Genomic DNA, 63,770 nt, shown 5'->3' on the forward strand with positions numbered 1-63,770 from the left:
TGCTTGGTTATCGGCTCCTGATAAAGGTACACTGAAATAATTATAGATTGGGAGTCAGTTCAAAAGTTTAATCGGCTTGTAATTAAAAAAAAAAATTGGCTTTTCTTAGTTTCCAGCTCTGTTAAACCGTTCTCTCTCAGCTTTGGCAGGGATGCCCTGTCCCTCGGAGGGCACTTGGTTGTAATTAAACCTCCTTCAGAGCACCTTGTATGTGCCCGAATAGCAGATGGCAGAGGCCGCTGTCCATAGGTTCTGGCGGGTGCCCAGCTGCCGGATAAATGGGATCAGCCTGCCTGAGAGGGTGGAAAACTCCTTTTTCTTTTTTTTTTTTTTTTTTTTTTTTTTCCCTATTATTATTTCGGTTGATTAACCTTCTGCTAATTGCTGGTATCCACCTCGCCCTGCGGCTCTGAGCTTGTCGGGCGCAGAGCGGGGTCGAGCAGAAGATTCAGGAGCATCCTTCCTCCCATCCCTCGGGTACCGGCCAGCGCCTCCCGCGCCGGGGATCTCACGGGAATACCGGCCATTCCCGGCGGGGAACTGATATTGATATCAATTGTCTGATATTTGCGTACATTTCCATAGAATGGATGTATCCCTTCACTCCTTCCACCGGGGCGCCGGCTCTCCCCATCCCCTTATCAGCCGGAAGCTTTATCGGCGCTTACTTTGGATTGCTTTCCCGTAATTCCCGAGGTGGGGAAGCGTTCACATCCCCCTCCCCTGGTTCTCAGGAGCGCCTTATCAGCCTTTCCCCCGATCTTAATCGCCGGCAGCGATTTCGGTGCTTTCACCGCCAAGTTTCCCCGCAGCGCCGGACCTCCGGCTGTCCCGCGGGGGGATGTCTCTGTCCTGGGGGGGGATGTCTCTGTCCCGGGGGGGGATGTCTCTGTCCCGGGGGGTGTCTCTGTCCCGGGGGGGCGGTGTAGGGGTGTCCCAGCCCGGGGGGGGGGGCCGTGCCCGTGGTCCCGCCCCGCCCCGCCGCGTCTCCCTTAAAGCGGCCGCCCGGCCCCCGGCGCGCTCACCGCGCTCGCCGCCCCGGAGCCGCCGCGATGCCGCTGCGGGGCTGGACGCTGCTGCTGGCGGCCCTGCTGCCCTCCGCGCTGCCGTCGCTGCTGGCCGCGCCGCCGCCCGCCTGCCCCGAGCGCTGCGATCGGTCTCGCTGCCCGGCGCTGCCCGCAGCCTGCCCCGGCGGGCCCGTGCTGGACGCCTGCGGCTGCTGCCGCGTGTGCGGCGCGGAGGAGGGCGAGGCGTGCGGGGGCGCGGGGCCGCCCTGCGGAGAGGGGCTGCAGTGCGTGCTGCCGCCCGGAGCCGTGCCCGCCTCGGCCACCGTGCGCAAGCGGGCGGCCTCGGGGCGCTGCCAGTGCACCAGCAGCGAGCCCGTGTGCGGCAGCGATGCGGTCACCTACGCCAGCCACTGCCAGCTGCGGGCCGCCAGCCGCCGCGCGGAGCTCCTCCGGCAGCCGCCCATCATCGCCATCCAGCGCGGAGCCTGCGGGCAGGGTGAGGATGCGCGGGGGGATGGCCGGGGGTGCGGGGGATGAGCGGAAGTTCGGCCCCAGTATCCTCATGCCGGGTCGGGATGCGGTTTCCCGGCAGTGCTGCCACCGCCGGCTCCGGAGAAGAGTCGGAGACGGGGCTTGGACGCGGCTCAACCCGGCCGCTCCGGCTCAGCGAGGAACCGGAGCAGGAATGAGGTTTGGCAGCGGCTGCCAAGTGCAGGGGAGTGAAAAACCCAGTACCCGATTTAAACTTCTCTACCAGCTCCCCGAGGGGTGATGCCGGGCTCGAAACTGGGGGAAACTGGTGCAAACCCTGAGCAGAGGGTACGGCTGCGGAGCCGGGGCCGGCGATGCGGCTCCAGCAAAGTTTGGAGAAATAACTCGAGCGCGCTCCCGACCCGGCTTTGTCACAGGGAAATGCCCCGGGGAATAAAGCCAGGAATGCAGGAGCCATTCGGATGTGATGGAGCAAAGGGGTGGGCAGAGCAGGCTGCTGCCTGCCTTGGCCCGGCTTGGCAGATGCGCTCTGATTAATAAAAGACTTGCTGGAAAGGGAGAAGCCTGTTAACAGCGTGTTAAGCTCAGCCTAGACTTTTGTGTTGGTTTTTGTTAGGGTTTTTTAAGGATGGAGATGGCCACTGAGAAGTAACAATGCGTGGCGTTTCTCCTTCGGCATGCTTTAGTTGTCAGAGTAGTGAGACCGAATGTAATGCGGGTTCTCAGAGGGCAGGACGCATGCAAATTTTTAGTAAACGATTGCAAATTATTTGTAAACGGTGCAAAGAGGCATTGCCGGGTTACGAAACGGTGTCGGAGCAGCCGGAGTGGCTGGGCTGAGCAGCCCCGGGAAGTGTTCGGTGTGGTGGGAGCGGTGGGTGCAGGATGTGACACCAAGCGGGGCAAAGCCGAGCTGGGATAAGCAGGGGATGATCGTCACAAGATGCAGCCCCTAATACGGGCTGGATTAAACTCTGTAAGCCAAGGCTCTGTATCCCTTCCAAGCCGTTCAGCACTATTAGGGGGTAACGTGTAAAAATTAGCATGAATTCAGCCTTTATTTCTGAAGTGGTAGTCACTTTCTAGTAAGTCGGCGCTGTTTTAGTGAGGATTAATTATTTTGGTATAAGTTGTATCATTTCTGGATTTCCTTTCTTTCAAAACATCTTTTTCTACACTTGGCCATCATCTCTCCAGCAGAAAAACATTCTGATGTACAGGCTGTGTGTTCAGCCTGTAGATCAAGCCTCACAGCTTTGGTGTCAACACAATCGATTTTTTGTACCCCTGGTTGTCCCCTCGGTGTCAGAGCTGTGTTGTGCTCCATGGCACGATGCTGGCATTTGCTGTCACTGGAAACAATCAAACTTTTCACCCCACAGTTTCCTGATGCCCAGTGTAAGACAATGCCTTGTGATTTTTATTCTGGATTTGTGAAACCAATATTGTTTTCTCAGCCTTTTCTGCTGAACGTTTGCAGAATTGGGGCTGTGTTTGAGCTGGGAGCAATACGTGCCTCTGGTGGGGGGTACAGAAAATGCACGGGCTGCACAGAGTCCCTGTCTGGGAAAGCTCTGCTGTTGTAGATCCATCAGGAGTAATTCCAGACAATCATTTTGCCCTGTTGCACCTCTGGAACAAAAAGAAAGTGCTGGAGAAGCCAACCAGTGGCACATGTTTATCCCTGGATGAGAGCAAACATTGCTACCAGCAAAGCTTTTTTTCTTATGTAGAGAACCTGAAATATAAAGGGGTGGAGAGTAGGCTGTAAAGTGCTTGAATCGATGTTTTGAAAAAGCATTGCCTAATATTTGGCCCCATAAAGTAGTTAATTTTTAATTTTATTTTGAGTTCATCATCAGGAGTGCTTTTTCTACTTAAAGATTGAGTTATCTCTAGCCATTTTTTTCATAGTAACACGCCCATGTAAATAATTTGGTCAATACAACACAACAGCCTTGGGAAGCAAAGGAGTGGGAACATAGAGAAAGGGTTTGGAAAGTGCTTTTTGTTGTTTTTAAACTTCACACTATTTCTGTAGCTGGTCAAGTACAATGCTGTGTATATTGCTTAAAATAAAGTCAAACTTTCTGTCATTTTCAGTTTTCATCTCCTACAGTCTGCTCCCAGTGCTGGTTTTTTGTCCATCAGCGATTCCCAGGGAATCTCTTCAAATACCAGCAGTGTTTAAGAGGATGCAGTAGAGGCAGGAGCAGGGTGCTGTGGGTCTGTGTGCATAAGGGGGATGATTCCCTATGCAAAATGAGCCTTAAAAAACTCCAGCTCCTGCCAGCAGTGTCCAGCTGTGCTGTGGCAGCAGAACCAGTGCCACCCCAGTCTGGGCAGGGCTCCTGAGCTGCAGCTGCCACTGAAGAAATCTTCCTTTTCCATCAGAGGATGTTCAGGCCTGCAGAGCCCGTGCTGCTGCAGCTCTGTGTGTGCTGATACAAAACACAGAGGCACAGAGAGAGGTGAATGTCCCCTGGGCAGAAACTGTGGCTGTGTCAGAGCATCCCACACCCAGGAGCGAGGTCACTGCCACGAGCCCTCCGTGTTCAGTGGTGAGGTTCAGCATGCTGGGAGGATGTTTTCTTTTTCTTCTGCAAACATGTTTTTGGTGGCCTTAAATCCCTCCTGCTGGCCAAGGGAAGAGGGCTCAGCACACAATCTAAACCAGGCTTTATTCCCTTCCTCGTTTTTCCCACAAGTGTTGGCAGGCGTTTGGGGACAGTGTGCCCTTCTCTCCACACTGTAAAAAATAAACTAACCTGGATTTGTCCTTTCCTCATTAACCTGAGGAAGGAGAACATTCCTTGTGGTTGCTCTCCATTTCTAACTCTTTCTGCCTGGTTTTGAGCTGGTTTTCTATGTTTTCATATTTTTATTAGAATTACCATGTCTAATGTGGTATCTCAGTGAGCTCAGCAGTCCTCAGCCTGCTGGCATCTGTCACAGGTGGCTCTGACATCTGTCCCAGGCATGCTCTCATCATGATGTCACATCTGGGGTTTGATGGGAGCTCTCATGGCTTGGATTAAGCAGGTCATTCCAGCTGGACTGCCTGGGGAGAAGGCAGAGGTCAGGGGTAACTCTAAAAGCTGTGTATCACTGAGATACAGGCTTTGCTGCTCCATCACCTGATTCCACATTCTACACACAGTGAGGGGGAAGCAAAAAAAAAAAAAAAAAGTCACTCAGTTTCTTACAAAGTGCCTGACTTTGTGTTTTGAAACGCACCAGGCATCCAAGTGTCTCAGTGTCATTATCTGGCAGGAGAAAAGGACCTCTGTGGTCAATAACCATTTCTCATTGCTGAGTCCTTCTAGAGCAGCCTAGGAGTGAGCTCAGTGCTCAGGGGATGGGCAGGAAAGGGACCTGCCTGCATTCCTGTGCCTGGCACTGCTCAGCCTGGCAGGAAGGGATACCCAGGGCAGGGAGAGAAACCCAGCTGGGAAATCTCTGAAGGTTGGGAACTTGGCCAGATATTTATCAAGAGGGAAGTTGATACTGTTGTTTTGGACAAGGCTTTCAGCTGCTTCCCCGAAGATAATAACAGGCACATGGTGGTGGTGGTTTTATTGTTGTTATTTGTGTCTGAAGAAGTGTTGGGAGAATTTGGCAGGTTACTTGGCACGTGCCAGGTCTATTAAAAATGACCCAGGAGGAGCAGGTTTTTAGGGTCTGAGTGCACAAATGGCCATTCCAGTGCTGCTAAATGTCATCTCCTCCCTCAGCTGCTGTTTGGGTGGTCTGAACATCATTCTTTTCCAACTTCTCCTCAGTCTATTTTGCAGCAGCAGGAGAAGGGAGGGAGGGAATGAAGAAGCAGCTGAAGGCAATGGAAATAAATAGCAACATCTTTCCAGAAGAGCACCAATTCCCAAGTGTGGGATTAAAAAGCTTTTCCAAAGCCAAGTATTCAGCTCGGAGAGGAGGCAACTGTAAGAAGTGGTTTGTCAGAAGCAGCTCACCTTTTCTCCTCTCCACATCTAGATTTCCTTCCTGAGGAGCAGGCAGTAATTTTGCAGTCTCCAGACTTCAAACAGTCAAGTCAGTAAACACAGATTTGGAACAAGGAAAGATTCAATCCTTTCATCTTCTGGGCTTTGAAATGTAAAGGTACCTGTGGACTGGGCAGGAATACTTGAGGCCATGAGTAAGCAGCAGGAGTGTTGTTAGGATGTGAGGGAGGCAGCAGATCCTGAGCAGCCCTCAGGCTCTGCCGTCCAAGAAATAGGAGAAGCTGGAAAATATTTTTCTAATGTGAATTTACATGTGCTTGGAGTGAAAGAAATAGAACCTGGGGTACTGTGGGACTTGTGTTGTAAATACAGCCATTCCTCACTCCCAGGAGCTGCTGGGGCCTCCAGGATCTCTGGCTGGACTTGGCACTGAGTCCCACTGCCTTTGTAACTGGGCCCAATGAATACCTGACATTATTTTGGAGGCTGTGTTCAGGATGTAGAATAACAGACTTTATTTTGCCTTCTGTGTGCAGGTCATTGTGATTCCCAAATTAGTTGTCCTGCTTCAAAGAGAAGAATATAACTAAATAAAAAGCCTCCACTCCCTTATATCAAAGGGCTATAAAATAATTGATCTTTTACTAATGGCTGTTGACCCTATATCTGTAGGTAACAGGAGAGTTATAATATCTTAATCCTGTGAGACAAGACACAGGTGAGTAGTTATTTTAAAGTTTAATGAACTGAGAAGATCTTTGCTACCACATTTTAGCAACTGGAGATGAATTATGCAGGCAGAGCAGCTCTTGAATTTCTGGGTTAATATCAGGCACCCTGGTGCACTGGTGAGGTTGGAGGCCAGCTGAGTTGTGCAATTTGTTACAGGTGCTCTGCCAGGAGCTTGTTTCTGGAGGAAAAAAAATGGGAAATCAGAGCAAATGTGTGTTCCACGTGTGAGCAGATGCATTTTCCTCTGCCCTTCCTGCAGGCTGGCACCAGGCCCTGTCACTGCAAGCAGTGCCACTAGAACTCTGTGTGGCATTGTCATTCTTGTCTCTGTCACTTTTTCCCCATCAGGGTTTCTCAGTCTTTTCATCTCCTCACTGTTTCACCCTTTTTTTTTGGTGAAACATGGGAGAGAGATGTGCAGTGAATAATTCCTACATCCCCTTTTGCAAAACTGCAAAAATCCCAGTGAGACAGAGCTATGGTGCCTAAAATGTTTCTGGTAGTACTGGGATTTTTGTTGCCAGACAACTGATGGATAAAATAATGCTTAGTAAATCTGGCAGCCATGCACAGAAGTTACCCAGTGGTCTAAAATTTGAAATATTTTCTGTAGCAGAGGGTTACATTAAGAGGAGCTCTCTATTTTTCCAGAGGCTGCTGTCATTGCCCCGTTTCACAGATAGTGAATCTAGGGCAGGGGAAGATAAAGAGCTTTGCTCAAGGTCAGCCAGCAGCAGAGCTGAGAGCAAACTGAGCTTTCATGAGTCCCTGCTCAGTTTTCTGCACCTTGCCAGCATTGCTGCTCCATTTTCCATTACTTTCCTTTTCCATGACTCTATTTCTCAAACTTTCAGGCTGCAGTTGTGGCTTTGCCCTGCCAGCAGCATCGATGATCTGTCGATCTGCTTCTGCAGAAATTCCTCTTGGAGGAGGGAAGGAGTGGGTGCACCCAGCACTAGGAAGGAAGAGAAACCCAAACAAGTCTCTCCCTTCCCACCATCCCACCCCCAAAATAAACACAACCCCCCAGGAATCTCATGCTTCAACATTTGTGGTGGTGAAGGGATGATTCACTCCTTTTTCCAGGACATCACAGGCACTGTTTGGAGTGTCTGCCCTTTCCCTATCTCTCTGTAGACCTCAATCTATGAAGGTAAAGCTTGGCTAACTTTGTATTCAGATACTGAAAGAGGGCAAGCAGAAGCCACTAGTAAATATGAAAAATACTCTGATGGTCCATAAAATAGAGCAGAATAGGTGTGGGGATAAGAATATCAATATTAAAATAGGTGCTGTTGATAGGGGAGCAGTGAATATAATAATCAGGACTAAATATCTTTGGAAATGCATATTTGAGAGGGAAATTGAGACCTGCTGTCCTTTGAACCTTTCATGAGGAGCTACAGGAGCAGCAGGGCTGTGTGACAGTGGCTGCCTCAGCATGGCAGTGCCACCTCCTCACTGCAGCTCCCCAGGCAGGGTGGCAGAAGGAACCTCCACATCACTCCAGGTTCACTTCCCAGCCACTCACTGATTTTGACATCCACATTAAAACAAATCTGGGTGGTCTTGGAGTGATTCTTGAGACAGATGTAGAAAATACTGCCAAGGGCTGACAGATTTTTCAGGCTGTTAAAGCTTTGCAATGTAATTATGCTGGGTTCAAGTACTGTACAATTACAACACCCCAGAGTAGGAGTGATGTCTGTTTTATTCCTGTTTTGAGGGATTTCTATCTATTTTTTCCTATAGATTTGATTAGTATCAACTCCATGTCTCTCCTAAGTCCTGCCACAGAGGAGTGGTGAAATCAATGCCTCCTCCAGCTGCAGAAAAGCAGCATCTTAGGAAGCTTTTTATAGGCTTTTCCCTTAAGAGGTTTTTTTTTTAGGCTAGAGAGAAGTTTAAGAAGCATGAAAACAAGAACTTGTTTTTATTCCCTGATGTCTTCATACCAGGGTTCCTGGAAATTGAAGCTAAGTCTCTCTTAAGCAGGGATTTCTTCTGAAGATGCAATGTGAGAGTTTCTCACATACTTAAAATGAGATCTTAATGGGTTTATAATTTCAGGAGGAACTCTCAAGATCAGGCAGCTGCTGGTTGCATGTGGGCTATAGGAATTACCACCTCGTTGGTACTTAATGGGAGTTTTGAGGTTATTCTGCTGGTTCTCTGCCTGCACTGAGTTGGAGCTGGGAGATAAAGCAGGATGATGACCCAGCTTGGAAGGGACACAAACTGAGCAGGGCTGAAAAAAAAGGAGAGGAGAAATTATTCCTGACTCATCTGTTGTATTTTCAGCCCTCTGCAGAGAAGAGAATTGTCTGCTTTAACCTGTTGGCTGAAATATTCTGTTCCTCTGTCTGCAGGAAATGAGGCAGACTCTTTTCCATAACTACCTGACTTACATCTCCTAGTGCTTCCAGCTCAGACAGGGCTGCAGGAATTACATTTTTAATGATATTTTCCAGCTTAGCACTCTTTGCCCTTGCCCTGAATTGTTCTTCACCTTTATTCTGTGTGCCCAAGCATCTCCCTGCCCATGCTGCTCCTGCTGCCTGTGCAGGGCACTGCTGGCACTGCCACCAGAGCTCTGCCATTGTCAGAGGGCTTCTGGCTCCCAGTTAATGGGGATTAATTAATTAATTGGTCATCCTGGCCGAGCCCCCTCAACATTGTCTGAATATGGCAATGCTGCTGCAGGAATGGTGTGTTCCTCCTCCCAGGGCTGCTCCATCCTTTCCCCTTTCCTTTCCTTTCCTTTCCTTTCCTTTCCTTTCCTTTCCTTTCCTTTGTTGCCTTTCCTTTGCTTTCCTTTTTTCCTTGCCGGGCCTTGATCCTGCCTGGGTCCCGGCCCCAGGCCATGTCCTTGCCCGGTCCCGTGTCCCTGTCCCGGGACGGTCCCGGGCCCGTTCCCCCCGAGGCCCGGTGCCCGGTCCTCTTTCCTGGCACCGGTCCCTTGCCCTTTTTCCCGGGCCGGGCCCTTGGACCGTTTCCCGTGTCCGCCGCTTGCTCTTCCCGCGGCGGTTACCCCGTTCCTTCCCTTGGGCCGGGCCCGGGCCGGACACGGGCAGGGCCCCGGCCCCGGGCAAAGGCCACGGGACCCAGGCCCCCGGGAAAGGACAGGCCAGGGGGAAACGGGCACGGGGACACAGGGGCCCCAGGAACCAAAAGGGACAAGGAACAATGAAAAGCGGAAATGCCACGAACCACGGAAACAGGGAAGATCCCAGAAAGGGGTCCGAAAACGGGGAGGAACGGGCGACGTGGACGGCAAGCCAGGAAAGAAGGGGGAAGCAAAGGCAAGAGAGGAAACAAGTGTAAGAAACAAAACTGGATGGGGAAAAGGAAGGAGGGAAGGGGGGGGAAGGGAAAAAAGGAGGAAGATTCTTCCTTCCCCCCCACCTTGTTCTTTTTAATGCCCTCAATCCGCTCAAAAGTCTTTTATGTTTTGTTGGGCTTGCCTTCTATAAACTGTGAGTCCTGTTTTGCAGCTCAATCCCGTGTCACATTGTTTATAAAGGAATTTCTGGCATTCCTGAGAGTTTTTATATACATATTTTCTCCCTGTGAGGTTCTGCAAGGGCTGCTAAGGGCTGAGGTTTTTCCAGATCAGATAAAATAGGTTTATGCCGCATTTTAGAGCTGAATCTAAGACACTAAAGCGCAAAGTTGCTTTTAACAAGTTGCATGGAGACTGAGTAACACAGCTTGGACCAGGATGCACCCATCCAGGACATTCCTTCTCTGGAGAACCTTCCAGTCCTGTGAGCTATAGGAATTCAGCAGCTGAGCTGTAACAAAGATGTTCCATGTCTGATTAACTTCCCACTTACTCTGCCTTGTGGATAAGTGCTAGGAAAAGTTCCTGTTTGGCTAAAAATGAAAGTGTAAATCTGAAATTATACAGGAACTTCCTAGAAGAAAGCTGTGGGAATGTTACCTAAGCAATTTGCCTATTGGCCATTTTCAGTGGCAAGAACATTCTGAACAGCCTTTGTGCTGGATGCCAAAGAGGTCTGATTCCCACTAAGAAAGAAGCTGGACTAGAGAGGTTGGACCAAAGTTCTCTGAAGGCTTTACTTTGCAATTCCATTATCTTCAAATACTTTTTGTTGTTTCATAAATACACAAGAACTGTTTTTGTCATTCTCTCCCTGTAACTTGGTCATTCTTACTACCACAGAGTGGTCTGGCTTGGAAGGGACCTTACAGCTCATCTCATTCCACCCCCTGCCCTGGGCAGAGACACCTTCCACTGTCCCAGGATGCTCCAAGTCCTGCTCAACCTGGCCTTGGACACTTCCAGGAATGGGACATCAGATGTTCTTGTAACATCCTTGGGCTGCCAACATCTGCTTTCACTTATTCCTACAGCTGGATTCTCAACACCTCTCCCTTCCAAGCTCTTCTCAGGGCAAGCATTAATTTGTGGCCAATAGTGAATGAGTAGAATATCAATTAAAAAGCGAAAGTTTTTCACCTTTATTTTGTTACTCAAATGTTCTTTTGTTCTACGAGTGACCACACATTGCTCTGAAATCTGTCCTGTGTTAACATTAATTTGAGAGCTGTTCTGTTCTACCAACTCTCTGTAGATCCCCTGTTTTGTTTAGCTTGGCAGATCTTTGTTTAAAATCAGTGATTAAAATGAATGAGTTTCTGCTTTTGGATTAGCAGGGAAAATACAAAGTCCTTGTTGAAGACTGCCAAGAAGGAATTGATCATCTAAATATTATGGTGATGAAAATGGACTTTAGTTTCCCTTTGCACGTGTGCATTTCTGCCAAAGTGCAATTTCACTTAAAATCCTCACTTTAATCTTGCAGTGGTTCTTGCTGCAGGAATAATTTTAAATGAAGACCAGATTTGTGCAGTTTACTGTTTGGAGAGATTTCAAGCATTTTATTTTACCATTCTTTAGGGCTATGAAAGTATTTTTGCTTTTAGGGACGTCACAGTAATGCAGACTTTCCTCCCAGAAATCTGTGAGGTGTCTTGAGTTTCTGCATGGATTATACAGGGGGAAAAATAACTGATGCAATAGCACCTGTGTTAACAAGGTGCTGTGGTTTAAACCTCTCAAAATTCCCTCCAATGACCTCAGAGCTGCTCTTGAGCAAATTGCCTGTGACACGTCGAGTGTTGTTCCTTATTTTCTTCGTGTTTTCATTGCGTAATACCCTTTTTTTGGTGAATTACACAACTTATCCTTGAATAGGAAGTGGAATATTTAGGCTTGCAGCTTTCTGTAATTTAAAAAAAGAAAGTGTGGCAGCAGGTTCCCACACTTTTTCCTTGTCTCTCTCCAGCAGGGCTTGCTGATCCCCCTGTTTTCGGTGAGCTGAGCACCTTTGCTGGAGTTTTTTTTTTGTCTCCACAGCCAGAGGTTTGGAGGTTTTTATGGCATGAATGGAAGTTTGTACAAACACCAGTGGCTGGAGTTTTATTTGGGAGGGTGGAAGCTCTCCAAGCAAAACTTGGTTTGTGGTTTGTGTCAGTAGTCACCGGTTCTGGCAGCCCGGAGGTTTCGTGAGTGCTGCAGCTCTTTTGGTTTCGTTCTGCAGAGAATCCCAAGCCCAAGCTTTCAAACCCCTGTGTGAGTCTAAACAAGTGAGTGCAGGAGGAAATCACCTCACCTGTTTTCAGCAGCCTGGGCAGTTCAATATCTTGAGTTATCCCAGGAACTGCAGCCCTTCAGCGAGGGTGGCACAGAGAGTTTCTGGGATATGCCTTTTCCCCCCTTTCATCATGTCCAAGACAAAAAGTCCCATTAAATGGGATAATTCTTTTGTTCCTCACCTCAGTCAGTAGAAAGGAGAGCTGAACCCCCTTTTGAAAAGGAGAAAAGGGGTGAAAGGCGGGTGGGGAAAAGCCCCGTGTCTGACTGAAATGTGCCCAAGGCTTTGTTTGAAGACCTGCTCCCTTCTCTATGCCAAGAGCAGCAGAGAGCTCTCCCAGCAGAAGGGGAGAGGTTACTTGGGTGAGATTTCTATCTCCAAAGCATCTCCTCAGTTCAGCTCAAAATAACCACCAAAAGCAGCAGCATGTGTGAGCTGTGAGCATCATTGCATCGATGCCACTTTGAGTAATGACCTAACCAGAACCCAGATCTTAATTTGCTTTTTGGCTCCTCCTTATGAAACCAAATTACTTCAGTTGTTTACAGCTGGGTGTGCTTTTTTTCATGGCTTGGTCCTCTGTCTTGCTCTCCTAGCAGTCTGTTTACTGATTATTAGCCCTGTTAATGCCAGTTGGCAGAGATTTGCCTTCTCATTTCAGGGCTGGCAGCCAGCACACCTTTGAAGTCCTTGAAGAATTCAGTTGCCTTTGGAATTTTTCATGCTATAACCTATTTATATTTTGGTTTTTGTCATTAACTGAATTGACAATAATCATCTTTATAATGTAATTAATAAAGGTTTCTCAGCCGTGCTCGTGGGCATTTAGGGCATTGTGCAATAGTTCAATGAAAACATTACAAAACATAATAATCACAGCATATAAATAGAAAGAGGAGCAGTCTGGGAAGATTTGAACATCAGAGCCTGTAGGTATTTAGGAACTTGAGCTTTATTCAAGCCCAACTCTCAATGATTTAGAAACAAACCAAAACAACACCACCCCTACAAAAAAAAATCCACCCCAAACCAAAACCAAAAACATATATTTGCTACTAAAAGGCCCTGAGCTATTGCTACAGCTGGAAAATAGATGTGTAAGAGAGAAGAGGAAAGAATACCTGGTGAAGTTCTCAGTTTCACTGCTGGAAACTGCCCTGTGGTGGTTGAGGAATGAGCATCTGCCCATATTAAATTTGTAATGTTGGTGTTTTTATGGCCATTTAAGCTTCCACATGGTCCTTTGTGCCTGGGCTCAAATATTAGGTAAAATTCCACACAGAGGTGGTTTCTTGTAGGAAAGATCAGTGCAGCTCTCAGCTCCCCATGTGCAGCTCAGTAATCCCAAAGAGAAATCAGCTTTTTTTTATTACCCTTCATTATCCTTTATCTCAGTGATAAAAGGATTTTCAAGGTATCAATACTTTACTACAGCCTTCAGATTTAAAGATCAGTTTACAGGATTTTTTTTGTTTTCATCCATGAATCCATCAAGATCAGTGCTTTGCCTGTTGTTTTTTTGCTTTAAAAAGGTATGTTTTCCATTTAAATGGGCACTGGTTCAAGAGCAGTTGCAAAACTGTGTTACACAATGCAGGAATTCCTAATACATAAGCAATAGGCAGGCGTGGCCAGCTGCTGGGAGCTTTTTGGGTCAGTATGCCATGAATTAGTATTTATTATCTAACTTTTTCAAAAGTAGGAAATTCTGAACTTTTTTTTTTTTTCACTCTGCAGTTTAGTTTGGGACTGCATGAGGGGGCAGATCATGGACAAAATACTGTTGCCTCTGAAATCCTGGCTTTTGTAGGCTCCAGTTCCAAGGGAAGGCAGCTCTGAGGTGGGGTATTAGCAGTCTCACCATGTACAGCCTGGGCATCCTTTTTCCTCTTCAATAGCTAAAAGCAAAAAAGATTGAAGGCCTGAAAAAAAGCTGGGCTTTGCCTGTGTAGTTCCCTCATCCGTGGAGCTTTTTTTTTTCCCAAGGGCAGGATGTGACCTTTGGATGTCTACAGCACTGCAGCTGAGATGAAATCATTTTATAAGCAGTGATCAAAAAGCATATCCATGGCTGCAGCAGTGCCCTGTGGAGCTTTAGCCCAGCATCACGTTAATCCCACCTGATAATCTGTCCCAGCACCTATTTAATGCAAGGGGATAATTCCAGACTGCATTTCTTATTGCAGCAGTTTCCCAAAACTGTCCCTGTGATAATTGTCAGCTTTGCAGCAATGACTTGTTTGATACTGAATATTTCTAGTAGGGAATATAAATCCTTTGATAAATTGATATTTCTCAATCAGCCAGCCCTTATGCCTCTGTGGGGTGAAAGCCCAAGGGCAACAGCTCATGTGTAAGTCAGAAAGCATTGAACACTCTACAGGAAAACAGTGAGGCGAGGACAAAAGTTTCCTGATCAGTGTTGCTGCTTCATAAAGCAGATAAACATTTCTGAAACAGCACAGCGGGTTTGGTGGGTCCTGCTGCGGCTGCTGCTTGAGACTGGCTGCATTTAAAAGCCCTTGAGATGTTTCACAGGGTATAAATAAGGGAAAAAACCTGTCCCTGAGTGGCAGATGGTGTTTGGGTGGAGCATGCACCCCTCTCCTGAGGGACAGCTTGTGCTGTTGGCATTGGGAAGTCACCTGGAACATGTTCACCCCTGAATCACACCAGTGTCTGGTTAGTGTTCATAGCAGGGGCATTTTGTTCCCAAATCATTAGTGCCTCCAGTGTCTGCTTGAAAATTTGCATGGTTTTCCTCTCTGGTTTTTCCAACAGCAAAGGGCATTTGGGGTTTTGGTATTGGGATAGGTTTATGGGATAGTCCTTCTATGATTCTGCAAATAAATCGTCCTCTTACACCGTCAAAGGCACTTACAGCACCCACAAGCTGCTTATTGCTTTAATCTCTGCAGGGATTTAGGAGCCAAATGGCAAAGATGGATGGGAGCAGCACAACACATTAATGCTCCTCTGAAAGCCTGTTACAGGCTTGGCTTGTGCCTGTATAGCAAACAGGAGATGGATGCGCCAGATAAAACTGAAATGAAAACAAAGGGTGTTTCTCGAATACAAAATAACTCTTTGGGGTGTTCCCAATTTGCATAGCTGCTCCCAATTTGAAAAAGCAATGTTTTTGCCCCTGAACTGCTTGAGAAGGAGAGGCTGGGTCAGAATTGTGAGTTTTTCATAGAGATTTTTAAACTTCTCTTGGTGCAGACAGGTTTTGGGCTGGCCACAACGGGAGTTGGGTATCCAGTGGCATTTGAAAATCCCACTGGCCCCTGCTGAATCCTCAGTGACCATGAGCTTTTGTTGCAGCACTGGCCAGGAATGCAGAGCTTTGTGGTCCCATTGTGTTGTCATAGCTATTTTACAGCCCTGGGGGTGGCTCCAAACAGGGTGGGATCCACCATCCATGGAGCTGATGGACCTCAGGGGGCACGGGTGGGAAGGAGCCTGGAGTGGGGCTGTGTGAGCTTGTGGAAGGTTCTTCCCCATGAAGGTGGCAGGCAGGGGCTGCTGGGTCAGGCTGTGTGGGGACACTGGTGGGAAAGGAAGCCCAACCTTGTACCCAAGTTAAACTTTCTCAGCAGCTGCTGAGGGCTCACACTGGGGTCGGGACCTCTGTGTCCTCGGCATTTTACAAATGCAGCAGCCTGAGACTTCAAAACCCTCCAAGAGGGCGTATTTTGGCAGAGGAACAGAGCTGGTTTGTTTAATCTGGGAAGACCATCCAGGCTAAGTAGACCATCCAGAAAAGGAGGGCAGCAAGGGAGGCACTGAGTCCAAAATCCCTTTCACAGAGGGAGAGTGGGCTGTGCAGGCAGGGAATGAACCCTGTGCTCCTCCAGTGCCCCATCCCTGGGCACACAGAGGGATGAGCCCACGCTGCCCCATGGCCCAGTGGGGTGCACTTCACCCCAGGAGGTTTCAGGGGTCATTTTCCCTAAGGATGAAGCACTCTGTGCAGAGAACCAGGGAGGAAATCTAGGGCCAAGGGTCAGGCTGCAGATGACTTTTAAGGAAGGGAAAGAGACCCACTCAGAGCTTTTTTTAATTCAGGTGTTTTGCAATGACCCTCCTGCAGTCACTTGAAGAACTCATGACACGTCCTGTGTTTCTATTTCAGGCCAAGAACATCCCAACAGCCTGAGGCACAAATACAACTTTATTGCAGATGTGGTGGAGAAGATCGCCCCTGCTGTGGTTCACATTGAATTATTTCGCAAGTAAACAAAGATGCCCAGTCTTGCTTTTATTTCATTTTTTTCTTTTTTATTTAATTCTTGAAAACAGCTGCCAGCGTGACAGAAATGTTGATGGATGGTATGAAATAGCAAAGAGGTTTTGAGATAATAAAAATTTGTCATGCTTAAGAATTAAGGATAATTTAAGAGTCATGGAAAAATAATTAGTTAAAGTAATGGATGTGCTTTATCTTCTTAATGAGAGTAACAGCAGACATCTTAAAACATTAAGAACTCACCAAACTCCTTTTGGCTGTGTGTTATTTGGAGTTATTTGTGACCTTTCATCTTTTTTGCAGCAGTAAATCTTTTCTTTCCCTTGTCTTTTAGACTTCCTTTTTCCAAGAGGGAGGTTCCTGTTGCCAGTGGCTCGGGGTTCATTGTCTCTGAGGATGGGCTGATAGTCACCAACGCCCACGTGGTCACCAACAAGAACAGGGTGAAGGTGGAGCTGAAGAATGGGGAGACCTATGAAGCCAAAATTAAAGATGTTGATGAAAAATCAGACATTGCACTAATTAAAATAGATTCTCAGGTGAGTCGTTAAAGCCAGACACATTTTGTTCCTCTAATTTAACATCCTCCTTTCCAAAACTTGCTGATTTTCAGGTCTGAAGGAAAAACAAGTTGTTTACTGGGCTGGGTTGTTGAGAATATACGAACTAGTTGGATGCATGTTTTTAAAAGCCAAGTTTGTGGGTGGCAGTGGTAATTTTGTCACCTCTCAGTGTAGTGAAAGTATTACCTAGCACTTTTTTATGCATCCTCACAATAAAAAGCAACACCCCAGTTTTGCTGGCTGGTTTGCACACACTTTATCTGATATAAATCTGTCTCAGAGTAGAAATGGGTGTGTTTTGCATGGGCTGCTCTGTCTCAAGTGCCTATACTGAAGTCACAAATGGCTTTTAGAGGGCACATTTGTCCCTTGCTGATGTAGATACTAAAGTGGAAAATACCTTGGGGAGCGTCCAGAGCATGGAAATGAAAGCCAGCTTGGAAAGAAGATGTTCTTACACTGCAAGTGGTTTTCTGAGCAGCTTCCCATCTAGGATCTCCCTCCATATCAAATGCTCCTCTGTCAGCATTACTGTGCCTCCTGCTGCCACAGCAGAAAAGCTCTCAGAGGTTCTGCACAGGAGGCAAGAAGGATATTGTGTGGAGATGCTGTGAAATGGGGATGCAATGAGCTGAAGGTGGCTCTTTGGGGTGCTGCTCATGCTGGCTCCCCTCATTTGGTCTGGCAGCTAATGAGACCAAAGTTTAACAGGCAGGAATGCTTCATTTGAAACACATGACTCAAAAATGTGTAGATCTTGCAGCGTTGTTTTAGTTCAGGGCTATTCCCCAGCGAGGTCAGAAGTGTTTGTGCCAGAGTTCATGACTAAGCCAGCCTAACAGAGCTCTTGGATGACCCGAGGGATGGAGCACTCCTGCTGCTCCCTTGCCACCTTCATAACTTCAAATCTTCTTTTTTAAAAGCTTCTGAACAGCAACCAGGCAGAAAAACTAAACAGTCCCAATCATGTTTTTGCTGTGTTGTTTTTTTCTCTGTTTTCATGGCATTGCTTTTTCTCATTTTTATCCTAAAATATGAAAAAGCAGTAAGGAGCAAAGGGAAAGATCCCCAGCACGAGCACTCCCAGCACTGGGATGAGCAGGATGGGGCAGGGAGGGAAGGGCAGCTGGAAAAGTGCTTTAAAATTGGAAGTACAAGGTGGAGGGGAGAGCAGACATGGTGAGGAGGAGAGGACTTGGAGCAGCAGGAAGCTGAACACCAGAGCAGAGAGGGGGCAGAGAGGAGGCACTGAACTGGTGTGATGGCCAGTTTGAGGACTCAGGAAAAGAGCAGGCATGGGCTTGAATGTTATAGGCTTGAATGTTATGGTATATGTTATATAGCCTGAGGAAATGGCTCCTAGTTGTCCTGGGAAGCTGCTTGGGAAAAAGATAATTCATCCAGATGAGCTTGTGGTGGAAACCACTGCTCAACAGGGCTGGAATTGGTCTGAGCTGCCCTTGGAAGCATCTTATCAGCTGTACAAGGCAGTACCTTGGGTGGTGTTCTCCTCCTGGCCTCCCCCACTGCAGCTCAGGATGATTTTGAGAAGACTGGGAGGAAATTCAGAGGGATGGGAGACTCAGATTTCCAGCCAGCTCTGGTGACATGGCACTGGGAAATCCCAGTCCAAGGTGAGGCCTGAGGCACCTCTGTTCACAGGACAGCTGTTGCTTTGCAATTGAGAATTTAAACCAACGTTATGTATGCTCACAAAAAAAAAAAAAGTTCAAATGGAAACGTGGTCAGCTGAGAAATTGATTGTCAGATTGAACTTTTATGGTGCATTTTTATATACCCTTTCAAGTTCAGTGTTTGAGCTTTCCTTTTTGTACTGGAATGCCTTGCAGTCATTCAGATGCATGAAAGACTCTTTTAAAATCACAGGGGTAATAATTTGTTGAATTTGAAATGTATTTGCTGGCTAAAGAAGTCAATGGGATGGTACAAATGACCCCTCAAAAATCTGGAAATGGCATGAAAGCCATCCTTAAGAATTTTTCTGAAGCAAGAGGCGAAGTTCTTAAATTGGACTAAATTATTTGAAGGTGACATCAAAGATGCCGAAGGGTTTTTTCTTCTTTTTTATGTGTGGCATGTTAGGGCAGGATCTGAAGGGTGAAGAATGCTCCGTGATTAGGAACAGAGCTGGGCTTGAAGTATGGGATCAGGCTGTCAGCTGGTATTCCTACAGCTGTTCAGGTTTTGCAGCAGCCTGGATGCTGTTTCTCTCTAAAGGTGTGAACATCTGGTCAGAGACATTGCTAGAACTAATTTGGCTTTGCTGAGTGCAGTAGGAAATGAAAGAGGGTGGTAAAATCTGGGCAGCAGTGAGGATGAGCAGTTTCCCTGATTAAATTCTTCTCAGCGGAAAAACATCTTGCAGTCAATGAGGAACAGAAACCTTGGAGCAGTTGGTTCCAGTCCTAAAATGTTCTTGTTTTTGCAGTCAATAAAAGAGAGCACCAGTGTTTCTCGTGTCTGTGGTGACACTGAGCAGTTTGCTGGAGTGTTGAAAGTAGGAAGTAAGATTGGAATCAATGTGGAAGCCAGGAATCCAATCTAAATATCCTTCCAAATGCAAGGAGGAGACCACATCACTAGAAAGGAGCAGGGCAGTTGCAGACAATTTGGATATGAACATGCAAAATTTATAAGACTTCCCTAGAAAAAGTTGGGTTTTGGCAGCACAGGCAGGGGCTGGTGAAATAAATAATCTGTCCTGCGTGGCACGTGTGATCCTGCAGCCAGTGTGAAACCCATCAAAACTCTTGCACAACACTCCAAAGGGAGCAGATGCTTTTTTTTGCTGGCAGAGCTGCATTGTGGGATTCATCTCAAGGCAAACAACTACCTTGTTAAATCAGAATGTGTGATACAGCTGCTGAAAAACAAACAGCAGCAGAAGGAGAGGAAATCTCAGGGTGGTTTCATGGACAATGTCAGGGTTAATGGGGGGCAGAATTGTAAAAGAACCCAACCCAAAAGGAAACTGGAAGCCCAAAGCAGTGGAAGGTGGAGGTGGCTTTTTCCTGGAGACCCTTTTCAGCCCTGGAAATCGAGATCTGTCCCCAAAAATGGTGCCTGTGCTTTGGCACTGAAGGGAGGAGCAGGGTGAATGGCTTTATTTTGAGGTGTTTCTTCTTTCTACGTGCTCCAAAAGCAGCCATGAGACACTGAGCCTGAAATCACACAGGGAACACAGGCCAGGTCCTGAAGGTTTTTGATCCTCAGTGTGGCCAGCTCCTGTCTCTTTCCCCCAGCCAGGATTTGGCATCTGCAGGGTGCAGCAGCAGTGGGGTTGTGACCCATCTCTAATTTGTGGTGACATTTCAGCCCTTCAGCTGAAACCTTCAGCTTCAGGTTTCTCCTGCATCTGATTAATAAACACTCAGTTTGACACTTTTAAATCAACAAGGCCTCCTGCCCTGGTTGCCCTGGTGGTTTCCTGAGGCAATGAGTGTCTGTATCTTTGTGGTCAGAGGGGATTTGATTTTCCCCTGTGTGTACAAACTGGAGGAGGCAGGAAAGCAAACTTCCCTGTTTATGCATCAATATTTTAATAGCCCACATTTTGAAGAAACAAACTGCTTGGACACCAGATGTAAGTGGCTTTTCTGAAATGCTGTTTCACTTTGAAATCTGTGGCTAGGTAATATGCTGCTTCCTCTGGAGAGCCTGAGGAGGAAGCCCACACATTGCTTCCAGAAGTGTTCAGGACCCATAGGAATGACACAGCTTGTAAAAAGCTCGGATCTTAACTCCAGGTTATTCATCAATTCAGGCAGCAGTGGTTTCCTGCCATCTTCAGCTTCTAGTAGCCCTCACTGTGGGGACAATGTGCTGGTCCAGCTTCCCATGCAGCAAAATACTCACATCTCCAGGGTGGGTCTGCCAGCACCAGCATATTTTTAATTACTATCTTTATTTTATTTAATTGCAATTTCATTTGTATTTTATTTTTAAGGGAGAACAGCACTCTCTTGCCAGGCAATTGAAAAGCTGGTGACATATCAAAACAACACTTCATCCTCTTCTTCTTTTTTTTTTTTTTTTTCTGCAAGCTTCCCATGCTCCATATTTAGATAAGGAGACTCAGTTTTGCTTTTCTAACTATAGATGAAATACTTTTGGAGGCTTGTAATGTGCTCAGCCTGGGTTTTTTGTTTTCTTTGACTCTCTGTCAAGCAGTTTCTAGATTGTAGATGATATTCTATATTTTTATGTGCTCATGACCGGTGTTTTTATTTTGCCATAACGTATTCTGAAAGTTGAATTAGTCAGAACAGAAATGCAATTCCCAGGACAGTTCCATGTTTACCAGAGTTACACTTACAGCTGAATTAGTGTTCCATAGCAGCATCTGTGCCTTTCCCACCTAAAAATAAGAAGCATGAAGGAGATCTGTGGCTGGTTAACACAAACTGAACTCAGAACTTTTGTCTCCTCTTCATCCCTTTATTGAAGTGCAAAGTGCTTCCTGCAAATTCCTGACTTTCCATCCACAAATGAAGGGGATTACAGAGCAGAGGAGGGATTTACTTGCTTTCTGTGCCAGCAGGGAGACACAGTCACTCATTTCCTGGATGAAAAAGTTCAAACCCAAACACCTCCTGCTTGTGGCTGGCTGTCTCTGGTTTCCATTCCCCCATGGCAGTGGCTGTGCCTGGTTGGTGCTTTTGTGCTTCCTCCTCTCTTACTTATGGAGCTGTTTTGTCCAGATTTCACTTATTCCATCTGACTCAAGTTGTGCTGTTCAAGGACACCAGTGAACATCTCTGCTGGCCCTGCTGGGCTGCACCTTGGATCCTGGGCTCTGTTTTGGGACCTTCACTGCAAGAGGGACATGGAGGGGCTGGAGGGTGTCCAGGGAAGGGAACGGAGCTGGGAAGGGGCTGGAGCGCCAGGAGGGGCTGAGGGAGCTAGGAAGGGGCTCAGCCTGGAGCAAAGGAGGCTCAGGGGGACCTTGTGGCTCTGCACAGCTCCTGACAGGAGGGGACAGCCAGGAGGGTCGGGCTGTGCTCCAGGGAACAGGGACAGGAGAGAGGGAATGGCCTCAGGCTGGGCCAGGGGGGCTCAGGGTGGATTTTGGGACACATTTCCTCATAGAAGGGCAGTGTTGGAATCCCCATCCCTGGAGGGATTTAAAAGCCATATGGATGCAGCACTTGGGGACACGGGTTAGTGGTGGCCTTGGCAGTGCTGGGTTCGTGGTTGGGCTCCATTATCTCAGAGGTCTTTTCCAACCTAAATGATTCCACGTTTCTCTGAGTCCCTCTGGCTGATGATGCTGATCTCTACCTCTCCTCATGCCACAATAGCTGTGTCCTATTGTGGCTGGAGCCATTTCTTGTGGTGGTGTGCAGCTCTCCATGTCGTGGGAGTTGTGTTTATCCAGGGCTGGAGTCAAATCCATATATAAAAACGTCTGAGGCCCTTTGGGATGCCAAATGCTTAAAATATTAACCCTAATTAATGGCTCCTTCTCTGTCTGGGTGTAAACAGTGAGTCATGTGCCACTTAGGGGTTTGCATGTTTGGTCCTATTTCTGTGTGTTGCAGAATTCCTGCCTGCAGATTTGTTTTATTGGGTAAACACTGATCCAGCAGAGCCCCAAGGCTTCATCAAAGGAAGAGTTAGAAGAGACAGGGGTAGAAAAGGTATTATATGTTGCCCAAGGCCTTGCAGTGAGTCACTGGGAGAGCTGGGTTTGGGTGTTCCTGGCTCCCTGCTGCTTGTGCTGCAAGGCATGGTCCTTTGCCTGGCACTTTTAATTAACTGCTGTGGCAAATCTGCAGTCAAAGCAGGAGAATCACGAGTTGGAGCGGTGCTTATGTCATCCTGGTGGCCATCAGACATTATGTAAAGATGGAAGAATGCACATTTATTCAGTACAGTTATTAAGAGCCCTGAACTCACACTCAGTTTACCAGGATTCCTCAACTTCCTGGGGATGAGCTTGCCAGTGGCAGGGTGTGAGGGCACAGAGGGGGGGCTCTGACACCATCCTGGTTACAGCACTGCCTGCCTGGCATTGCCAGGGCTCCTCCTGGGCTGCAGAAGGATGTTTTTCCCACTCCATCACAGGACTTTGATAGGCTTTTTACTGGTTTCATTTCAAAACCACGTGCACAATGTAAATAAATGAGTTTGCTTTGGTTTATTTGTAACAGAAATTTTAATAGTGGGTGTGGCAATGTTTTAAGCTCTTTTAGAGAGAGCCCCCCAAATTTACATGACAACACATAAATCCATCATACCCAACTCTTCATGGCTGTGGTTTGTAGGGGCACTAATGCATTACATGCAGGGCTGTCAGTGTGCCAGCTCTGCCCCCACCAGGAAGTCCCAAGGAACAGAGAACACATTTTCCAAAGCTGTGTTTCATAACGTGTGCAGGACCAGGAGGCTTTTGCAATGGATTTTTGTTTCTAGCAAGGGAAAGGTTAGCCAGACTTTCCAGAAGGCATGTTGAATCACAGGGGTGACCTGCAGCCAATCCATAGAGCATCAGAAGCTTCATGAAGCCTGGCCAGTATAGGCACAGCCCTGAAAACTCAGCACAATCACAATTGTATTACTCACAGGCCGTTCCTGTACTTTCTCTCTGCTGCCAGATGCAATTTTGGCTTCGTGACTGTTGTTACAACTCAGGAACTTTGTATAAATATTTTAACTTTGTACACCACCAGCCTTTTTTTTTTTTTTTTCCTGGTAATGAAACATAAAATGTATTCTGTTTTCTTTTGCTTGTCTCTGTTTCATTTGCTGATAAATGTCCCCTTTCTCTGCAAAGTATCTGCGTTCAGTGCACTGGGATACAAAGAAAAGCCACTTTTTGTCTTTGGTGTGGTTGTTTTTTTGTTTTTTTTGTTTTTTTTTTTTTTTTTAAAGAAGGAAGAGCAATGCCAAAAGAAGATGCTGGTTTTGACCAATGACATCTTGCAAACACGTGCTACGTAAGCTCAATAGCATCTGCTGAGAGCAGGAAGGGCCAGGGTGCTCCTGTGTCCAAACATGACCCAGATGGGGCTGTTTGTGCTAGCTGATCACAACTGCCTGATCCCCTGGCCTGGACACATCCCCTGGAGCTGTGCCTGGGATCAGGGACTGCCCTGGGATGCTGCTGCTGCCTCCCTGCCCTGCCCCAGGAGGATGGGGAAATGGGGCAGAGCTGCTGGATCCTTCCCAGAGCTAAGCCACAGCTGGGTTTATCTGTGGCTGTGGCACTGATAAGGGCTGCATTTTATCATTATTATTCATTAGTAGGGCATTGCTGGTTGTGATAACTTTCCTCTGAATGCAAACAGACCTGGAAATGCTTTCTGCTTTCTGTGCTGCCTATTCTGTTGCTCTTCCAGCTCCCTCTGTTGAACAAGCAGTTGGTTTAATTATTTTCTTGCTGTCTGGAGGCTGAAAGATAAGTTTGCATAAAGCATCTTACCCTGTCTGGGAGCTGGCAATGAATTTTATTGAAACAATCTGCTCATCTGAGTAAAACTTCCCTGGTGGGATTGTAACAAAGCTGGATAAAGGATACACAAGACCAGTCTTGTCAAACATTGAAACCATAACTTCTGTATTTGCAGCAGCCTATAGGGATAACTGATGCCATTATTTTTTGCTTTCTACTTTGCAGGCATTGTCTGTCTCAGGATATTTGAAATAAGCTGTAGGTGAAAAATACAAAGTGATGGAATTTGGGTTAGTTTATAACACTGAATTTTGCCCCTATGGATGACTTATTGATTCAGGCTTTCAAACTGCTGGTAACAAACCCCCTTCAGAGCCAGCAATGAGTTTCCAAGTTAAACATGCAATATTTTCCCTTTTTTGCCAAAACTTGAAGTAGGTCAAGCTTGGAGGACAGCTAGGTTCAAGTTAGCTTTGCCAAGCAAAAGATAAATGTCTCCAGAATTCTGTTTTGATTTTTGGGTTCAGTAACCTAATCCTCCAAATCCTTAAGTCTAAACCTGCACTTACACATGTCCAGGTTCATTGCTGCTAATAGAAATAGTCTAGTGACATGGTTAAATACCATGGGTTAAATACCAGGTTAAATTACCTGGGGAGGGCCAGGATCATTTAGACAACAGATAAAACAAAAATATTTAAAAGCATGTCACATCACTGGGAGTGACAGTGTAGGGATTGACTTTTAAAAGTGAAAAGAAAGGGAGAAATGGCACTCAATGTGTATTGTACAGGCAGGTGATGAATCAAAAAAAAAATTATTTGAAAGATGATCTGCTTCAGAACACCCTTGATTAATTGGCAAGTGTGTGGATCCAACCTTTTTTATTTTTAACCTTTTTTATTTTTAATTGCTGTACAATGCAGTGTTTGCTGGATTTTAAAAATGTTTTAGTGGGAATGTCTTCAGCTATAGGGTATTTGATATGTTTAGAGATAAGATCTTGAAAGGAAAATGTAATGGTATCCTCTACTGTCGTGACAGAAAATCACACCAGGTCCTCAAATCCTAACATCTTCAGGGGAAGACACCACTGTATGTAGGAGGCAATATGATTATTTAGAAGAGATACTTCATTAAAAGAAAGAAAGATGAATCATTAGTTGGTGTTTTGTGAGAATATAAAATGCTTTTAACTGTACACATGCATGCTTAAAACTCTTGGGCTGTTGCTTTCGTGATTCTTTAGTGTTCACTCTCAAACAATATCATATTTTTACTTCAGCAGCTGCTTGCTAATTATTTCAAGAAGGGTTGGAAGTGGCTCCTTTCTTGTATCATCAGATGTTTGCTTTGTAAAGCAGAGCATAAATATTCCTTTGGTCTTTTAATTGTTCTTGATTTAATGGGTACCTGTTGTGGAAAAAGTTCTCCAGTGTAAAGAGCCCACACTGGATGTTTCTGTACCAACCCACACAGAAAATACTCAAAAGAAAACAGAACAAGCCAAATCCCTGAGGCATAAAAGCCTCTTTTTTCCTCTACCCTGTGAATGTATCCATCCTTCCATAACATTTGCTCTGCCAGCAGAGCAGCGTCTTAACATTTCAATTTCCTTTTTTTTTCCCCCTTTTTGCAGGGTAAATTGCCAGTTCTTCTGCTTGGCCAGTCTGCAGACCTGAGGCCAGGGGAGTTTGTGGTGGCCATTGGCAGTCCCTTTTCCCTGCAGAACACGGTGACCACGGGCATTGTCAGCACCACGCAGCGCGGGGGGAAGGAGCTGGGGCTCCGCAACTCCGACATGGACTACATCCAGACTGATGCCATCATCAATGTGAGTGCCCCCCGAGCTGCTGCCCTCAGCCCTGACCTTTCCCCAGCAGAAATCCCTCCTGTCATGCCCTTCTGAGGAGCAGGGAGCCCTTCTCTCCCTGTAAATCTGGACATCTGCAGCAGCACTTGGCTGTTAGTTAGAAACGCCCCCAAGGAGCCACCCCAGGCACAATATCTGCCTTCAAAATCCTTGCAGATTGCAAGGGAGGAGGCAATCTCCTGCAGATTGCAAGGGAGGAGGCAATCTTGTCTGGCAAATAAATATCTTCTCAAAATCCATCTTGTTTTCTGAAAAAGAAGCCAAGCTTCGTTTAAGGGTTCAAGTTCGTTTCTGCATTAAGGCAAAACAATAGTTTTTGTACTTCAGATCTTGGCCTTGTAAGAAATCTTCCCTAACAGCTCCCAGAGCTGTCCTAAAATCTTCTCAGTTTCTGGTGTGGCACTAAGAAAACAAAAGGAAAACCTTGGCTTTCTTAACTTACTCTGGCAGGAGAAGAAAAACCGAGTATTTGCAAAGCTCAGCTAAAAGGGTGATGTTAAAGTGTGGTTTGTGGTTTATTTAAAACTGGTCTATTGCATGAATTTAATAGGAAATGGAAGCAGTACTACAGAAATATTTCAAAATTTTCTTTTATATTTTGCTTGCAACAAATTAAGAGGTAAATACTAAAATGTGTTCTTAACTTATGTTTATTTTCAGTATGGGAACTCTGGAGGACCCCTAGTAAATCTGGTAAGACTTTCTCTAAGTTTGCTTAGTGTCAACCTTATTGCTGTTTAATTTGAAAAACAAAACAGACAATATACCCCACCCAAACCAACAAAAAAAAAAGCAAACTCCCCCCAGCAGATGTGTGATTTGCAGCTTTCGATATCTGGCTGACTACACAAAATTCACATGGCTCTTACTAATCACTTGTCTGTGTTTATGTTGGCAAAAGGCTACATTTGGATTTCAATATTTAGGATGTTTATGGTTTGCATAGTTTCAAACAAGTGTAATGTTTTTTTTTGCTAAAGCCTTGCAAAAAGGGAGAAACACATTTTACAGGGAGGTGTTTGCCCTTGCTGTTCACCCTGAAGCTGGCAATTATTTTCTTTTCACACAGAAACTCAGCTAAACAGTTCTAAAATGTATCTACCCTTTCATTTTGAGTCACACCAAAAAAATCCACATCTTTTCAGGATGTTAGTTTTATTTGCCAATACTGTAGAATGAACTGAAGCAGGTTCAGAACCGTGTGAGAGCTCTCAGGTCTCCTGAGGGTACATGGGGCTGAGTCCTCAGGAGGCATGGCACAAACTGAAACTCAGAACTACTCAGAGTTTCTGCCTTGGAGGAGATTTGGCAATTTTTTTTTTCCACCCAGTTCCCAGCAGACATTCATTCACATTTAATCTTCATTCAAAGCCACCTGAAGTTAGACAGTTTTTGTCTGGGATGAACCAGAGAATGAAACTGCTGGGGTTTCAAAAGAGGTGACATCAGAGATGTTCCATCCAAAGCTCTTGGAGTTCTATTGCCAGGAAAACTTTTGATTTTGGCAAACTGCATTTTACTTTATGTTATTATGTAATAATGGCTCAGGAGCAGTCAGTGCCATGCTTTTTTGTGGTGCTTGCTGAAATAAACACAGAATAGCTGCAGAATGTGTTGCTCATCTGCTGCAAGCATGAGAATTGCCCAGTTTTGATCTCTTCTGCAGCAAGATGAATAATCACATCGATTTTCCATAATTCCTAAGTAGTGTTACATCAATAGACTCAAAAAAATTACACTTGCAACTTAAAAAATATTGAAGGCCAGCTGCAAAATGTGAATTTGTCTTTGTGACTGCTTGCAAGAAATTATCCATTTCTCTTTTAAAAGTTCCATATTTGCTAATAATGCTTTTCTTTTTTTTTTTTCCAGGATGGTGAAGTCATTGGAATTAACACATTAAAAGTTACAGCAGGAATCTCATTTGCTATCCCATCTGATAAAATAAAGAAGTTTCTAACTGAATCCCATGACAGACAAGCTAAAGGTACAGAACCTGGGAAGAAGAAAACCAGAAAATAACTTGGTCTAGTGGGTGGCATCACTGCCCATGGCAGGGGGTTGGAAATAAGTGACCTTTAAGGTTCCATCCAACCCAAACCATTCTGTGAAAACAGTAATAAACCAGAAAGCCAGCAGCCTGGCTGGCATTAAGATTAAAAAAAAAAAAATAGCCAAACTCTACCTCTACACTAATTCATAAATAGTAGCCAACACTCAGTAAGAATGGCTGAAAAAGTTTAAAAAAGTTAAAAGCATCACTACCAAAATAAAAACACTACTTGTAAAATCCACCATATAAATGCCTATATCCCCAAAACCAAAACGAATTAAAAGCACCAAAACAATAAGCAAATAAACCAAACTGCAAAAATAAGATTGACAAAATTAGGCCAAAATTAGGCCTTAATTAAAAACACTCAAAGAAATTATTCATAACTTAATAAACCCATAATACCTGAGACCATCAAAATAAAAATGCCACCTCTAAGTAAACACAAAACCAAGAAGTAAATTTAACCATAAACAGTATTTCTCAAAATATCCATGACTATAAATCGTGTGCTACCATCAAGCAAGTAAAAAATAGAAAAAAAAAAAATCGAAGGTCTGAGCTGTTACTTTGATTTTTTTTAAGTTTTTCTAAGCCTTCTGATGTTTACATTCTTTTAACAAACTTTCTCACACGCTTTCTGTAAATAACTTACTGTTTTGCATTCTTTTATGGAGGAGGAGAAATTTGATGGGCTGTTGGATTGTCCAGTGCCATTGGAGAGGTGGCACTGTCACCCTCCAATCCACTGTCACTTTTGGAAATCTATAAATGCTGGAGTCAGAAAATAAACTTCCCTTTTCTCACCTTGAGAGCAGCAGTGTGTGAGCTGGTGTTGTTTTGTGTAGTGACATCTGAAGAAGTGGAAGATCAAGTTTTAAAAACCAGCAGCCTGCGAGGCTCTTTAGGTCAGGGCAACTGACCACGACCCGTTTTCCTTTTTGCAGGGAAAGCTGTAACCAAAAAGAAATACATTGGCATAAGAATGATGTCACTAACCCCCAGGTAAGTACCCAGGGTGGCTGCTCACCTTTCCCCAGCGTGGTCTCTGCATGCATTTGGATCCAGCTGGGGACGTGGATGTTGGAGCCAGCACCGAGTGTCTCTGTGTGCTGGTGACAAACCCAGCCAGCCCTGGCCACCTCCTCCTCTGCAGCTGGGACTCTCCTCTAGACTCTCCTGTGAGCTAGCTCTTAAGCAGCTCCTGGCTTTTTCTTCTCCTTAATGCTTCAGAAGAGAGTAGCTAGTGACTGTGGCTCTGTCCTGGGGTTGTACCCATGTTCTTGGATGTTTTCATGGCTTACATCAGCTGCGTGCATTCCTGCATTTCTATAAAGTTATTTTCATTAAACTGTTCACTTAATGTCAAATGAAGCTTTTGTGTGGACTTGCTTATTCATGCTCAGACTGTAAGAGACTCATGAGCAGGCAATGCCATGTCCTGTAAAAATAACCAGAAGTTTTCCCTTGTGCAGGATCCGCAGGTAGAACAAAGCATTGAAACACGTGGGGTTGGGGTTTTTTAGGTGCTCAGGATTGCAGGAGGTGATTCTGTCCCTCTAATTGCTCTGAGGAGAAGACCCCCCCCCCGGAGTTCTGCATCCAGCTCTGGGGTCCCCAGCACAGGAAGGTCATGGACCTGCTGGAGCCAGTCCAGAGGATGTCCCAGAGATGATCAGAGGGGTTGAGCACCTCTCCCCTGAGGAAAGGCTGAGAGAGTTGGGATTGCTCAGCCTGGAGTAGAGGAGGCTTCAACTTGACCTAATTGTGACCTTCCAGTGCCTGAAGGGAGCCTGACAGAAAGGTGGAGAGGGATTATTTACAAAGGGCCTGGAGTGACAGGACGAGGGGGAATGGCTTCAAACTGACAGAGAGTGGGTTTAGATGAGATATTAGGAAAATAATCTTCCCTGTGAGGGTGGGCAGGCCCTGGCACAGGATGCCCAGAGCAGCTGTGGCTGCCCCTGGATCCCTGGAAGTGTCCAAGGCCAGGCTGGACAGGGCTGGGAGCAGCCTGGGACAGTGGAAGGTGTCCCTGCCATGGCACGGGTGGCACTGGATGGAATTTAAGGTCCCTTCCAGCCCAAACCATTCTGTGATTCTACAATCTGCTAATTCTGAAGCTTCAAAATGTTTGAACTCTGAATGTATCTATTGAAATAGTTGCCTTTACCAGAAATAGACATTAAAAAAGCTGTATGCATGCAAAAAAAAAAAAAAAAGTAATAATTCCTGAGATATGCAGCTAAGGGTTAAAATGAGTGCTGAAGTGACATACCAATGTGTGTAAAACACCTCAACTCGTGTTAAGTTGAGGTTTGACTTCAGCAAAATGCGTGGGGGGGTTTTTTTCCTGTCTTGACAAAATATTTTCTTTGCTATTTCTTCATTTTTCAGCAAAGCTAGAGAGCTGAAGGATCGCCATAAAGACTTCCCTGATGTTGTCTCTGGGGCCTATGTCATTGAAGTCATTCCAGAAACACCAGCTGAAGCGTAGGTTGAAGTGCTTTTTTCTCAAAACCACTGCCACTGACTCAAGGGGGTAACGAGGGAGACTGTTCCCTGCTTAACTGGCTTTCTTCATCATGCTAAATTAGCAGGGCTGTGGCCATCTGATTGCTATTAGCTTTTCTGCTGGAAATGGCTTTGTGGTTTCATTCTGGTCCCCGATGGGCAGCACTGTAACTGTATCAGGGTATTGCAGGGAAGCCCTGTCAGCCTTCCAGGCCCAAGGGAAGGCATTCAGGGGGTGTGAAAACTCCTTTTTCGTTTTTCTCAGCAGCTGCTTCCAAGGCATCAGCTGTACCAGTGCCAGTGCTGAACAGAGACTTTTGTTCCTGCACACTCTCCATGGCCCTGCTGGTCAATGCAGGAGAGCAAGTGAGAAGTTTTTGGGTCCACTTTGGAAGAAACGTCCACCTGAGTGGTGGCCAAACCCACCAGCTCCCCTGGCACACCTTGGGGCTGAAACCCTCTCTTGGCAGCAGGCACTCTTCCATGTGAGAGCTTTGTCAGCAGTCACATTACTGGAAGAGCTTTTGGGTTTGGACAACTGGCTTTTTTTGTTCCTGTTAGTCAGGATTTGCTCAGAAGCTGGCCCTGCTGGTTGGTGCCACGTCTGGCTGAAGCCTGGCAGCTGGGCTGTGGTCACTGGCACTGGTCTGGCTGGCTTTTGCTGGAGACACTTTTCTCTCTGGGTTTGCTCGATAGGAAACTGCTCAGTAATCCAGGGCAGGAAATGGCAAACCTTATTCATTTTCTGAAACTAGGGATCATCTGAGAGAGGAGTAAATCTTTGTGGCACCAAAGGCATGTAGGCAGGAAGCTGCTTGGGGCGGGCATACATTGCCTTTTGGGAAGAGTGCAAGGATGGCTGGATGGTGCCTTTTGGGGCAGTTTGGGTGGAAGATACACAGTGCTTGCTGTCCAGAGTGCTCTCTGAGCTTCTGCTGTGTTTGTAGATGATCCTTGTGGGCAGTGCTCATCAGGCAGAGTGTCTGCAGGGTGAAGGAATGATTTGGCTGCTCCAGTGTGGGGCTGGAGCTGCTGCCTTGGTGTTGAGGTTCAGCCTGAAGGTGCAGAACAGTCATTTCAGGAGTGTGGGTGATAGCAGAGAGTGGGAGAGGGACTTTGGAGAGGGAGAAGAAACATGAGGCAATGTAACCTAATGGGAAGAGAGACCCAGATCAAGGTGCTCCATCCAAAGGCTGGCCTGGCAGTTCAAATGCAGCCCATGTTGGCTCTGTCCCCCCATTCCCAGTCCCCTGGCCCAAGGGTTTCCTTCTTCTGATCTGTCCAGCACGTGCTGTGTAGATGGGTGGTGTTGTGAGGTCCCCAGGACGAGGTGAGAGATGAGAATTTGGCTCCAAGTTCTCAGAAGGCTGATTCATTATTTATGATATGATATGATATGATTATATTATATTATATTATATTATATTATATTATATATCATATTATATCATATTATATTATATTATATTATATTATATTATATTATATTATTATATTATATTATATTATATTATATTATATTATATTATATTATATTATATTATATTATATTATTATATTATATTATATTTAAGAATTATATACTAAAACTATACTAAAGAAAGAAAGGAGACATCAGAAGGCTTTACAAGACTGATCATGAAAGTTCTAACTCCTCAGAGTCCAACACAGCTGATGGTGATTGGTCATTAAGTTTAAACAATTCACATGTTTGGATAAACAACCCCCAGACCACATTCCAGAGCAGCAAAACATGGAGAAGCTGAGGCTTCTTATCTTCCCAGGAGAAGAAATCCTGACAAAAGGATTTTTCAGAAAATATCACAGTGACATAGATGTGCTGGTGGGGCACAGGAGCAGAGCTGCAGTGACCTGTCCTGGCTGTGAGTCACATGGAGAGGCTGCATGAAAAACCATGCAATGGCCTCCTCCACGGACATGTTTTGAGCCATGCCTCCTGTAGGCAACCAGATTTGTTGCAAACATTGGCCAAGGGCACCCTGCTTGCAGGAGACACTCGTGTCAGGCGCCTTCTGTGGGTGGAAGAGGCCGATGAGTGGTCTGTGGTTTTGTGAAGGATTATGCTTCTGAAGGGTTGAATCATGTCTGATCTGTCTCGGGTAATTTTTCCATCACTTGGAGCCAGATCGTTGAGCAAGACTGGGCAAGATGTTGTGGTCTGTGGCATCCCTCACCAGCCATGTCTTGGTGCTGGCAGCAGCTCCAGCCAGCCTGGGGAGAGACACAGCCCTGGCTCTGCCCTGGCTTGCTTTGAGTCAGGAAGGTTCAGATTTGGAGGTCAGAAAAGGGATTTTAGCTGTTATGGGCAGCAGAGGAAGGACACATTTGATTTTTGGTGACCAAACTAGATAGCTACATGTGTTACCCTGCTCAGGTTTAAACATAAAGGGTGGGAAGTGGCTGCCAGTGAGCTCTGTATGGAGAACAGGGGCTGAAATCCTTCACTAGCACACAGTGTTGCTTCTCTCTGTATTCAGGAAGAAAAGCTTGGGAAATCTCCCCTCTAAAATGAATCTGCTTTGTGGCAATTATTTTAGAAGACAGACATCAACACCTAAAATCTTTATTGCAGAATTAACTGCTATTTGCAGCAGCAAATTCCTTTGAAGGCAGGGAAATATGGGGCTCATCAAACTTGTTCAGCCATCAGATCCTGGAGTTTTTGCCCTTCATTGCAACCTTCACTGCTTCATAAATCCTGATTGCTTTCCTCATGGCTGCCATGTCTGCAGAACTGCTGCTGGGTGGGAAATAACGATAACGACAATAATAAAAATAATGATGATGATGATGATGATAATAATAATAATAATAATAATAATAATAATAATAATAATATAATAATAATAATATAGTTATTATTCAACGATAATTTAATAATAATTTAATAGTGATGATAAAGTAATAATATTAATGATAATAATAATAACAGCGATGATAATAATAATGATAACGATAATCCAGAAATCTTTTCCTTTTTTCCCCCAAAAATAAAACTGCAGTTCTAATAACCCATTGCTGCTTTGTGCTTTCAGTGGTGGCCTGAAGGACAACGATGTGATCATCAGCATCAACGGGCAGTCGATAAGCTCAGCCAGTGATGTCAGTGACATCATTAAAAGGGACAGTACCTTGCACATGGTCGTGCGCAGGGGCAACGAAGATGTGATGTTGACAGTAGTTCCCGAGGAAATCGACCCCTAACCAGAAACATGAGCTGGATTTCATGTTTTCTCTCTTAACAGCAATGGACTGCTTGTATTCTCTCTGTGCTGGTGCAGGAAAACGTTAGACTTCTGACCAACATTCTGCTTGTTCAGTGGATTAGTATTGGCCAACAGAGTAACTTCTACTAGGTTTAAGGTGCAAAATCAGTGTAATTTCACATACTCCTGATGATAACTTTTTTTTTTCCCTTCTGTATTATGTATGCAATGTATTCTTTACTGGCTTTTACATCCTCTGCTTAACGAATCGACGTTTGCTTCCCTGTGTTGAGTAGATTTCCTGTCATTTCCTCTAAGGCTTAAACAAAACACAACCCACGCACACAATGTGTGTTGTGGCATTCAGGTATTTATAGGTTAGCTGTGTTTTAACTGGAAATGCCATTGTAAAGGAGCAGTCGGCCTCAAAGAAAACACAATTGGGAAATGAAGTTTGGTTTATAAACACAAAAGGAATCCCAGCCCAAATAACCTCCCCAGGACCCCGTGCAGGACTTTAATACTATGATATTTTCCTAGTGTAATTAAAAGAATTCAACAGTACCTCTTGTGAGTGACTCATTTTGCTTCCCCTCATGGAGTGGTTTTCTTTGTGTGGCACATCTGCCTGGGAGGATGTCCTGGTGGTCTCCTTTTAATCATCATTTCATCACATGACTTATTTTTCAGTATGTGCCTTGTGTTTGTGCTTTTGTGCATCTGTTGTCCTCAGCAAGGCTGGGTTGAATTTGTCATGTTGCCTATGTCTTCCAGATGTTAATGCATTTTCCTTACTGTTTTAATTACAACTCCTCCAATGCCTGGAATCTGTTTGCCCACTGTGGAAATTGCCACATGGTGGATCACAGACCTCATACCATTCTGGTTCAGATATCAGGATGTCTGTAACCATTTAGACCTGGCCTTAAGCTCTTTAAACCAGGCCTGGTTTATCCAAATCTGGAGTGCTGGTGTGTGTATGGACCTGGTTTTGACTCTGGGATATTGGGCATTCCTCTAACAGGCATTAATCTTCATACATATGTTTATTGATGCCCTTGAAACTTGGGGGTAGTGAGGGGGTTTGTCTTGCTGTGAAGGAGAACAATCAGCTACCCCTAATTACAAGGTAATTACTCACTGGGTAAATAATAAGCTAAGCAGCCTTTTCTTTCCTCTGTTGTAACTTGTATTTCAGAGAATAAATCCAAGGGCTGTAGACAAGTCTTGGTGACTTGACATTCCTCAACAGGCTCTTTTAGAAAAAGAATGTTTTAGTAAACCTCTCCAGCTGGGTAGTTGGCAGTTTGTGATTTTTAAAGAAAGGGCTGTATTCCACCCAAATGCAGCAATAAATCCTCGAGAGCTGGATTCCTGACAGTGCTCCTTCTCCTCCCAGCTGTATTTCAGCTCTGTTTCAGTTTATCCCAATTTAGGGAGCCTCCCCAGCTGCCAGTGCCTGCCCTTACTCCCCTGGATCACTGTAATTTCACACAGTGTGGGGCATTAATCAATTGCAGGATGGACTCCTGGCAGGATGGAACACCTCATTACCACCTTGTACCATGGCTGTGGAAAATCACACCTGAGAAAATCTGCCAAAACACTGCAGTGCCAAGCACTGCCAGTCTGCAATCCTTTCTAGCCCCAAAACTGCAGAGAATGATCTTGCAGAAGTGCTCTGCAGCATCTTTGCACTGCGAGTTCATCTCGCTGATGTTGATTAATGTTGCAGCTCACAGGTGGAGTGGGGGTATGTTCTGCAGTCGGTTTGTGCCCTGTGTAGCACAGAGTGGTGACACACAGCCCTCAGCAAAAATGAGTTCAAAAATCCCCTGCCTTCTCTAGTACTCCACCTAACCCAACTAGCAAAAATTTAACTAAAGCCCCAAAGCCAGGACATTGTATTCAAAACCAAAGTTATTTTTCATCTGCCTCTTTATTTCAAAACAAGCGCTTGCACAATTTGCAGAGCTGATTGATTCTCTTTGTTGCTGTTGCTTGTTGTTGTGGTCTCTTAATATGCAAACTCATTAATTCTCTTTGTGTGGGCATTAGGAAAGAAGCAAATGAAATTCTGTAAATGGTTTTCTTGGGTCACTGGGATTAGTGAAATATTTGACCAGAATTCTAGCCCTGAGCTCCATCCAGTGGGATGTGAGATGGTCTCACATTGCAGCCATTCACTTTGAAAGTGGTTTTCCATTTTACCTTTTCTTAATTTGTAATTAATTTCTGTGCAGTGAATATTGGTAACCACATATTATATTATATGGAAAATATAATATGGAAAAATGTAAAATATATATATATATATATAATGATGTAATATTATATGGAAAATATTTAGAATTTACTTTCCAGCCATGCAGCTACCCAGATGGTTTCTTACAAAGCATTCTCCAAATGATTATTAAATATTTGAACTAAGATTACTGATTAGCAGAGATGTGGAAGCAAAGTTTCTCTTTAAATGCAATTGATTGCCATGTATTTTTGATGTATTGTGGGGTTACAGGTCTGGAATGGTTTCTATTCTCTGTTGCTTCAGCAGACAGTTCTTGCCAAAATGCACTTGAAAATACTTTGTACAGAACAGCTTTGGCACAGTTTGTTTAAATATCAGTTTCCTGGAAGTTTTATGAAGTGTTGGATGCTATATCAGGGAAATTGCACATTCTGGCTTGATTTTCAGTATTCTGGAGCATCTGAAATGGAAACTGGAGTTGCTGTGGGTGATGCTGAGTAGGTTCCGACGTTTGCTACACTTGGAGGCAGTTTTGAAGTGCAAATTCACTTATTCCATAAGGGAAAGGTCTTGAGCTATAAAAAATGGTCATGACTAACAATTGTCTGGTTTCTGTAGCTTAGATGCCAAGAAGTAAAATCCTGTCATTTCATTGCCAGAGGACTTCTTTTTTTCTTTTCTTTTTCCCCTCCTTACCTAGAACTATTTTGTATTCATGCTGAGGTAGCTGAGGATATTTTTAAAACCACTTCTTCCCAAACTGTGGTGAGAGGGACCTCAGAAAGGCATGATTAGATTATAGACAGGTTCTTATTGTGTGTCAGAAAAGCACTGCAGAGCTAACTACTGGTAATCTATTAAATGATTAAAGCTGCAGCTGCAAATACCCAGGGGAAATAGAAGTGATGAAGGCAGAAGTCACCAACCCAGGGCAGGGAATGAGGAGAGCAGTGAGAATTCAGTTCTGTGTGATGGGAGGTCACTGTGGGAGTCCTTTTCAGGTCCCCAAACCCCATCTCTTGTGCAAGATGCTGGCAGGGAAGTCAGCTGGACACTCTGGCCCCAGGATTTAAGCCAGTTCAGCCTCTTTGTACCATTCCTCTGTAAAAATGCAAGAACTAGATCAGTTAAGGATTGTTTATTGCATAAAACTACTGCTAAAACCAGTGCACATGTAAATTGGCTCACTGGGCAGGGAAAGTAAAGAAAGAAACATCAATTTAACCCATCTACATCTGCTGGGAGGTTTTTCTCCAATTTCATGGGGTTTTGTTTAGTAGTCATGGTACTGCAGCATCTGTCCCCACAAACTTTGTGAGGAAATGGGTAATAATTAGCAACTGATTAGAAGGAAAATGAGTCAGAGCTAAAGCATACGAGTCAAATTTACTTAATGTGGTAAAGAATTCAATTTAGCTTGAAAACACTGCATAACATGCTGGAGAAGAAAATTAAATATTTTTTCTGTTCATTCCTTTTCTGCTCAGTGTTTATGCAGAGGCCACAGTGATTTTCAGAAAGTTTGCCATGGGGATGTTTGAGGGAGATGAACTGTGGTAACAGCAGTGCAGTGCAATCTTCCTTTCCCCTCTGAAATGGAGCCAGTGGTGCAGACCACCCTTCCACAGAGGAAAATACATTTGTGGGGTGTTCTTGATGGTGATTCAGGCTGTGTCCATGCAGTGACTGTAGGATCTGCTGTGTCTGCCTTAACAACCCCTTTCCCAAAGTCCCTGAGAGCTGGGAGAAAAGCAGCAGCCCCTGGGCCTGACCTCACAGCTGCTGTCCTCCAGAAAAAAAAAAAAGGAATTTTCATAGAATTAGAGAATGATTTGGGTTGGAAGGGACCTTAAAGACCATCTAGTCTCAAGGGCTGGGACATCTTCCACTATCCCAGGCTGCTCCAAGCCCCATCCAGCCAGGCCTTGGACACTGCCAGGGATCCAGGAGCAGCCACAGCTTCTGTGGACGAGCTGTTGATAGGAACCTGAGGACAGGTGAGACCACGAGAGGGCGAATTGCAGCTAAAAACTCATCCCCAGCCTCTGTGGAAGCTGAGTCTGGACGTGCCAGTGTGATTTGGGTGACTCCTGCAGGAGGAGGGGGATGCAGGGGGAAAAAAAGATGTCCATGGAAGCCTGAACTTAGTGTCTGGTCAGAAAGAAGTGCTGAAAGCTGTTGTTGTAAAAATTTATTCCAGTCTTCCAAGGAGTTGGGCAGTTCTGGCAAAGAAAAAGTAGATTTTGTCTGCATCTCATCTCTGGTAAGTTCATGTGTCTGGCAAGGAAGCAGAGTCTACTGTCTGATTTGGAAAACCAGAATGTTTCAGCCTGCTGGGACTGTTTGAAAGTTCTTTGCACTTGTAAGAAAAAGAAATCAACCCACCAGCCTGCAAATCAAGCAGAAACAGGCAAATATACCAGAAAAGGAGCTCTAGCTGCCACTTTCTGGTATGAAACAAACCTGTAATAAAACCCAGCTGTAATTAACAGAGGAATAAATGTGCATTTCCTCACATCTCAATCAACATTTGACTTGGAGGTCGGGGTCCTGAAAGGAAACTTTCCTTTTGAATAGGAGCTGGCAAAAGAATGCTTCATTTCACCAGTGTGGTGTGTGGGGGATCAATATTTTATTCATGTAACAGAGAAGGGGTTTACAGCCATGAAAATGTTATATTGGCATGAGCAGCTGTGTAAAGGATAATGACAGACTGAAGGTATGACACACATCTTGGGTTTGTTGTGCAGTCTAATAATTTTGCTTTTATTTATCCTCAGCTAAAGGGTTTTAATGTTTGTTTGTTTAATGAAAAAGCACTTTCACAGAGAAGGTAGGGCTGTGCAAAAGGAAAAGCTCCACTGGGATCAGTTCCAGCCTGTGCAGTGAGTTCCTGCAGGCACTGAGACACACTGCAAACCTTTTCACTCCTGCAAAGGGCTGCCTGCCTTTATGGCCTGGAGAACAGACCAGGAGTTTTCTTCCTTTTCAATTAAAAGCCAAAGGTCTCTGCTCGACACTGTCTCTGCCCAGGAGAAAAAGAAACAAAAAGCAAACCCAACCCACAGATGCTCACAGTGTCATTTGCTTTGTTACCCAAATCCTGGGTGCTGCAGCTCCACTCTTGGCACAAAACCTCTGGAGACAGAGGACAATTGTCCTGGGGGATTGTTTTATTCTCTTTCAGGTTGTATTTTCAATCCTTGTCCTCGTTACTGGACAATTACTGGACCCATCTTTTCAGTTGTTCCAGATCCTTTTTGAGGTGCCCAGCCTGGCCACAGGCCTCACTTGCAGCAGATGGAGAGAGTAAAGAGACTCAGAAGATACAGCACTTTATCTGTAACTAGCATGCAGTGATGTTATATAGGATTATACTCCTTTTATACCTCTGGTTTCAGTCTGGGGGGGTTTGAAGTTGCAGCCTGAAGACTGAAAAAGACATCAGGTACTTTCTCCTCATCTCTGAAGTGTTTCAGACTTGCTCAAACAGAAGTGGTAGGAGCTTTATTCCTAACATTGAAAGGGTTGATTATTTCATCTACCCCAATCCAGGTGCTACCACAGGCAAATCTTTACATCAATTTAATATAACTCTCATGTGACTATAACATGCTATTAACCACCTGTTATGTAACTGTAAATCCTGCTATTTGTAATCAACCATTATTCATCACATCCAATATGATAATTGCGTGTGCAAACCCCTTGATCCAAAATGACACACACAAATTATATTACATTAACAATGTTGTTATTACTAAAACCTGAAACTTGTACTCATTACAGGACAAAAAAATTACAGCAAGCTACCAAACATTTGCACTTAACAAAATTATTAATATTTTAAACAAAAATGCAGATGAGGTTAGCTTCTGGATTTTGGGATGCCCACATTAAAATCTGATCTCTGGCAATTAATTTCCTTAAATCTGTTTTCTTTGCCTGCATTTCTCCTGGGCCACAGGGACTCAGAAGGGCGACCAGAGGATTTCTAAGGTGAACCCATGTCCAAGAGAAGTGTATTTAGGGTCTCCTATGGAAGTGGGCACTGCTCAGAGAGCCAACAAGATGGACAGACAGTGCTGAGCTTGCAGGAGTGAGACAGCCTCGTGTTTATTATGAATTTTTCCTTTTTCTGTTGTTTGAGCCATTCTGTGGGAGATCCTGAAGGGGAATGTGGAAAAGGTGCCCTGTGGTTTCAGGTGCCATTGGAAGTGCAGTAGTTCAGCAGGATGCTGAACAGATGGCTGGTGCACTGAGGAAGCTGCTGTTGATAAGAAATGTGGTTTTCTGAGAGGATTTTGCCTCCAAGTTTTGCCTGGCACTTCATTTTTGTGATGAGCTGGCTGTATATATTTTATAAAGGGGAGGTTGTAATTCTTGCAGTCTTGCAATCTGTTTGGGATCTGCTTTAGGGCATTTTCTGTTTCTGGATCAGATCCTTGCCAAACCTCAGCCACAGCAGGGAAATTGTGCTTCCAGGAGAGTCTGCTCCAGAAAAGAAATAGAATTGTTTTATTTACAACAATGGCCACAGAAAATGATTTCCAGACACGGGGCAGTGGCTCTGAAGAACAAGGAATGGGAAATGGCACAGAAACCTAAGGGAGAAGAGAGCCTTGATGTGATCCCAAACCTCCTTGGAAGGGCAGGGAGAGCTGGGGCTGTCTCCACTGGGAGCATCAGTGCCAGGCTGCAGCTGGGGCTCCTGCCTGGTCCCTCAGAGCAGGGACCTGCTTGGATCTCTGAGTGGGAGGCTCCCAGGATAGAGCCTTAAATGTCTGAATTTCTGGCATCTGGTGCTGGAAGTCAGTTTTGCCTCCAAACACAACTGCAGAACTCAGTCTCGTGTCTGTGCTGGTCAAACAGCTGCTCCCCCCATGAAGGACATTTTTGTGCTTTCCTTTTTGTCTTTTAAATTATTTTGTGGATACAGTCTCTCCTTTTAAACACAAATGCCATTGGCTTTGAGGTTTTTTACTCTGGCTGTGGTCTTTTTTATTTTCTCAGGGTGGCAGAAGTGTTTGATGCAATTACAGGCCATGTTGGGAGTAGGAGGCAGCACTGCAAGGTTTATATCCAGCAGCAATCAGCCCAGCTGAATTAATGAAACCATTGTCCTAAATTCAGAACCAGGTGGGATAGATTGTTTAGGAAGCTGGCCAAACTGTACAGACAAAAGTATGTGTTAATAACACATAGCACTGTTCCTTTATGCAGGGGGTGACTGCGTGGGAGGATTGTCAATATTTGTTTGATAGCAGCATTAAACTTTATTTAATGACAAAACAAAATGTTTTAGCATTTTGGGGGGTAAAGGAACTCATGGCAGGTTGTGAGCATGAACACCAAAATTGGGTCTGGGGCTCTTAGTTACAAGTAAATGTAAATTTTTGAGCTGTGATAGCTGTAAAGTGCTTCTGGTTATCCTTAAGTTTATGGTAACATTTTTACTCTTCAGTGAAATTTCATGGGATTGTGGTTTAATGGATCATTCCACTATTTTCCTTTCTTGGTTCAGCAAACAGTAAAATCTTTCAGACCCACCCTCCTCCTGCAAATCACAGCAGTGCATTTTTCAGTTTCTGCATTTGTTGGGTAACAGATCAAATTTGTTCAACAAACATAAGGCAAGATCCAGGGGAGACCTGGGATGGATAGGAGCTGACTGCCCTTCCCTTATCTCTTGCTGGCATCAGTTGCCACAAACCTTGGAGGTATTTCAATTTAATTATTGAGACTGGGACATTTAGCAACTGACAAAAAGGTCAGAAATGGAGGCAGATATCAGAGTGCCAGATGAGGGGACTAAGGAGAGGAAAGCAGAAGATATTTTCTCTCTGAGCAGGGTGGTTTCTATCTTAAAATGGCTTAAGAGTTATTCTGTTCAGCAAAGAAAGGCCCCAGGTCAAATCCATCACTCTCATCCAGAAAACCAACCTAAACACTTGATTACCAGGTGGCCAGGGTGGGAGAGGTCTCTGCTCCTACTCCAGGTCTCAATATTGTCTCTGTAGCAGTAGCTGTTTATGTAGATCTTGGGTATTAAGACATCCTAATGACAAGGATATTCTCAAAAATTATATTTTTCATTTATTTTTCCATTGCCATTGACCCTTTATCAATCTTAACAGCTGCAGGCCTGAGTGTGTTGGTTTAAGGAGTGGTGACTTCATGTTCATACAAAGGAATATGTTGTGTTCTGATATGGTGTGTAAAATATTGGGGTATTTGCTACCAGAAAGCAAACAGGGATCAGAGAGTTCCTGTTCTGCACCAGGTCCCCTTGCTGTAAGGTCAAAGATTTCTCTTATATTTGGTAAACAAATTTTGTTACATTCCAAGAGGGTGGTGTTCATTAATTGGGGTGGGTTGGAGCCAGTGGAGGTCTGGGAGAGGGAGGAGTGTTGGAATCAGACGAGGTGCAACCAACAGCAGCACAAAATGAGACAAGGCACAAGTGTCCTTTCATCTGCATGGTGCTTTTCCCAAATAATCCAAATTTCCTCAACAGTTCCAACATTTCTCCCAAACATGGGAGAGCAGCTCAAAAATAGCAGAGCTGGTTGCCCCGTAAATGTTTCAGCTGCAATCTTTCACTGGCTCAAAGGAACTGTGTCTCAGGCTCTTCAAGCTTTAAATGATAGATTGGTTCAATTTTCTATGACTTTACTTGAAACATCTTGTTATGACAGGTCCAGAACAAAATTTTTTACCCTTTAGTAATTTGGTCAAATGCAATTCTTTGCTGAATTCAGCCTGAATTTGTGCTGAGCCTTTTTTCTCCATATTTTTCAACTCTACTCCTGGATGGAGTGTGGTTACTGCTCTGGAGTGTCACAGATCCCAAGTATCATGAGAACAATGAAATGATTTCCTTATACAGCTCTTGGCTCTCATGGAGAGCAGTCCCCACCTGCTTACCTGGATGCTCTCCCCTGTAAGTCACCAGGCAGGAGCTGTGTGGCCAAACCCTCTCTGCCCTCCTGTGAGCTGCTGGTGTGCATCCAAATTTCCTCTTGGGGGTGACCCAGACAGGAGGGGAGCAGAGAGGAGTGGGCTGGGAAAAGAGCAGCAAGCCAGGAGAGAGAGGGTGCAAGAGGAATGAAGGGAGGAGACCCCCACAGCCATGCAGGGGGAGCTCAGTGTCTCTGTCTGCAGTGGTGACTCCTCTGCTGCTACCTTGCAGCCAAGGTCTTTAATTGGTTCTGTTCCAGCTGTGCACAGGCTCTCAGACATCCGTGGTGAGCACAGGCACAGCTGGATAACAGGGAGAGCAGCAGGAGAACAGAAGGGGTGCAGAGGGAATCTCTAGAGGGTCAGTGGGAGGGCTGTGGGGCTGAGCCAAGCAGCTGGAGGTGACAGGGACAGAGCAGTGCCAGCAAGCCTTCTACAGAGAAAGTCAATGTGACCCTGTGTTCTCTCCTTGCCAGATGCATCACTGTATTTAAGGGACACTTTTGTAACTTACTGGCCAGTGAGAAATAGAACCAAATGCAGCACAGGGGTGCCAGGAGGGCTGTCAGGAGGAAAATTGTGTTCCCACGGCCAGGCAGCAAGGCTGTGTCCAGTGTCAGATTAAATCATTTAATCTTCCCCATCCCAAGCAAACATAGCTCAATCATAAATCTTGATTTCCTGATGCAGTGAAACCATTCCTGCCTTACAATTTGCTTTGGTGTCACTCCTGCAAACAAAGCTTTGCACAGAGGGACAAGGAAAGTGAGCAGATGGGGAGAGTGGACAGGGAGCTGTGTGCCATGGGGGCTGTTTCAGCTTGGGGTGAGTGGTTGGGACCTGCTTTCTGGCCCTTGACATGCCCTGATGTAGGGGAGAAGCATCACTGATGCTAGAATAGGAGTTCTGGTATCAGTTGAATTTGAAGGAGTTAGTGGGAGCTGGAGCTGACTGTTTATAACAATTAATTAAAAAGTGTGAACAACTTGCATCCTTTCTCCTATCCAAAGGACAAGCATCTCAATGCATAGCTGACTTTTAAAGGAAGCATGGATCCAAACTGAAGCTACTGTTTCCACACATTCCCGTCAAGTTCCAGCTCTGGGTAAATGAGCCAAGATTCAAGAAAATGCCCCTCTCCATCAGCCATCCCACCTGGTGGGAAGAAAGGTCATTTGGTGCAAAAAACCAGGTCAGTACCAGAGCACCACTTTGCTGTTGGCTCTTTTGCTCACAGAAAGGTGATAAAGTTCTGGAATTTTCTGCCCAAGGAGGTGGTGGAGTCCCCATCCCTGGGTGTGTTTAACAAAGCCTGGATGTGGCACTGGGTGCCAGGGTTTAGTTGAGGTGTTGGGGCTGGGTTGGACTTGGTGATCTTGAAGGTCTCTTCCAACATGGTCATTCTGTAAATTCATATAAATTCTGTAAATTCTGTGATTTTTTTTCTGCGACGTCAGGGTCGTGACCACTGCAAATGAAGCAAATTGAATTAAATGGAAGGGGTGGTTCAGCAGGTGCCAGCTGGTGTCTTGACTGCTGACCCAGCAACTCTGGTGCTTTGGTGTGCTCCAGCCACCTCTGCAACTGTCCCACCTCAGGGCATGGCTGAGCTGTATGGAATTATTAAGCTGTATCTAAGAAAGTATGAAATGCCATGCAGGAAATGAGGATTTGGGATAGAAAAGGTGAGGAACAGCCCAGTGAACACCAAAGTTAGAGGAGATGGAGGAGGAGGAGGTTCTCTTTGTGCCAGACTTGAGATGTCCCCCAGTCCACAGAGGCCCCTGTGCTGGAGCAAAGGACATTTCCTGAAGGTGCTGTGGCCATGGAGAGCTGATGCTGGATTATCCTGAAGGATAACCTGCTGGTTTATGCTGAAGGGCTGTAGCACAGGGAAGTTCCTACAAATGAGCATGAGAAAAGGGTGAGGAGGACAGAGCAGCAGTGACAAACTGCCAGGGACTGACCACAGCCCCCTGTGCCACTCAGAGAGGGGGAAAGTACAGCAGTGGAATGAAGAAGTGACCTTGAGCCTGACAGAAGAGGGAGTGGGGAAGGTGGTGTTTGAGTTATCTGTGTTTCTCTCTATACAAGTCTATTTAAATTGGCAATCAAGTTATTTTTCTATAAGCTGAATCTGTTTTCCATGTGACAATGAGTGATTTCCCCATCCTTATCTCAACCCATGAACTTCTTCACCTTTTGTTCTTCTCCTGCCCTGTTGAGGAGGAAGAATGAGAGAGGGGCAGGGTGGGTGTCTTGCAGCCAGCCAAAGGCAACCCACCACACTTCCTTTTTATCTGAGGAGCTGAGATGCTGGGCTCCCCAGAGAATGCCAGGCCTGGAGTGGGATGGCCATGCAGTGGTGATTGCCACTGGGATCTGTGTGGACCAGTCAACCTGAGCACGGGGTTGTCTCACACCTTCTCTTTTTGTGTTCAAATAGTGCCAATTTTCGTTGATTTGTGAGTGGTTTCAGTCTGGCTGTATTTTTCTTTCATCTTTCCATGCCTGCAACAGCTGCCCCAGTGTGTTCACCAAGCCACAGCCCTCACCTCCTCCAGTCCCTCCAAAAGACCATTTCCCACCTGCCTCACAAAGCCATGAGAATAAAAGTCTCCCCATGTTTACAGAGTACACAAACTGCTTGCAAGTCTAACAAACTAATCCTCTCATTTCTCCCCCCATCCTCACAATGGAGCTTGTGCCTCCTTCCTCCTTTTGATCTCGGGCTCTCCTGGGCTGTGTGAGGCTGAGTTTGGCCATTGGCTGTCCAGGACTGCTGCATTGCATGGTTCAGGAGGCACAAGAAACCTGTTCCTGAGTTTCTGAGAAATAATTTGTTTGCCAATCAGTAATAAATCCAAAACTAACAGCAGGAACAACCAGGATGTCAAATTTTATCTACTAGAAGCTTATGCAGGTTCTCTCTAGAAAAGAAAAGGCAGAATTCTGAGTTATACAACTTACTACGACACTGAGACTTTTTAAAGATTGATTTGATTTTGAATATAACCTTGCTTTGAATTGAGGCTTGGACCAGGGGCTCTTCCAGGCTAAGCAGCTCTGTGATTCTGAGGTTTTGATAGTGTTCAGACATTGCCAAATCTGCTGTGCAAATGTGGGATCCTCGATGAGCACTTGGATCCACTGAAACTTCATCATGACCTGAGATACTTTATCTCTGTAAAATTCATTTTAAGTTCCATTGGATGCCCTTGCTTTTCTATTACCTTAAATCTGTTGTAAATCTCAGGAGGACAACTGAGTCAAGAGTTCTGCCAAGCCCTTAAGAGCTTCTGAAATAGAGAATTTGGGATGAATTTTCACTTGTTTTCCATATTTTCCCCCTATCCCCAGACTTAGAGCCCTTGTTCTCTGGGAAGGTTTTGAGCAGTTTAACAATGATCAGTGTAAAACCACTGAACTTTGGCTTGGGTTTGTGTAAAAAAAAAAATTACTTTTGATGAGCTTGTAGATCTTAAACATCCTGACTCCTGCTGCCCTGGTGAGGATAGAGCACACTGAGGGATGAACAGGGGGAGAACAGGAAAAGAGGAATGTACTCACTTTTACTGCATGTTTTTGTGATATCTACTGGGACAGGGGGCAAAGGGTTGGTTCCCACTGTAGTCCCACCCTTCCACGTGTTCAGTCACAAAAAGAAAAGCACATTTTGCAGCTCCTGAAAAGCAGCTTTGGCTCAGACACAGCTCAAGAAAAGGGACACGTTACAGAAGTGAGAAAACTCCAGAGCCAAGGAGGGATGGGATGGGAAAACAGCAGCTTCTGCAGCCACTTTTGATCTCAGCTTTCCCTGGAGCAGATGCCAGGTGTTCTCCTGCTGTAGAACCAGGAAGCTGTAAATATTGGTTTACAAATCAAACATGTGGCAATGGAAGTTGGGGAAGTGAGAGCAGAGGGGAGTGTGGTATTGAGCTACAGAAAGGAGAGATTGGGCTGCTGAGCTGCACCCTCCGGGCACTCTGCCTATAAATTCTGGTGTCCTCCTGCTCCAGGAGCTCCAAGGAGATGGCTGCCACCAGGATCTTGGCCTGGGTGGTGCTGGTAATTCTTCACATTCAGGTGGATGCAGGTAAAGAGCCTCCCTTCCAACCACCTTTGCAGCTTTATTTCACCTTGGGCTAACGTTGGGATGTAATGGTAAAAGAGGATTTGCCAGCATGGCTCAGCTCTTTTGAAAACCATGAGCAGGTCAAACCTATGAGCTGAGCAAATCAATGTTATCAAAACTGCTTAATGAATCTGATTTTTTCCCTTCATTTTTCATAAAGAGCCTAGTAAAGGAAATTTAAATTAATATACTGCTAAGCCAATTATAACATTTTCCTATCCTTTCTATTGGGATAATGGATTTAAAGACTAATAAGTATTTTTGGACTAAAAATATGTTTATTTAAAGAGGGTGAGGTGTACAAACTGTGGGGTTTGTATTTGATTAGATTATAATGGAAATTACTGTAAATTTTGTTAGTCTAATTTCCCAGAGGCTAATTCCTGTTAGGAATGTAATTAAATTTTGTTGCAGAGTCAATGATCTGCCCAGCCACTTCCACCCCTTTGGGGACCAATCCAAATATTGGTGGGTCTGATGGGAGGGGAGATATTTCAAACAGGGTAAAATAGGCTTTTTGTATTCCCAAACCACTTTCTCCCTTTCCAGGTGAGACCTCCCTGACTGAGCTGGGTGCCACCCTGGTGCTGGCAGAGACAAAACCTTTCTTTTTCAGCAGCTGCTGCTGTGTCCTCCATGCAGGGATGGAAAAACATCAAGAAGTGTTGCCACAGCTGCTGTCATTCCACACCTTCCTCTTTCAGGTGTAAAAAGCCATCCAGCCCCACAGATCTGTGAATATCCAAGTGGTGTGCAGGCTTCCCCCTGGATTGTGGGGGATTCATTCTGCTCCCTGTCCCTGTCTGCAGCTCTGGGGCTGGGGGACCTGAGAACACTGGTCCCACTCAAGGCACTCTCTGGGCCACTTGCAGGTTCTGGTGGGCTCACAAAGAGTGTTGGTGGTTCATGGAAGAAAACACTGCTGAGATTGACTAAAATAGGCAGAAATCTCCTGGATCTCCAGTTTGTTGGCTGCAAATTGCTTGAGACTGAAACAGGCTTTGAGGAAGTTTCATGTTAAATTTGCCTTGTTGACCTTCACATATGCTATCTTATTTTTTCTTCTCTAGCAACAAGAGGTTCCGCAACAACTACTGAGTCCATGACTTGTAAGTAGAATTTATCAAATTGTTTCTTTATATAATAGTGATAGATTTATGGTTTTGTCACAGTGTTTATGGTTGGGAAGAAATGATTATGATTTAAAAGCTCAGTTTTTCTTTAGGGTGGGGATGGGGATGTAAATGAAAAGTAAATTATCTGGGTTGAAGGGAGTTTGGGGATGGGTTTGCCCTCCAGCATCCAGCCTCCTTGCTAGAATGAAAAAGATCTTCTGTCACTTGTGCCCTTCAGTGGGATCTTGACTCCCTTCCTCTTTTAGGTGTAAAGTTCTGGCATGAACTTGACTTGAACTAATGAACTAAAAGCAGAAACCTGCTTTCCCTTTCCTTGCTCCCCCTCCCACACAGCAGAAAGAAAAAAACATTCAGGGCAGTTTCCAGGCCCAGGTTTTTAATGCCCCCATTATTTTCTCCCTCCATAAATATTTGAGGTGCAATTAGTGCTACTGAAAACCAAGCTGGGATGTTGATGCTCAGCTGGAAAATACAGAGTTGCTGTTTAACCCTTTCATTACCATCCAGCTAATTTAGATTTAAAGCCCTGCATGGGTGAGGAGCAGCGTGGTGGAAAGTGTCCTAATATCTGAATAATGATACTTGCCCCAGTCAGCATCCAGAAATCACTTCAAACAAACATGCTGTGAATTTGAAACCACTGTCAGAGGTCTTATCAAACCTGATATTAGTGAGGGCACATTCCCACCTCTCAGGTTGTCCACAGAGCAGGATTTTTATCCCCACAGTAGCTGGAGTTAACCCACTGCCTTGCAAATCCACTGACATCCCTTTTCCAGTGCCACCAGGGGATCCTGTGCATGCAAACTTCTTGTCCTCATTACTTAATTCATGTATGTTCCTCCAACATGGTTTTTTCTTGTTTTTGTTTCTTGTGTTAGCCTCTAACAACAGATAACTTTAAAGTTATATAAAAATGTTTATTGATTATAGAGTTGGCCTTGCTAAATATTCAATATTCTCTCTCCAGGCTGATGAAAACTTTTCTAGTCCAGTGGTAGCCAACACAGCAGGGTAGTCAGTGTCCTTCAGACTGGGGTCCCAGATGCTGAATGCACCCATGCAGAATCCACATGGCAGCACATACCTGCACTGAAAACACAGCATATAATTAAATATTGGCTGCTCCTCTCACAGAAAGGATGAGAGTCATCACTGCAATGAAGAGCTTCATTAAATCACTGCTTGGATTAAAAGCTTAGGGTAACAAAGCCAGGTTAGAAGTGGAAGTTGTATAAATTCAGCAGGTTTTGAGTATCTCTGAAATCCCAGAGCAAAGTCATCCACGGTTTAAACAGACAAAATTTGGCTGAGTACAGGTTTGTAGTGCAAAATTTGGCTGAGTACGGGTTTGTAGTACAAAATTTGGCTGAATACAGGTTTGTAGTGCAAAATTTGGCTGAATTGTAGCTTGTAGACTGCTTTTCAGCGACCTACATAGGGACAGAACAGGACTCACGTGAAATCCCATTATTGATTCTGATCTTTGGTTTGGTGCTGTCACCCGATCCAAAAACTCCGGGAAAGAGATCAGTCACCTCTCTGGGCGTGCCAGAGCCCAGTCCTGCGGGACACCTCTGATCTCTTAGTGCCACCTGGAGGCTTTCCATCAGCCCTGGCAGGCAAAACCTTCTTTAACCCAGTTAGTGAAACCAGCTGCGTGGTGCTGATGGAATCAGTGGTGTTTGAGGTGGAAGGGAATGAGAGGGAGCTTGGATGTGGTGGGAATGTCAACAGAACCTGGGACAGGGAGCTTTGGGAGACCCCCTTTTTACCTGTAGCTGTGCCCGATGAAAATAATGAGATGTGCTGCCTCCCTTGCCACTGGCCTTGTTCTGACCACCCACCCAGATATTTTATGTCATCTTCATCTGTGTTGAGGTTTTCGTTGCTTGTTTCTTAGAAAGAAGCAGTTTTTCACAGCCTGTTCTCATATCATAGCAGAGCCATCAGCTCCTGATCAGGTCAGGTGAAACCAGCAGACAGAATCAAAGAATTGCTCCAGCTGAGCAAGACCTTTCAGATCATCAGTCCAACCATTAACCCAGCAGCCCCACACATTTACATGTCCACATGTGCCACATTTACATGTAAATTTACATATCCTTTAAATCCCCTCAAGGGATGGTGACTCCACCAGTGCCCTGGGCAGCCTGTTGTTTCCAGGAAGAGATTTCCCCTTATCTCCAGCCTGACTTGAGGCTATGTCCTATTTTGGGGAGAAGGGACTGACCCCACCTGGCTGCCACCTCCTTTCAGTGTAGCTGTAGGGAGCAATAAGGTCCCCCGGAGCCTTTTCTCCTCCAGACTGAGCCCCCCCAGCTCCCTTGAGTGGATCCCCACAGATCTGTGAATATCCGAGTGGTGTGCAGGCTTCCCCCTGGATTATGGGGGATTCATTCTGCTCCCTGTCCCTGTCTGCAGCTCTGGGGCTGGGGGACCTGAGAACACTGGTCCCGCTCAAGGCACTCTCTGGGCCACTTGCAGGCTCTGGTGGGCTCACAAAGAGTGTTGATGGTTCATGGAAGAAAACACTGCTGAGATTGATTAAATAGGCAGAAATCTCCTGGATCTCCAGTTTGTTGGCTGCAAATTGCTTGAGACTGAAACAGGCTTTGAGGAAGTTTCATGTTAAATTTGCCTTGTTGACCTTCACATATGCTATCTTATTTTTTCTTCTCTAGCAACAAGACCCAGAACAACTATTGAGCCCAAAAGTTGTAAGTAGAATTTATCAGATTGTTTCTTTATATAATAGTGATAGATTTATGTTTTTGTCACAGTGTTTATGGTTGGGAAGAAATGATTATGATTAAAAAGCTCAGATTTTCTTTAGGGTGGGGATGGGGATGTAAATGAAGAGTAAATTGTCTGGGATGGAGGGAATTTGGGGGTGGCTTTGCCCTCCAGTAAGCAGCCTCCTTGCTAGAATGAAAAAGATCTTCTGTCACTTGTGCCCTTCAGTGGGGTCTTGACTCACTAGAGGAAGGGTAGAAAGCCCTCACAACTCCCAAAGAATTTGTCCTAATTCTCTTGCTCTCTGTGTGTTTTTTTTCTCTGCTTGTTCTCCTCCACAGTTCCAATCATAGCTGATGGTGAGTCTGTCTGCCATGGTTCTTGTCACAGCCCTGGGCACAGGGATGCCACGTGCCTGCCCCAGCTGCCCCAACCTCTCCATCCCACAGTGTGGGTGCTGAGAAGGGGCTTCCAGCCCTGGGCTGTGCTGCAGATGGATGCAGCCATGCCCAGAGAGGCTGTGAGATGTCATTCCCTGGAGCCAGAGCACCACTGGCCTGACCAAGGGGTTTGTGTCTCTCCAAGAGATCTCTCTGAGGCTGGGCGATGGCCCCAACAGCTGCGCAGGCAATGTGGAGATCTACTTCTTTGGAAGCTGGGAGAAGGTGTGTGGCTACCTGTGGGACATGCAGGATGCCCAGGTGGTGTGCAGGCAGCTGGGCTGTGGCTTCCCTCTGACAATCATGTACCCCTTCCCTCCGAGCAACTCGTACTCCTCCTACACCTTTACTGAGGTGAACTGCATGGGCAATGAGAACCTCCTGTGGCACTGCCCCTACGAATACCAGTACACTGACTGTCACCATGGGCCTGCTTCTGTCCTGTGCTCAGGTGGGTGTCTGTGTTTTGGTGCCATTTTCCTGAAGAGAATCTGTCTGGATTGAGGTGGGATGAAGGCTGCTCAACCCTTGCTCCGTGCTCAGCAGGGCAGCAGCAGGTTGTGGGTCCATGTGCCTGATGCAGAGGGGGGTGTTTCAGAGGGAGCATCAATCTCGTGTTTGCAGACTGTAGCTGGGAAATCTGGGGTTTGGGCATCACTCCTGCACAGAGCAGGGTGTGGAGAGAGGGATGGTTTTTAGTCAGACCATCCTCCCTGTGGGTCCCTCCATAACTTTCCATGAAATTAAATACATGGTCCAAGGGGAGCCAAACAGTTCTAGTGCCTCACATCCTCTGGTTTTCTCCTTCCAGACTCTGGAATAACAGTGACTCCAGCAACAGGTAACCACAGATCTCTGTTCATATATGGGTTTTCCATGGGGTTTTCTTTCTCTGGGATGCTCTGTGTAGGCTGCACTTACAGACCCTGGCTAATGTCCCTGTCATTCAGGAAGATGTGGGATTGCTTGGGATCATTTGGGACTGAGCAGCCACTTCTGTGGGAGGGGTTTGGCACTGGTCTTCATGGTGCTGCAGTGGGGATGCCCTTGGGCAAGTGCTGGTGCAGTTGGCACTGCAGCCATCTCAGTCCTGCCACGCTGCAGGGCTGACTGTGGGCTTTGGCTTTCACTGGGGTTCAACAGGGCTCCATTGGAGAGGGGGGGACTCCCAGCAGGATGATCCCCTCAGGCAAAGCACCGCTGGCTCACCTGCTGCTCTCTCCCTGCAGCACCAGCTGTCTCCAGATTGAGGTTTGCCTGGCCATGGACTACAACAGGTATGTCCAGAGGAACTGTGGGGTTGGTCTAGCTTCTGCCCTCCATTATGCATCACAGAACCACAGGATGATGAGGTAGGAAGGGATCTCTGGAGTACATCTGGTCCTACCCCCTGGCTAAAAGCAGGACCAGCCAGAGCTGGCTTCTCAAGACCAAATCCAGGGGGGTCTTGGCTATTTGCCACCTCTGTGGGCAACCTGTGTCTGTGCTCAGTCATCCTTGCAGAGAAAAAGTGTCTCCTGATGTTCAGAGGAAATCCCCCGTGTTTCAGTTTGTGTTCATGGTCTCTTGAGGGGCACCCCTGAAAGAGCCTGGCTTCTGGAGAGGGTTGGCTCCCAGCAGGCTGTATCTCTTGGAAAAAAGCTGGGAGTGAACCCTGCTGATCTCTCCCTGCAGCCCTGGGTGCCTCCAGCTCAACCTCCCCTCTGTCACTGACCACATTTAGGTCCAGAGGAGTTGAGGGGTGTGATGATCTCCTTCCCCAGGTGTCCCACTGGACAGCCAACCCCATGGGCCTGGGTTACTGTATGAGCTGGGCTGGGGGCATGCAGGGGTGGTGTTTTGGGGTGCCTGGCAGGGAGGGTCTCTGTGGGGCTGGGGCAGAGCCTCCTTGGCGGGGCCATGCCCTTCTCTGATGGATTCTGGCAGTGGGATAAGATCTCTCTGCCCTTGCCCGGGCTCTGCTCTTTTCCTCAGGGAGCTTCTCCTGTGGTGGCTTACTTCAGGGATTGTCTGGCACCCTCCAGAGCCCGGGATACCCCAACTCCTACCCCGACAACTCCTACTGCGTGTGGCACATCCGGCTGCGGGACCCGGCCCGCAGGATCCAGCTCCAGTTTACGGATGTGGAGTGAGTCCAGCCAGGCTCTGGGGTGGCATTGTCCCCGCTGTGGGACCTTGGCAGCCTCTGCCCCAGCACTGGGGTGAGGTGGGAATGGGGCTGCTGGGCCCTGCAGCTGTGCTCAGACGGATCCTCCTCTTATAGTAGAAACAGGCAATCCCCCAGCCAGGGAAAAATGCTCTGATTCTGTGATTCAGAACGCTGAACAAATTGCTTTATTAAAACTATACTATATTACACTAATACTATATTAAAACTATACTAAAGGATACTGTACTAAAGAAAAACCCATGACTGTCTGAGACAGCCAGGACACAGCTTTGAGTGGTTTGAGTGTTTTGAGTGATTTGGCTAATCACTCAAAACAATTTTCACCCATGTCCAATAACCAAGTCACTTTTGGGAAACAATCTCCATAACACATTCCACATGTGCAAAAATTGGAGCAGTGAATAGAGATAAGAATTGTTTTCTCTTCCTCTCTGAGGTTCTCACTGCCTTCCCCAGGAAAAATCCTTGGGAATTTTGTGCCTGCTGATGTCACTACAGAGTGCGCAAAGCACCAAGACTCCATCAGAAGAGTGCATAAGAGAGATTTATTATAGCAATATGGTGCTTTTGTAGTTTTTCAAGATATTTACATTCACTTAACAGACACATTCACTGCCCATTGGTCATAAGAAAGAAACAAAGTTCTCAATAGGTGAACAAGGAGCCACGTCATTCTGTGAGCCAGCTACAGTCTGTATCTTTTAACTTTCTCTCCTTCATCACGTTGTCATGGTGACTCTTGGGATCTCTAGCTGGTCACAGTGACCCCCAGATGTGTTAGAAAGTCTCTTTTCCCAGCCCAAGGGTCAAAGAAGGAGTCAGAGCTCTTCATTTCTTGGTCTCAAGGTTGTTTATTGTATTTATCTATAAAATTCTTTCTCTGGCCTGCTGAGGTCTGCTGAGCAAGACAGTCCAAGGCACTCTGCCTGCCCCTGGGGCAGTGTTATCTTTTCATACTACAAACTATGTGTACATTATTTACAATCACTTCCCAATACCTATCACCTATGTTAGACAGTGAGCTTCTACTCTAAACCAATCTAAAAGTGCCAACATCACAGCAGAAGTTGGAGGCCAAGAAGAAGAAGGAGAAAGGCTGGACATGCCCAGATTCCTCCATCTTGTCCCCTGAACCCCCATTCTAAAAACCCCAAAAATCTATTTTTCACCCTGTGATAAATTCACTGTCATTCTACTTAAACTTTTGTGTCTCGTAATTTTTCATAGAAGGTTGGTGATTGTTTTTTCCAAGGGCTAAATCAAAGGCACAGGGGTCCTGGGCTCTGTGCCAAGGTCTCTGAGCCCCCTGGGCAGGGGCTGGAGTCCTCCAGGGCAGCCAGAGGAATTTCCTGGGTTCTGACAGGTGACAACCTTGGTGTCTTCCTTTGAGAGAGATACAGGGCTTTCCTTATCTTCAGCAAGCCTTTGCTGGCTCACAAGAGCAGCACAAGATGCCTTTCCTACATGCTGCTCTCTGTAAGGAGAGCTGAGCCACATCTCCTCCCTGCAGGCTGGAGGGCAACAGCTGCTCCTTCGATGCCATCGAGGTGTTTGATGGAGGCTCCCTCCAGAGCTGGCTCCTGGGCCGTGTTTGCAGGAACGACCACCGCGTCTTCAACTCCTCCGGGAGCCAGCTCACCGTCCTGTTCCGCAGCGACGGCAGCGTCACCAGGAGGGGCTTCCACGCCTACTACTCCTCATTTCTTGCCTTCAGCTCCACCCTGGGTAAGACTAGAGCTGTCCTTTACTCCTCACCAGGGTAGGAGCTCAAGCTCAATCACAAAGAGCTTCTGGCTGGTCTCAACACCTTGTGGGTGTCCAGACACTCTGGTCCCACTTCGAGGCATCCTGGCTCAAGGGCGTTTTTCAGGAGAGGATGGCCATGAAGCTGCTGCCAGACACTGTTTCTTTGCCTGGTGGGCAGGAATGGGATTCTCTCCACCTTTCCCAGTGCTGCCACTGAGTTATCATCAATTTTCCTGCTCTGTGCTGTAGGCAGAGGTGTTGATCAGGATCGGCCTCGGCACACTCATTGCTGCAGAGGCCAAAGGCTGCTTATTGTTTTTCCAAAATCAAGGGAGCTGATGTGCTCAGCCACAGTGCAGAGAACTCCTTTTGGCAGCTGAGGCTGGCTGCTGCTGTGGCTCCCTCTGAATGACAGCAGTCAGCAGTGCCAGGCTCCCTCTGAATGACAGCAGTCTGCTTGACCATCCCCTCCTCCCAGTTTGGTGTCACCAGCAAACACATGCTGAGGGTCCACTCTGTCCCACCCCGCTGACCCTTAACAAAGGAGATCAAGGCCCTGCTGATGGGAGCTGTTGCACGTGCAGAACACCAGCTGCACCCTGGGCTGGTGGGTGGAGGGGGAGGGCTTGGAGCACACAGGGACCTGCCATGTGTCCAGGTAGTGGTTGTGGGTCTGGTGTTGCAGTGTCCCTTCAGGAGCTCTTCTGGGAGGGGTGACCCCCAGAGGGCTGTTTCTCTTAGGCAAAATGCTGAGTGTATTTTGTATTTTTTTATCACCTGCTGCTCTCTCCCTACAGCTCCTGATACTTCTACTCTGTCACCAACCCCAGGTAGGTTTGGAGGATTTGGGTAAGTTTATGAATTGGCTATTTATCACCTTTTTTCTTTTGAAAAAAAATTATTTTATTTTTTTCCTCCTCCCTTTGGTCATTAGCAATTGTAATAGGGGGTTCCTATTTCAAGGAACAGCTGTTCTCCACAATTCCAGCCTCACAACTGTCCAGTGCTGTGGAAAATATTTGTGTGCTGCTAGTGCAGGCACTGCAGATCAGCATTATAAAATCTATTCAGTGTGGTTAGCATCTCCTAACCTGCATTCAGGTGTATTTGAACCTAATGGAGAGGCTACTGCAGTCACTGTCTCTATGTTTAGACATAAACTTCACACAGACGTACACCAAACGCAACCCTAAAGGTGCATACATATCTTTTTCTTCTTGTTTTTTTCTCTGCAGAAGATTATTCTTGTGGTGGCTTTCTCTCCTCTTCATCTGGTACCTTACAGAGCCCCTTTTACCCCAGAAATTATCCAAACAACGCCAACTGTGTGTGGGAAATACAAGTAGAAAGCAACTTCCGTGTCACACTTACATTTACAGATATTCAGTAAGTAAGAATTTATTACTTGGGAAGATGAACATGTGGGACTGACAGCTTGGACTTACTAAGCAAAAACCTACTTGATTTCAAGGATCTTTATCAAAGCTTTTACTACATCTGGAGAGGGAAAATGTGTTCATTTTTTGCTTATTTAGTCAAAAACATGGCTGGTATCTACTGAGACAGAAATTGGAGGCTGTAGATTCTGTTCCAAAGATTTGACAGTCATATCAATCAAGTGTATTCTCCTGCTATAAAGAGCTGATCTGACTAAAAACCCAAACCAACAAGCAAACAAAAACCAAAGAACATAAAAACGAAGCATAAAACTAAACAGCTACATTGCTTCCCAGGATGGAAGGTGGCAGATGCCTCTCTGACTATGTGGAAATCTTCGACGGGCCCCTGCACACCTCTCCTGTCCTTGGGAAGATTTGTTCTGGTTATTACCCCACGTACACATCGTCCTCCAACCTGCTGAGCGTCCGCTTCCACAGCGACTCCCGACACACCTACAGAGGGTTTCAGGCCAGCTATCACTCCACTCCAGCTGATGACAGCACCAGTAAGTTCATCTTTAAAGCAGAAACATGCTTTTCAATTATTTTCCAGTTGGCTGGTTGTTAATCTTGTTAGTGTTTTAAATTAGATTTTTAAAATTTAAGTTAGATCTGTAGCGTTTTCAAGGAGATTCAAGTCCATGGTTTGGATTCTGAACTCCTTCTGCCATATCAGCTGCTTGTGCAAAAGATAGTGTTTATTTAATCCACCACTTACAACCTTTTTTGGTCACTTCACTGAACTTGTAACGTATTTTCTTTGCCATCCCCTAGCACTGCTGTGTTTGCCAGACTACATGCACGTGGTTGTGAGCAGATACTTCCTTCAGTCCCACGGCTACTCTGCTTGGAACCTCACCCTGAATGACCCCGTTTGCACGCCCAACATCACATCAAATTCTGTGTCATTCAACATTCCATACACTCGCTGTGGCACTGTCAGAGAGGTAGGACTGAACGTTTCAACAAAGTGGGCAAAAACAGGAGGATATAAAAATTAGAACAGGAGAATTTGCTTTGAAAACCAGCACAAATTGAAAGCTACCTGGGACCTTCAGGGACTGGAAATATCCTGGTGATTATGGGTTATCTCCCTCTCTGCTGAAGGATAAGGTTTATTTGCACTTGCATTTCCTGCCTCTGCTAGCAGAGCATTCCCTTACAGCCTGTTATCCATCTCCAAAGGAATAAGCTGTGGAAGGACACAAATACTTGGCATTTTCAAGGTCCCAGGCTGAGTGTGATAGCTACAAAGGTTTCAAAGCTTTCACTAAACATGACTAATGATGTTGCAGCCAGATTTCAGCTTAAATAATGTGCTGGACCTGAACCTTCACATACTTAATGTACAGGTTGTACTTAATTCTGTTATGTCTGCATTTATTGTGAGTAGTTTCCTAGGCCAAAATTGTGGGCACTGAATATCACATGAAGATTACAGATTCTTATCTTGAGAACAGAAATTACTAGATTCATATTTTCCATGCCAGACTTTCTGGGAAATAACATTTTTACAGTGCACATTGCTGTAAGGACACAGCAAAGTTCAGAATGTATAGCAGGGTACCTGAATATATGAATTAATTTTATATTTTATGTGCCAAACAGGGAAACAACGACACAATCAGCTATTCCAACACTATTAGAGGGTCCTCTTCTGGTACATTAATCACAAGAAATAGAAATCTTCTCTTGCACGTCAACTGCAAGATGCTCCAGAACACGTGGGCAAAAACGATGTACGTCGCGGACGACAACTTTGAAGTCAACGAAACTCAGTATGAGAGATACGATGTAAACCTCACATTTTATGACTCCTCAAGCTTCTCAAGGCCAGTGTATGAATCACCCTACCGTGTTGGCATCAACCAGAATTTGTTCCTGGAAGCTTCCCTGCACAGCTCTGACCCATCGCTGGAGTTATTTCTGGACACTTGTGTGGCATCTCCCACTCGCCACAATTTTACAACAAAATCCTATCCTATAATCAAGAATGGGTGAGTTCTTATGAATTACAATTACAGATAAAACTGCCTTCAAACTCCTGTATCTCTTATTAATTTTTATTTTTTAATTTAATGGAATAGTGGGAATATGGCACAAGACAATGACAACTTCCAATTAATTAATGGACAAGAGCATTCAGGGTTTACTGGGAAAAGGGAGATGGATTGACCCAAAATATAACATACACACCACAGCTTAAAATAACAAGTAGACTAAATGGCTATGGCCAGTTCATGATTAATTATTATTATCAACATTATTTTATTTTATTTTATTTTATTTTATTTTAATTATTAAGGTAATAGTGAAATACCTCAGGTAAGGTTAATTTACCTTCACAGAATCATACAAACACCAGGTATCAGACACACGACAGGCTGAGGAAAGGCAATGTGGTTCAATTCTGCCAAAAAAAGGCATTTTGGTTTTCTGACTTGCAGCTTTCTGGACTGTTTTCATTGTGCTTAAAAATCACTTCTCATGTGGTGTGTTTTATTGCCTGTAAATGACTGACTGCAGTGTGTATTCATGAGAGGGGTTCTTCTGTTTCTTTTTAGGTGTGCCAAAGATCCCACCTATGCTACGTATTACTCACCCTTCAGACACACCCTCCGGTTCAAATTCAATGCCTTCCAGTTCATTCAGAGCAATCCAGAGGTTTACCTGCAGTGTGAGCTGGTGGTGTGCAGGGCCTACGACTATTCCTCCAGATGCCACCAAGGCTGCCTCCAAAGGTCCAAGAGAGAGGCAAGCTCTGACCTAGAAAGTGTGATTGTTGTTGCTGGCCCAATACAGCTTTGGGAGCCTGATTCTGAGATGATGGATGGACCTGGGTCTGAGTAAAGCTGTCTCCTTTGACAGATAGCATCTTTAAATGCCAGTTGAATTCTGGAAGGAACCATGCTGCTAGGTTGCCAGAAGCTCTAGAATAAATATTAGCAATGTGCTCACTGACTCGTGCCTGTTAATCCCACTTCACATCAGTCATCCCCATATAACAAAAACGCTGCCTCAGCAGTTCTACGGGGAGGGAAATTTGTGACCTTTCTGTTAATCTAGAATAATATTTTCCAGCATTTTTCAAGGTTTGGGACACAACATGATGAGGGATAAAGCATGTCCAGGTCTTTTCATCTCTCCCAGAGCTGAAATCTTTTGTCACTCAGGAAAACACGAATTCAGCTGCTGTTCCATCTGATGTTTCCTGTGCTTTCAACCTCTTTTCAATTTTTGCTTTCAGCCTCTGGCAGTTCATAGAATCACAGAATATGGAAGGGATCCATAGGGATCATTAGGTCCAGCTCCTGTCCCTGCACAGACACCCCAACAACCCCACCCTGGCAGTGCTGTCCAAACTCCTGGAGCTCTGGCAGCCTCTGGGCTGTGCCCATTCCCTGGGGAGCCTGGGCAGTGCCAGCACCTCTGGGGAGGAACCTTTGCCTAAATCCAACCTAAACCCCCCTGACAACACTTCAGGCCATGCCCTTGAGCCCTGTCACCGGGACAGCACCACAGAGTTGGTGCTGTCCCTCACTTCCCCTCAGGAGGAAGCTGCAGACCATGATGAGGGCTCCCCTCAGTCCCTGCTCTCACTCTGGATGGGTTTCTCTTGAAGCAGAAAATGAAGAAAGTGATTCCATACCAGATTATGTAAACCTTGCTGAACACCTGGTCGCGTTGTCTGAGTAGTTCAGTGGATTGAGCAATTTCCTTGCACTGAGTAATTTCATTGATGATTCAAGATTAAAACCTGGCTTTCCTTGGTGGAGGCTCACTTCATGAAAAGAGGTGGGCTTGACCTAACTCAGCATTGAAGGAAGCCAAAAGACCAGGGAAAGTTTAACCCTCAGATTGGTTGCCACCCTGCAATATTAGGCTCTCTTATTTAATCACAGCACATGAACCATAAAATCCCTCTGCTCAAGATAGGTATCTTGGTTCTGCCAGTGAAAAATACAGCCAGATCTGCTGTGAGATCAGCACAGCACAACAACCCCTGCCTGTAACACCTAATCCTGAGTGCCATCGTGTGGCATGTACAAGGGAGCCAGCACTGCTGTGGCACCTCAAATCCTGGATTGTTTGGGGCCCCTCACTGCAAAATGTCATTGAAATGCTGGAGTGTGTCCAGAGAAGGGCAAGGAGCTGGGAAAGGGTCTGGACCACATAAGGAGTGGGAGGTGGAAATGTGTTCAGAACTTCCCAAGGGAAAAAAGCTCAGATCAGATTTCATTGCCTTTCACTTGTTGTGTGCCACTGTGATGAAGGAATTGCACCACAACCAGAGGAAAATTTTCAGTGGAAGACTCCTGAAGGGGAAGAGGGCTGGGAGATAACATGGACTGAGGATTGAACTGGATGGAAGTTTAGTGACACACAAGGGTTTGATATTTGGGACTGAAGCCAGTGGAGTAGCTAATGGTTTCTGATGACCTTCTGTTATCATACAACCACAACCTACAAAATTGCAGCAAAACCCCACAACCCTATAATTTCCCCTCTATTAAATACTGGTGAATGAATAGAAAATATATCAATGTCCCCAAAGAAGTTTTTGCACTGTCATATTTGCATTAAGGCCTGAAGTTCTCCTCACCATTCCTTGGCTATGTATAATAAGTCTCCAGCTCTATATAAAATCTTAAGTTTAGGGCAAATGGTGTAGTCATTAAAGTGCTCTTAGTAAATGCAAATGATGATAATTGATAAATTACATCTACTTTCATATTTCCTTTTTCTTTTTCATATTTTCTTCCCTGAAGTGCTCCACTAAATCTTATTTGAAAAGGCTTGTACTAGCATTTATTTCTCTTTCAAGGCTGCTGGTCACTTCAGTAAAAGCCCACATAATTATTATTCTTAGCTCAAGTTCTTGGTTCAAAAAGACCAATCTTGCTACACTGTAGGGTGGCAGCTACAAAGAGAACAATGGAATAAGTCAGTGGCTGTTGTCTCTTTCTTTTTGAAGGGATGACTCACCCATCCTTAGGAAGGACAGAGTAGATCCATTGTGCTGTATTCATATGGACCAGGGAACACCAAGGCCAGAGCTGCAGCACAGTGAAATCCTCAAGAAAAGCATATAGGTCAGGGATGAGGATAGGATAGCAAGAGATGAGATGTATGAAATTGTAACCTGCAAACCCAGTGCAGAATCTTTTCAAAGTACTTTGAACATTTCTATGGATCTGATCTGTTCTGGGACCATATTTGTTGAGCTTGAAGTCAGTTTAATATATCTGAATACCAATGAAATCCATAAAATTATATTCTATATCCTCTCATTTGAAGATGTCTCCACCACCTTTCCCCCTTTTGTTCTTTCCATTGTATTTAGATAAATAGACCAATTCAAAATTCATCTTCTCTAACCAAGAGATGTTTGCTGAAGTGCCTGGCTTAGGAAAGCAAGTCTTGCCAGCTCATTCCAACAGGCTGTGAGCCCTTGGGCAGCCAGAGCCTGCCCATGAATTATGGTGCAGCCAAATTCTGGGCTCTGCTCTTTGCACAAATTCTTGGTTATTTATTTATATAACAGCAAACACAGCATGGAGCCCACCAGGGAGACCTCATCTCTGACTTTGAATGGTAAAGAGCAAAACCTGCTGCTGGGCCATGCCCCTGGTTGTGCCAGGCTGTGCACTGTGCAGGAGGGTGTGGCACAGGTTTCTGGCTTGGTTTTGGGGAGTTTTCCAGTGTGGGGCTGAGGTATGTTTGCCCTCAATACGCACCATCATTGTGAAATTTAGAAACTGAGAGCCTGACTCAAGCAGAGTAGTTCAGCAAATATCTTCAGGATGGATTTCAAGAAGTGTGTTGGAGGCCTGATCATGCAGAGGTTAAGGCAAACACTCAACTGCCCCCGTGGTTTACAAAGAATTTGGGAGACTAGTCATAGTAGAAAAGTTATGCACATAACTTATTTAAACATTTGCTAATTCAAATATTTTATTTTAAAGGTTTCTCTTGGCCCACAGTTAAATGTCATGCATATTTGCCATCATGCAATATTTAATGCAGTAATATAGGTGTAAAACTGGTTTCATTAACTGTGGCAAAATTAACTAACCTCTCTTCCCTGTCTATGAATTGTTACAGAATGTCTTGTAAAGTGGGGGGAAGGTGAGATGTATTCACAGTTGTCATTGCCCACTCATTCAGTAAATACTGCTGCCTCACACCATAGAAAGCACACTGGCAGAAATTATCTGCCCAGTTAGGTGGGAAAAAAGGAAAATGTGAAAGGAAATGGCACATACTACACTTTGTTTTCTATCTTGCTAGCTGTGTGATTCAGAGAAAATAAACCATGCAGCTCAGAAAACTAGACTGTGTTGCACTGAGTACTGGACTGCAGATAGAAATTTATTTTGTTCATTGATAATTTTTCTTTGGTGTAGATTTTAATTATTAAAGCTGCACATTCCTAAGATAAACTGCTTGATGCTTTTAGATCTTTGGTTAGTGCAAGAATGCAAAAAGTATTACTAAGTTTAAAGATTTGTGATAAATACAACCAAAAATCTAATTCTACTTTAAATGACAAATCAAGACACACATTTTTAATACAAAAGGTATAAATTTCTGGGGCCTTGATTTGAACAAATAAAAAAAGAGTAATCCTGCCTTTTTCATTATAGCTCTTTGGGGTTTTTCCTGGTTTTTAAGCTTTCAAAGAAAAAATTCCTAGAAGAGACAAAGCATGGAGCAGCACATGTAGACATCTGCTGTCCAGGGAATTTCTGGGAAGACTTTGCACAAGCTGGGCTGAGTGGGGAAATTATCAAAACCACTCTTGGCTAGAAATGTGGACTTACATGTTTGAGAATCATGACCTTTAGTGCAGTTGGCTTCTTTAGGATAAAGAATATTATGTAAATTTGATGTGGTTTTTTTCCCCCCCTAGGACCAGAGGTGTTTCTCTGCACATAAATAGACTTGAAACACAATTACTGTGAGACAAGGCACCACAATCTTAGCACAAAAAGGAATTCTTACTGTATTAGCTTTTGAATCTCCTTAAACACTACACATACAGAAATTCAG

General features: G+C 45.3%; 2 protein-coding genes across 2 annotated transcripts; both read left to right on the plus strand.

Annotated features, from left to right (window-relative positions):
• The first annotated feature begins 1,052 nt into the window (after positions 1-1,052).
• Positions 1,053-34,271, plus strand: HTRA1 (HtrA serine peptidase 1). Its single transcript, XM_050976594.1, has 9 exons — positions 1,053-1,503; positions 15,950-16,049; positions 16,398-16,602; positions 25,680-25,874; positions 26,574-26,606; positions 27,786-27,900; positions 28,914-28,971; positions 30,364-30,459; positions 33,537-34,271. The coding sequence occupies exons 1-9, from the start codon at positions 1,053-1,055 to the stop codon at positions 33,703-33,705; spliced, it is 1,422 nt and encodes a 473-aa protein (XP_050832551.1). The 3' UTR covers positions 33,706-34,271.
• Positions 34,272-46,947: 12,676 nt separating this feature from the next.
• On the plus strand, positions 46,948-59,567 carry LOC103814106 (deleted in malignant brain tumors 1 protein). Its single transcript, XM_050975971.1, has 10 exons — positions 46,948-47,011; positions 51,264-51,281; positions 51,508-51,813; positions 53,337-53,490; positions 55,043-55,257; positions 56,514-56,664; positions 57,012-57,223; positions 57,492-57,664; positions 58,326-58,714; positions 59,282-59,567. The coding sequence occupies exons 1-10, from the start codon at positions 46,948-46,950 to the stop codon at positions 59,565-59,567; spliced, it is 1,968 nt and encodes a 655-aa protein (XP_050831928.1).
• The last annotated feature ends 4,203 nt before the right edge of the window (positions 59,568-63,770 follow it).

Source organism: Serinus canaria, chromosome 6 (genome assembly GCF_022539315.1).
Source record: "Serinus canaria isolate serCan28SL12 chromosome 6, serCan2020, whole genome shotgun sequence".
NCBI lineage: Eukaryota > Metazoa > Chordata > Aves > Passeriformes > Fringillidae > Serinus > Serinus canaria.

Excerpts from the sequence above, each read along its gene's own strand:
- HTRA1 (XM_050976594.1), top strand. The coding sequence starts at position 1,053 with ATGCCGCTGCGGGGCTGGACGCTGCTGCTGGCGGCCCTGCTGCCCTCC. Across the intron at positions 16,603-25,679 it reads TAATTAAAATAGATTCTCAG|GGTAAATTGCCAGTTCTTCT; the intron begins GTGAGTCGTTAA and ends CCCTTTTTGCAG. Across the intron at positions 26,607-27,785 it reads GAGGACCCCTAGTAAATCTG|GATGGTGAAGTCATTGGAAT; the intron begins GTAAGACTTTCT and ends TTTTTTTTCCAG.
- LOC103814106 (XM_050975971.1), top strand. The coding sequence starts at position 46,948 with ATGGCTGCCACCAGGATCTTGGCCTGGGTGGTGCTGGTAATTCTTCAC. Across the intron at positions 53,491-55,042 it reads CTCCAGTTTACGGATGTGGA|GCTGGAGGGCAACAGCTGCT; the intron begins GTGAGTCCAGCC and ends TCCTCCCTGCAG. Across the intron at positions 57,665-58,325 it reads GCTGTGGCACTGTCAGAGAG|GGAAACAACGACACAATCAG; the intron begins GTAGGACTGAAC and ends TGTGCCAAACAG.